Genomic DNA, 72,089 nt, shown 5'->3' with positions numbered 1-72,089 from the left:
TCTAGATCTAGTTTTTTTACATTTATTCAATTAGTTAGTTTAGAATCATATTTTAGTTTTTAGAATAAAGTATTAGTTCTTCATTTCAATTTAGATTATTGCTTAAATTCTTATTTAGATTTAGTTGTCTTAAATTCATAATTAGTTATTCACAATCTTAGTTCTAAATTAGTTTTAATTTCAGTTTAATTTAATTATGTCTTATTGTTATTATTGTTCTTGTGTTAGGAATGGTAGTATATAAATTTCACATCAAATCATTACTCTCACCATTGTTCCTTTTGGGTTTGATTAGTTGAATTCGATTTAAGTCTAGAGAGTTAAGAGTGGACGAATCCTTACTCATTATATTGCATGATTATGTTTTGAGAGTAAGAAGAATTGATTTAAACGTAAGAACGGTAGGATTACGTATTAGTGTTGTTAACATTAATATTTAGGATTCTATTATTTTTACGGTTATCAAATGGCGCCGCTGCCGGCTTAATCTCGTTCAAGACAAGAATTCAATTGCTTGAATCCAAGGGGCAATCTCCCATTCTCTACCCACCCACCTTTTTAATTTTTCATTCTTATTTCTTGAATTTTCGGAACTGTTCACTGTTTCAGGCATAGGGGCTGCGGATTCACAGAGAAAAACACTGCAGTGAAGGTATTTCTAAATTTTTGAAAATTCTGAAAATTTTCATACATAATATTTAATGTGTTATTGATTTACTGGAATATTTTCAGATTTTTCAAAGTTGGTTTACCTTGTGAAAAAAATATGATCTTTACAGTGCTGCATTTCAGTTTTCACACCGTATGTTCTTGAAAAACAGACGAGTAAGGTTACTTAGGTAGTTCTAAAAATTCTATAATTTTTACAGGAGTATCTATCCTAAGTCAGGAGTTTGTTGTAAAAATTTTACGAGTTTTTGATTTGTTTTGACCTCCTAAATAGTAGAGTATTTCCAGTGTGTTTCTGCAGTGTTGCAAACACTTAATATCTGGAACACCAGCCGATAAGGAGAGGTTGTAGAACTCCAATTGCTCTAAACATTTTACAAGAACAAGTAGGATCTGTCAGGAGTCTCCAGTAAAAATTTGGAAATTTTTGGCTTTGTTTTGATGGGTTAACCATTCGGTTGTTTGTATTGTGTCTGAAAACTGTTTCGCAAACTTTGCAGGGAAGTAGAGGGACTTTCATAGCTCCGATTGATCTAAAATTTTACAGGCTACTTGATAGACGTCTTAGCAAATTAATATAAAAATTTAAAATTTTTTGAAGTACGATAAAAGGCCTAAAACTCGAAAACCCTGAAGCGCAACCCGCGCTCAAACACTGGACATCTGAAATTCTGGCGACCAGCGCCTAAAGCAAGCGCACAAGGCTCAAAACACCGGAAGCCGAAGCGTGACCAGCTCTAGCACTGGACATTCACAAAACCCCTGAGGCACTTTTGCCAAAGAGAGTGCACCAGCCTCGAGCTGATTTTTTGCCGATTTCCACATTTTTGTTTGAACCCGATTTTTTCAAGTTTTCGGTGTTCTAACTTGTTATATACACTGAACACACGTAAACAAGACGCTATTCATAAGCGAAGCAATGACGCAATCAGGTATTCCTTTCTTCCACTCCTCGCCTCTTCTGTCAGAGGAGTTTTAATTATAGTATAATCAGGCTTGTTTTTCGTAGAAATAAATACAACACGCCTATCTAGAATTTCACACACTACACTTGCATCAATGGCTAAAGAACAAGAGACTCCTCTCTCTGATTTTTATAAAGCCCTAAACGATGGCCCTAAGTCGTGCATCGTTCTTGCAGACCTAGTGGGGGATTTTTCGAATCCCCCCTAATATATTTAACTTGTTACCGATTTTTCATGGTTTAAACCACGAGAAGCCTTACCAGCACATGGGTAGGATAGACCAAGTTCTTACTACATTCCATCATCCTAGCGTAAGTCCAGATCAAGTTAAACTTAGGGTGTTTGTTTTTCACCCTAGCCGACAAAGGCGGCGTCTTGGTTAACGCCCAAACGCCAAACTCGTGGACTTATGGGCTCAACTTGTTCAATTGTTCATGGAACAATTTTACCCACCACTAAAGGCGGATGAAATGCTTCACAAGATTCATTTTCTTGCCCTTTAATCCTCATGAATCCTTTTCGAGGAGGCACGGAATCGTTTCACCGATCTTCTCATTGAATGCCCCGATCATAATCTTGCGAAAGACACGCTTTGTTCGTGCTTTCTTCAAGCGGGCTTTCACATTATCATAAGGAGGTTCTAGATATCATGACTGGGGTAGTTTTCTTAGTAAAGGAGCCTTGGAGGCTTATAAATTCTTAGAAGATCAATCTAAGAAGAACAACAATTGGGGAGGTAACGATTCCTTCCCGCTCCTCTCCTTATTCTCTTGAGGTTAAACATGATCCCGAGCTTAAAACTCTTATTGATGCCCTCACTAAAAAGGTAGATGCCATATCTGTTCAACAACAACCCACTCCAGTCATGAACATTAACTCTACTCGTTGTAATATATGTTGTAGTCTTGAGCATTCCGACTTCTATTATCCTCTTGTCTATGCACAAACACCACCACAACCATCACACTTCAACCAGTTAACTCAACATCAAGGACAAGGGAACTTAGGTGACCAGAATAGAGGTTTAGTACCCATAAACCGTAACTATCAACATCAAGACATGAACGCCAACAAGCTTTAATTCCAATACAACCATCTACGGACAAAGTAGTAGTGACCTTGTTGGAGAAACAAAATCAAATTATGCAACAAAACTCCAACTTGATGAAAGATCAAAGATGATCAAAACTCTAATATGATGAAACAAACGATGCAAATGATGCGTCTTTGTGCCAAAAGGTTATTGACATGTCTTCTAACCAAAATAATAACCAAACTGGCGTGTTTCCAAGTCAAGCAATTGCCTAATCCTAAGTCAACAAACACCCCTTTGAAATAAAAACGATTATTTTCTTGTAATGGTAATATAAACCCAGGGACCTACTGGTGATCCACAACCCTTCGCTTTGAGGCAGTAGTTGATAACCAAGTGACTATGCCTAAAGATTACCCGCAAACTAAAAATGATACCATACCAAATACTATAATAGAAACTCAAGACCCTACAACCGTAGAAAGTACCGGTTAAACCACAACCAAAAGGGAAAACATTACAAGACCCAATTATAGAAAGTGAAGACCCAACACCTGTAGAGGTTCCAATATGGGCACCTAGATGGAAAACGGATAGAGATAAAGCAAAGACTAATAAAACTTTTATCCCTTCTGCTAAAAATAGCGATAAAGCACCATATCCCCAAAGACTAGTTGTGTTTAAAAAGGACGAGAATTTTGATGAGATTAGGGAAGTGTTTAAAAATTTGACTATAAACCTACCTTTTCTAGAAGCTATAAAAAGTCTACTGAACACGCTTAAGTTTCTAAAAGAGTTGTGCACCAAGAAGAGGAAAACCAACATACCCCACGAAGCATTCTTGGCGAACAATATCCCTCTTTATCCGAACATAACGGAATTGTTAAGTACAAGGACCCCGGGTCGATCCCTATCATACAATGCACCTTAGGTGATACCTTCATAACAACTGCTTTATTAGACACGGGGGGGAAGTGTTAACTTACTCCCTTTTTATTTATATAAACAACTAGGTCTAACAAAACTTCAACCAACCAAAATGACTTTTTGTTAGCCGATCGTTTCTATTAAGTATCCCAAGGGTGTAGTTGAAAATATTCTCGTTAAAGTTCAGAATTTTTACTATCCAGCCGACTTTGTTATTCTTGACACAGAAGTTGCTTATGATTCCATTCCCATCATCTTAGGGCGTCCTTTCTTGGTAACCGCCAATGCCCAAATCAATTGTCGGGATGGCTCAATGACTCTTTCTTTTGGAAATCTTTCTGTAGAAGTTAACATGTTTAGACAAAAACAGAGACAACTAGGTTTGCCTGTAGAAGGGGAAGTGAAGTCCATTGAGAGTTTTGTACCTCACATTAGTGCGGCTGACACTTTAGTCCCTACACTAGTAGATACCCCTTTTATGGAAGAAGATAAGGATCACAATTTCTACTCCCTAGACGTAGATAACATAAAGGAGGATTTCCTTCGACTCTTTTGCAATCCTTCTTTGCCGCCTCGCGAGTTCTCTCCTATTGACATCCATTCATCTCTTGACGCCATGACGGAAGAAGAATTTTTCGCCCTCTATCCTAGTGATTCTTCTTACCCACCTATTGAGGAATGTCTTGCATATCTCAAGCCTCGATGATATAGACCTAAGAACACTAGTTGAACACCATTCACCCACCTCACATCCTCATGTCACTCATTCACCTTCCATCACTTAATGTTCCTCGCCCTCTACCTTTTCAAAGAACCATTGAGTTTTCTACTTGACCTTCGTTTCTCCTATGCTTCATAACTATCTAAAACCAACTGGTGAAGAAGTAACACCCAAGGACAAGCCACCGACACTTTTTCATTTTTTTCATTTTTTCCTTCTCAAAATTATCCACATCCTACATTATCTTCCACAACCATCAATTTTCTCACGTTCATTTACTTGGCATCCCCTTCGTAGAAGGACAAAGAAGAAAAACTGTATAATTCGATTAGGTTTTAGATCTATAAGGCTTTGCTCTCATTCCACTAAGCTACGCCATAGGAAATCTTGGTGCTTAATTCTGTTTGATGGTGCATTCCATGTTAATTATTTGTGGAAAGACCCACAACTTTTTCGATTGTTGATATATGGTAAACTGCATTTTAATACATATATATTAGATAAAGTCTCGAGTATTTGACTATAAAAGACTCATTTTATTCTTCGGTGTACTCCATTCCAATCTTATGTTATGAGAGTGCACCATTAAGGCAACCGGACCCTCCTTTTGGAGTGAGTGGTTGTAAGTGTCGGATTCTTAGTCTACGTTTCATGTGACTCACGCATTTATCTCTTGCAGTTTTTCTCGTGGATTGAGTAGTGCTTCTTTATGGAGTGAGTTTCATTTTTATTTCTTTATCGTAATTTTGTTTTGTTTTTCTAAAAATCAAACATATAAAAACTAAATAAAATAAAAACATAAACATATATTAGTAAGTCTAGGGAATCTGACTTTAAAATACCCAAGTTTTCGTACAATACCAACTTTCTGGACTATAGGCCAAACAAAAATTTCAAACTTAAAAAGAGTTTTCCAATTTTGTTTGGGGGGTGGCGTATTTTGGTATTCATTTCAAATCATGTTGCCACCCTAAGCCTGTCATGTTTACTCCAGTAGAGTTTGTGTTAGTTAGTACGTACCAGTTTAATCATGTTTCATATTATCGTATCATCTTTATAATATTTCTGTTACAGGTATTTTCAATTTTTGCCACGTTTCTATGGTAAATTCTTTCCTTATCTCTTTACACTTTGAGGACAAAGCGTTCGATTGTTTGGGGGTGGGATAGAAACATTTGCAAAAATTAGACACTTTTAGGATGTAAATTACCCACTTTTATTTATAAAATGTTAAAAATTATAAAAATTAGTTAGTTACATAATTTAATTGTGCTATTGAATTGTTTCATGAACCCCCTTCTCCCAAATTGTTTGGGGGTGGTATAGAAACACGATGTAAATGTGAAGCACATATTAGGTTGTATATTACGTATTATTTGTCTTAAAAATAATAAAAATAAAAATAAAAATAAAAATAAAAAGTTTATGTTATACACTTAGGAATATTGGTATTGTTTCTTTCTCTATGCTCTTAATAATCTAGAAGTCTCACGTAGCTTTTGCATTAGAATAGTTTTTAGAAACTTAGGTTAATATGTAGGTAATAATCTTTGCATCTATCTATAAATATATTACATGAGTATCTATGATTGTTTGGCAAGAAGTTTCAAATCTAGGCTAGAGTACTTTATTCTACAAATCTTGTGAGAATATAGCCTAAAACCTTATATGAGTGAAACATTTGAGAAATGACACAAGGGAGAAGTATATTCGAATAGAGAAATCACACACGCCCACTTGCTTGACCACTATACCATGTCCTAAGAGAGAATTTAGGCCTTTTTGGATCGATATAGCTAGAAATTCGACCTAAGTATATTTTCCGCTTAGTAAGCCTAATCGAGCCTTTCATTAGCCTTTTCATAAACCACAAATCCTTTACCATGTTACAAAACAAAACAAAATAAAAAAATTCAACCTACCCAATTTAGATAAGTCTGAGAATAGAATAAGGAAGAAAGAAGAAGAGAAAAACCTGTGTAAACAAAAGTTAGTTAATTGCTTCAGAAAATAAAGAAAAGAAGTTTCCATCCAAAGAAAATAAAAATAAAAATAGAAATAAAATAAAAACTCCAAAAAAATAGAATAAAAGGAGTCAAAATCCAAAGAAAAAGAAAAAAAAAATGGCTAAGGATGGAAACAACGTGTAGAAGCAAAAGTAAATAACAAGGTTTTCTCTAGTTACATAATATGAAGACTCTATTATCTCAGACTTGTCCCTTTTGAATATCCATTTCCTTCCTTCTTAAACCATCTCCTAATCCCCGCAACACCTAATAAAGACCTCTAGCTCAATTAGGAATAGGTTAGTGGGATAGTAAGTGGCAGATGTGTTTGATCAACTTCGGCTTCCTTGTGTGTCATTGAGATTGTAAGGTAAAGCATGCCCACTGCACACTGGAGTAGCAAAACTTGAGTGGAAAAATCAGAGTGATTTTTGTCTTGACTTTTATGTGAGAACCTACTTAAAGATGCTATTCCAAACTTTCAGAAACGGACCTGTTATTGCATTTCATAGCATTACTCATTGTATATATGTTTATTCGTAGATGATTGCTTATTATGCATATATTAGCTTAGGTTTCGACATGATTATTCTGTATTCATTGCTAGTAAGATGTATAGATAATTGAGACATAAATAAGGAAACAATAGTTTTATTTCTTAGTTGTTGTAGTATAGATGAAGTTTGTGAGTACCTTCACTGGAAAACTCTCACGAGGCTATAACTTGTCCACTAGGGAATTCCTAGTGGTTTAAGGCCTTGTTGCATATGGTCAATGCAATCGCGACTCAAATAAACGAGAGTAGATAGAACTCCATTTTTGGTCACTTATTCTAATTTCTCATCTTTGCTTGAGGACAAGCAAAATGCTATTTGGGGGTGGTTTGATAAGAGCCCAAAACTGTAGTTTTAACCCCTTAACAATCGTACTTTTAGACCAATTATGTGAATAATAAGTAAGAGTTAATATTGATTACGTGTTTTATGCATTTCAGCTTCAAAGTCCATTATGTGTAGAAATGTGCCACTTTAGCGAGATAAAAGGAGCAAAGGTCGGTTGCTAAGGAGTTCTCGTGATTAAAGGCCAATTTTCAAGAAGACGAAGCCTTTGTAAAGCCCGGTCAAAAGCTGAAAAGTCAAAGTCCACGCGGCGTAAAAAAAGTGCACAAAGTCGTGAGAACTTAGAAGACCATATCTTTGGACTCGGACCTCGAATGGGCCTACCTTATGTCAAAACGACCGGCTCGAAAAAGAGCTTTCCAATGGTACAAGTCTTGGCCCCCATCAGAGGAGTAGAAGTGGACGAAACATCTGTCGAAGCCAACTACGGTGAAGAGCCCATTTTGGACTAAAGAAATGGGTTTTCAGTCCGATTTTCCGCCCAAAACATGGCTCCAAGCCCATGCACGATTTTGGATCTGAAAGTATAAAAACAAAAGCTTGACTCTTTGTTAATGGCAGTTAGGTTAGGAAGCTAATGTTAATGGAGTTTAGGGTTAGAAAAAAGATAGATCTAGATTAGTTTTTAGATCTAGATCTAGTTTTTTACATTTATTCAATTAGTTAGTTTAATCATATTTTAGTTTTTAGAATAAAGTATTAGTTCTTCATTTCAATTTAGATTATTGCTTAAATTCTTATTTAGATTTAGTTGTCTTAAATTCATAATTAGTTATTCACAATCTTAGTTCTAAATTAGTTTTAATTTAGGTTTAATTTAATTATGTCTTATTGTTATTATTGTTCTTGTGTTGGGAATGGTAGTATAGAAATTTCACATCAAATCATTACTCTCACCATTGTTCCTTTTGGGTTTGATTAGTTGAATTCGATTTAAGTCTAGAGAGTTAAGAGTGGACGAATCCTTACTCATTATATTGCATGATTATGTTTTGAGAGTAAGAAGAATTGATTTAAACGTAAGAATGGTAGGATTACGTATTAGTGTTGTTAACATTAATATTTAGGATTCTATTATTTTTACGGTTATCACCGCCCGATGGTGTATTTGGATGGAACATTCTTGAAATCTGATTACAAAGGGTGCTTGTTGGTTGCTACTGCAAAAAATGGAGATCAAGGTATTCTCCTAATTTTACTACTTGCATTTTTATTAGTTTTAATTTTGTGTTTGGTCATGAACAATCATTGTTCATAACTGTTTTGGAGTATGAACAATACGTGTTCATATAAACAATCATTGTGCATACACGTTTTTGTGTATGAACAATCAATGTTCATACACTCTGTATGAACACATAACACTGATGCTTCAAGTTATCTCATATTTGTTTTTTTTGTTTTTCAAGGATTGTTCCCTCTTGCTGTTGGTGTTGTTGACATTGAAAATGATTCCAATTGGTATTGGTTTCTTAATATGTTTAAGAAGACTTTTGGGTATGAGCAGAGGTATACGTTTTTGAATTATATGCATCATGGTTTGCTTGTCAACATTCCTATTGTATTTCCTGACTCCTATCACTCTTTTTGCTTGTGGCATATGGAGAACAACCTTAGAACATGTTTCTCGAAGTCATGTGGTATGACAAAAGTGTTGATTGCATTATTTAAGAAATGTGCTTATGCTGCCACACATGAGAAATTTGAGGAGCACATGGCTGAATTCAAGGAAATTGGTGGAGATGCAATTTCTAACTTTCTTAATAGGGCGCCTTATCAGTACTGGGCTAATGCGTACTTCTATGGGGCCTGGTATGGTGAGATGTGCTATTCCTTGGCGAAGTGCTTCAACAGCTGGATAGATAAAGAGCGGCATCTTCCCACCACAGCCATGTTAGATGGAATTCGGGTGAAGATGGCATCTGCCCAGAGGATGGAATGCAAGAATTGGCAAAGTTTTTTTTGTCCTAAAATTGAAGCAAAGTTGCTTGAGAGGACCGAGAAGGCTCGTTCTGTGACTGTGTCAAAGTTAAATGATCATGTATTTGAAGTTGATACAGAAAAACATAAGCATTGGGTTGACTTTCTTAGGAGAGACTGTACTTGCAACAAATGGGGCATAGACGGTTTTCCTTGCCGTCATGCTATTGCGAGTATTCATTGCAAACAGGATTCGGTGTATTAGTCGTAACGATTGCGAACAGGAGTCATGCGATTGCGAGTATTTTAGTAGCACCTACTCTCATGGCATAACTGCAATTAGTCGTAACGAGATCTGTTCGGATGGTTCTGATAAAGTGCGAATTCTCCCACCATATGTGAAGAAGCCTCCGGGTAGACCACGAGTTAAAAGGATTGAGAGCGCGGGTGTTATGCGTTATACTGCCCACAAGTGTAGAAAATGCCACAGCACCTCGCGACCGACATGACCGAAAGAATTGCCAAGGGGAAACTGTTGATGTGTTAACTACTGATAGGGAATCTAGAGGAATGGTTGAGTAGCCTAGTGGCGATATGGTATCAAGGTCTTGCCAATTATTCTAGGTGGGAAGCACTAATCAGGCTGTTTAATGTTTTGCATGAACAATATATTGATTGACTGATTGATATTAATACAATTTTCATATGATTTTTATTTTAGGCTGTTTAATGTTCTAGGTGGAATATATTTTAAAGTCTCATATGATTTATATTATTCATTTCATTAATGTTATTGAGGTATGATTTTTATATTTGTTCATACCTACTAGAGTATTAACAAATATTGTTCATACCTAGTGTACTATGAACATTCAATATTTATGGTGAACAATCAATGTTCATACCCAGTGGACTATGAACATTTAATGTTCATGGTGAACAATCAATGTTCATACCTAGTACGTGTACTATGAACATTCAATGTTCATGGTGAACAATCAATGTTCATATATGGTGTACTATGAACATGATTTGTTCATATTTAACAATCACTGTTCATACACTAACAATCATTATTGGACTATAAACATTCAATGTTCATACACTAACAGGTATGAACAATGAATGTTCATACATTGAGGTATGAACAATCAATGTTCATACTTACTGGAGTATGAACAAATATTGTTCATACATGATAATTAATAGAATAATAATAAGAGAACACATGATAAACATCAATAATAGTTCATACATTTTGTCATTGTGTACCAAAATCATAACCACTCAGAGAACACATTTCACTATGAATCACCACTGATGCGCATTCATACACGACAAAAAATATTGTTTTGTCATTGTGTACCAAAAAGACCACTCAAAAAGAACACATTTCACTTTGAATCACCATGTCAAAATATATGGTTTATACATTAAACTCTCCTGTTCTTAACGCCTCATGGAACTCATGATCTTCCTTTGTCCAGCTTCTTAGTTGATCAGGAAGCAATCCACATGCAAGTTTTGGGCGCATATTGTGTACTTCGGTTTCAATAGTTACATCACAAAAATCCCAACAACCTTGTTCATAAAGAATTTGCATCATTTTGCAAACATGAACGCCGCAATAAACGTGCAATTTAGAGAATACAGATCTCAGGTCAATTATTGTTTTCTGTATGTCTAGAAGTCTCCAAGAATGTCAGTGAATAATTATGTGCTTACCTATTGTGTTGTTGTGGACATTTTTGAGGCATTATTCTTCCTTTATTACTGAGGTTGTGGATTTCCTTGTTCTCCATTTTGATCCGGCTGTTGATGGGATCAACCAGTCTTTTCCTCTGCAAAATAAAAAGAAGTTATTTCATTATGTTTTAAGAAAAAAAAAAATTCATGTCAATTAAGTGTTTTATGTTGAACTCACCAGATCTTTCAAAACTTGGAGCGATTTTTTTTCGGTGATTAGGGAGTTGAAATGAAAACATTGCTCTTGTTGTCCCTCTCTCAACTCTATTACAAGAAGAGCCCAATGCGTATATGAATGAATAGGAATAGCTATGAATTTTGCAGAAAAGTCGATGCTCTGCACTATTTTTTTCCAAGCCTCCTTCTTCGTCTAACATTTTTTGTGTCAATGATTGCGTGAAATAGTAAGAATGTGACATCTACAATATAGAAATGAAACATAATTTTGTAATAAATAATTTACCTTTATGTTGGAAGTGATTAGACAAGTTTCGTTTTTTCCATGGTTCTTTTCTTGAAGGTGTTTAGACCACCAGTCGATGACCTATTGAATTGAGCATTTTTTAAATTGGCATTACATATTTCATGAACAATGATTGTTCATAGTACAGTATGGACTATGAACAATGAGTGTGCATAGCTCATGACTATGAACAATGAGTGTTCATAGTCCAATTTTAGTATGAACAAAGAATGTTCATAGCTTATGACTATGAACATTGATTGTTCATAGTACAATATGAACTATGAACAATGATTTTTTATAGCTCATGACTATGAACAATGAGTATTCATTGTTCAATTTTAGTATGAACAAAGAATGTTCATAACTCATGACTATGAATTTTGATTGTTCATAGTCTAATTTTAGTATGAACAAAATTTACCTAAAAATCAATTTCCCTATCAAACAGAAGGTCTTCAACTAGAACACCCTGTACTTGTAAATTTCCATCTGACCATGCAATTGTGCTTCAAAAACCATAAGGAATTACCATTAGTCAAAAATGTTATAGTAAACTTGTAAAACTTATAGTTTTGTTAGACTTACCCTTTGTCTGCTATCGTGAAGAAAGTGTCGACAACTTGTCTGTGGCTTTCTTCTAATCCCTCATAGTCGGGACTTGTCTTAGGGTCTTCGAGTGGTCCACTCTTAATATCATCGCAAAGAATTTGCTTGCCAATATCAACTTTCTTTCTTTTCCCCTTCCCTTCAGCAGTGTATTTCTTGCCAATAGGCTTAGTTTTCCTTCCTTTATTTTCCTTGACTCGCTTTACTAGGGAACAAGGTTCCTCTGCTCCCTTACCCCCCTCCACATCCTTCTCTCACCTTTATATGTATCTCCCTCCTTGTCTGGAGGAGACAATGTAAGATGTAAGTCAAATGATGGAGCTTCAAACTCTCGTTGGAGCTTCACTTGTTGTACTTCAGCCAGGGGGACTTGATCAGGTTAAGGTTGCAATTCAGCCAGGGGGACTTGATCAGGTTGAGGTTGAGGTTGTTGAGGTTGAGGTTGAGGTTGCACTTCAGCCAGGGGGGATTGATCAGGTTGAGGTTGCAATTCAGCCAGGGGGACTTTATCAGGTTAAGGTTGAGGTTGCACTTCAACCAGGGGGACTTGATCAGGTTCAACTATATCCCCCTCTTGCCTTTCCTTTAACATGTACATCTCCTTTAATTTTTTTTATTTCTTCTTGGCGATCAAGAAGTTGTTTCTCAAGTGTGGCAATTTTGGCCAACAGTTCTTTGTTCTCCACTCTAAGTGCTTCATCCGTTCCTAAAGTAGGCTGGACTTCATGATTTGTACTTTTGACTAAATCAATGTACATGTCACGAAGTATCTCCCTTTTACTCTCTGGTGCTGCTTCAGCATCGACAACGATATGAGATGCATCTACTTTAGTAATCAGAGTCTTCCGGAACGCATCAAACAAGGTCTTTAAATTCCACCTTGCACACCTGGGGAATTTACTTTCATGGTTCTGTACCTTGTTGATGACTAGAGAGTGTTAACAAAACCAAAACTGCAACGCACGTGACGAAAGCCATATTAGTTCACACACCAATAAACCAAAACATTAAAACAATCAATGTTCATACCCAATCAATGTTCATACCAAAGGACTATGAACATCGAATGTTCATACACAAAGAACTATGAACATCGAATATGTTCATACCCAAGGACTATGAACATTCAATATTCATACATACCAATTGAAAAAAATTTAAGGAGAAACAATACCATAAACATTATCGTGCAGCCATTGATTGTCAGTTTCTTCTTTTCCTTCTTGACTTTGTGCTCTCTAGCTGCATCAATTAGGTCATTATGGATAGCTGTTGGCCAAGACAAATTTCTCAATGTATCCAAGTTGTCAACAACAATTACCAATGGCCACATGATTCTGTAGTTGGCATTTGTGAAGAAGCAAGTTGTCAGCATGAAGAGAGACACTAGCCTTGCAAAATCTTCAGCTGCGTGTTGCTCTTCTAGGTCGTTCAAGGTCCTCTGTATGCCATATTCTACATGAGCCTTGGTATATCGGACGGTCTCATCACCGAAGTACTTCAAAATGAACCTAGTTTTTCGTTCATCATCTCCGACAATCCGGTTTAGCTGCACCATTGTCTCGATCACAGGCATTCCAAACATTAGGTTGGCCTCTTCTACAGTGAGCTTGACAAGCTTTTTTCCAATCTCAAATGCCTCCTCAGGTATAGTGAAATTGTCCAAAATATAAAATATTTCCTTGTTGGACTTGTTTCCTTCTACAATAATATTGTTGGACAATGCATCAAACATGTACCAAAATGGCGTCTTCTTAATTTCATTGAGATGTTTTTCTGGAATGCCTATCTCCTTGAGTTTTTTTACAAGACTTATCATAAAAGAAAAGGTACTTCGCAGCTGAGGAACCTTCTCCTCTTTCTTCTTTTCCACTTCCTTCTTTTTCACTTCCACTTCCTTCTTGCCCTTTCCTTTTTTAGTATCCTTCCTTGGCACCTTTATTTTTTTAGCAACAGATTGACCGGCATCAGTGGTCGGCACTGCCTTCCAATTTTCTTCCATCTACGGAGTAAGTTTTGCAAATTAATGAAAGCCATATATCAAAATTAAAAAATTAGGAAAGTATGAACATAATTTTTGTTGATATGATACATAAAATTAATAAACAGGTATGAACATTCAATGTTCCTACCGATTATTAGGATATGAACATTGAATGTTCACATCTAGTGTACTATGAACATTTAATGTTCATACCCAAGGGTTATGAACATTTAATGTTCATACACTTATATTTCCTACCATGCAACATGCATGCAGAAACTAACATTCACTAACATAGGAAACAGAGTTATGAACTATCATTGCAAAAAAAATCATTGTTCATACTAAAAAATGTACCTTTATTAGTACATCCTTTTCTTGTTCTTCTCTCGACTCTTGTTGTAGTTGTTCTTCTTCATCGTTATTTTCTCCAAAATTATCTGATTTCTCATCAACTTCTTTTCTGCTATTAAGGACAAAATTATATGTTTTCTCATCATCATCCTCAGTAGTTTCTCCTCCTCCTTGTTCCTCCATAAAATCATCCACCATAATATTGTCAATAACAGATGATATTTGTTGGATGTGTTCTTGATAATAAACTTAGTTTTCAAATCTAGGATTCGTGCAATTTTCCATTGCTCACAAGTTCTCGTCGGTTTCCAATGGTGAGTTTGACATTTTTACTGGTTTTGATTTTGATTTTGTTGTATTGTTTGAGTTAAGTAAGAAAAGATCTAGGGTTTGGTTTGCGGTTTTGGTTTTTTTTTTTTTTTGAAATGTGTGAAACTGAAAGCGTAAAAACAAGAAATGATGGACACGTAACACTCAAAAGCGAAACCGCTTTTGAGGGTAATTATGTCTTTTCACATGTGTACGTAAGTATGAACAATCAATGTTCATAGCTCATGAACAATGTTGAGGTATGAACAATGATTGTTCATGTTTGATGTATGAACACTGTTGATGTATGAACAGTGATTCTTCATACTCCCAAATAGGTATGAACAATCTATGTTCATAACTAGATCAATGTTCATACCTATTGGATCATTGTTCATAACTCTAATAGGTATACACACTCATTGTTCATAGCTAATGTTCGTAATTGGGGGGGTATGAACAATGAGTGTTCATACCTGCTTAAAGGTATGAACAATGATTGTTCATACTAAATACACCGAGTTGTTTCGTATTGGCCGGGCCGTTTATTATTTCGCGTAAGGGGTATACTTGATTTTTCATCTACCCGATCCGTTTTTTATTTCGCGTCAAGGGTATACTTGACCTTTCATCTACCCGGTCCTTATGAGTTACGGAAAAAAAAGGTGTCCTTGAGAGTTACTTTTTCGGCAGTTTTGTCCTTGAGAGTCACTCCCTGTGGAGGAATTGGGGAGGGAATGTGTGAGAGTAGCAGCTGCATAAAATTTTGATAAAGTGAAATAAAAGGTTGAAATATTTTTTTTTAAATGGATAAATAAATAATCAAGAGTTTCTCTCTATTGATGCTAGCAATAACAAATGTTGATTCTATCTTAACAAAGGTTCAACCAAATTTCACTTGGATGTATTTGACATTGTTTTCCAATTGTTCACCCTAGTTCAATTAATATAATTGTTACTTTAGTTTGATTATTTCATTCATAAACAATAATAACTTTTTTTTTTTTTAAGAATAACTTGCAATCTCCTAGCAATTTCTTTAACATAGAAGTCTTAAATTGCCTTCATGTTGTTTTTTCTATATGCAATTTTAGTTATGATATGATGATCTATCCTCTTGGTGAAAATCGAGTCACTCAAGGAGATACTATAACTCTTTTGTCCAATGCAATATAGTTGTTGAATGATTTATTAATCACAGGGTAGGTTTTTAAGACATAATTTTTTTCCATCATGTCAACCTTTGTGAATGCCAATTAATATAAGATATTGATCAAAATCTACTTGTTTAAGAGGGACACTGGAAAATAACGTATGTAGGATGAGATGATGATTAGAAAAGATTTTATAAACTTAAATTTTATCTAAGAGACTGGAAAAATAAAATTCATATGGCCGAATTAAGGCAATTCAAGGATGATGTAAAATGTGATTCATTTTTGCTAATTTTCTCACTATGAAAAAGATGTATGTTTAGGCTCACTACTAAAAGAAGGGATTTTTGTGTCACTTTTTAAGTGACACAAGAAGTCACTTGTGTCACTTTTGAAACTAATTCTGAAGTGACCTATAAGCCCTCGACACATAAAGTTTTACCAAAAGTGACACAGAAGCTTTACTAAATGTGTCACTTTTTGTTAATAAAAGTGACACTTAAAAATAGCCTCTTGTGTCACTTTTAAGAAAGAGTGTCACGGTGCTTGTCAAAAGTGACACTAGTTGTATCCGTTTTGGACTAGAGTGGGACATAATTTCGTCAAAAGTGACACATTAAGTATACTAGTTGTGTCACTTTTGGACCAGAGTGAGACATAAGTACGTCAAAAGTGACACATTAAGTATACTAGTTGTGTCACTTTTGCACCAGAGTGAGACACAAGTACGTCAAAAGCGACACAAAAGCCACTTACTTCTTGTGTCACTTTTGGGAATCAACTCCATGTAACTCGTATGAAAAAGAAAGCGACACATAAAAGTGGTCAGTTGTGTCACTTTTAATAGATATTATGTCACTTTTTCTAAAAATGAGACAAATGAAAATAATTTTTTAAAAAAACGTTTTCTCATTTTTGTATTTGATCGTATTTATTTCTCAACTTGCATCTTATACGTCATAACCAAAATCCCATTAACCTGTTTTATGACAGAAACAATATCCACATCCATTTATCAAAACATCACAACCAAAATCACTTTAACTTGCTTTATGATACGGAAACAACATCCACTCAAGAAGAAAGAAACAACATTCAAAACAATTAACTTCTATTGATTTCATCGATCAAACCAAGTATTTATCATCTAGTTTGACTCCCAACAAAAGAAGTAATTCCAATACCAAAAGAATCACAATTAAAAAAAAAATAAAAAAAACTACATAGCACCTACTATCCTAGCAATATCTTAGCATGTTGTGCGCACTTCCAACACCAAAAACCTAGCTGCCATCTATTCATCTGTTAATCGATCTATACACCTACATCATATCATGAAGTCGTCATTCCACTATGACTAGTATATAAAATAAAAAAACAAGTGAATCAAGAAGGATATATTGCACAAGTAAGAAAAAAAAATCGATAAGAAAAGTAAATATACATAAAGAAAGGGAAAATATGGAAGTCCACTTTCCCAAATTAATTACTCATATAAATTGTTGGATAAAGTCGATGAATTCAAGATGAACTTCATCTATTTCAGTGGTGTAACTCTTCTTGCTAGAGAACTCCAATACCTGTTCGACGAAAAATATATTATAAATATTATGAAAATAAATAATGCAGGCAATGCATTGCCTACCATATTTACACATGCACCAATTTATAAGCCAGCTAAGACTATATGAAAAATAATGCTACTTTACAGTCACCTTGTTTTTGAGTGGTGGACTAGGATCCTCTACTAAATCTCTCATAAAATGCAATACATAATATCCGCATACAATCCCCCTTGTTGTTGTCGGCACTACACATAATTAATACTTGCATTAACACATACACAAATTGGAAGATATTTTGTATTGTATTCCAAAGAAACTAAACTTACTGTGACATAGTTCCAATTTGGATTTAGATTCATCTTTCTCTTTCCTTTGGACATATTTGATGTCTTGATCGCACTGAAAATGCATTTGTTTCATCCTCATTATTTTCATGATAGAATCAAATATACAATGAAAAATACAATAAATAAAGAATAAACTCACATAGTTGTTAACATCTCCTTGATATTGTTGCAATATATGCATGACTGGATGACCAGTTCAACCTTTCCAAACCATGCAGTTGATTGAGTGTAATAAGAGGAACACTACTAAGAAAATCTGCCCATACTTTGTGGGTTTCTTCTAAACAGTAGCCTATCACAGGACTCATTCTCGAGTTGGTGTTTGTGAGCATCAATCAGAAGCTCAAATACCATAATGACCTACCTTTCCATTAAGACGTACTCTCTACGCAGGTACATAAACTAGATAGTAATAAAAACAATTTTTCCTACATACACATTCAAATTATAACATACATTGATACAAAAAGCTAACGAGTAAGATGAAAATAAGAAACATGAGTATACCTCTCTTCCATGGACAAAACAGAAGGCCCTTTATTAGTAATAATCTCCTCGTCACTAACAACCCCAACAACCAACACATCACCCAAAGCCTTAGCTTGTCTCAAAGCATTAGCATGACCATAATGCATAAGATCAAAACATCCATCCATATAAACCCGTACAAGTTTGTTCCCATATTTTTTTTTATGAAAAATTCGTAAATCTGGACACACAAGAAGATGATAAGGATAATTTTCCACTTATACAAGTACATTTTATAATTTATATAGCAAACAAATTCTATGAACTCAATAATATAATGAACTTGATTATCAAGTCAAACTATCATAAACATCTCCCTATCCATCCCTCTCTCTCTTCTCATCCATCAAAGTTTAAACTCATTCTGAAACTAATAATCACGACATCAAATGCAGGAAGTATTGGGAGTGTTGTAAATCTTTAGTAGCATATTATGTTATAGCCTAATGGCATACTTGTAAGCCTAAGGGTCTTAGAACTTTATAAAGTACAAAATTATTTTATCAAGCATCGTGGCACATGTACACATTATCTATTCATCACCTAAACTTAGTACTTTTTGATTTTTCTTTCTCTGTCACTCATGTGCTCTATTTTCTAAAGTCATCCCTCATGCCAATACATCACCATTTGGTAAGAAACTCCAAATAATTTTTCATGACAAATTATGTGAGCTTCAACGCATTATTTGCAATTGTAACTCTTAGTAGTCTTTGTGGGTGTCTCCCACTCTCAAGGCCCTTAGGTACTTCAGCTTTGATCAAATTGTAAGAGATCAGGATGCAGCGATAAGGTAAATTCATTTTCTCTTGGGCTATAGTGTAAACTTCTCACAGTATGCTAAATGAAATTTCTTTTGCTTTACTGCCCCCTCCAAAAAAATGCTCAGTATAGTATGTTTATCATAATATTCATGGCAATCTAATAAATTTAATATTTGCAAATATCATATATACGTTTAGACGAGTTATGTATGGGGCTTTCATCACCAGAAGAAGATGATAAGGATAATTTCACAAGGCACCAAGAGTAAATTCATCATACTCTTACCTTGCGAATGGATACAGAATCAGGACAAGTAACAAGCAGATTAACAATGCTTTTACATATACTTTCTTCGTGCGGACTGATATAATCAGCAAAACTCTTCAACAGGTACGTTAAAAAAGAAATTGTCTGCAACAAAAAGGACGAAGGAAAACATTGGTACACAAATGAAAGAAAATAACTTTGATAGTTAATCTGTCATGATCCCAATTCTTTTTTTTTTCCAGTTAGAGTGAGATGAGGTATAGAACCAAGGTTTAGAGTATCAACAACTACACACTTTACATGGTTTGCAGTTGGATGTAATTATTTCTCTTAAACATTGTTCTATTCTATGTTATCAATTACCAAGTTGCAATTAAAAGACTGAAACAAGGCAACTTGAATTAGTAAAGCAGTAATGTGGAAAACATACCTTGACTTGCGCGCCCTTCAATTCAATGAAATGGTTATTCAAATGAGGAGGAACCGATTCAGGACCAGGAACAGATATCACCATAACTATCAATGGCAACAAATGTGGAATATTAGTCTGTACAACTGAAATAGAAACATCACGACCAACGGACTCCCTGTAACAATCTTAAAAGAATGAGGGATGGACGAGAGACCGCTGGGTGGGAGAGTGCGTGTAGTGTTAGAATGCCGATGAGAATTAGTTGGGCTTGGGAGGAAGAGAGAGTATCTTCAGCTTTTTTTTTTTTTTTTTTTTTTTTTTTTTTTTTTTTTTTTTTTTTTTTTTTGTTTTTAACCCCAAGTGTTCTTTTATTTTAGGTTTAGTAAAAAGTTAATTCTTTTTTGGAGGGAACCTAAGAATATGGCATAAGACAATTACTTATGTGTCGTTTATTTATTTCGATAATTTATTAATTTTGTTTTTGATTTTTTTACACCCAGAAGTGACACAATAAGGCAAACCACTAGTGTCACGTTCAATTAATGGGACAAAAAAAAAAATTACTTGTATCACTTTTCCTAGAAGCAACACATCAGCTCTCATTCTATAAAAAAGTGACACATCAAAACTCTGTGTGTCACTTTTTTCTAGTAAGTGACACGAGACAAAAAAAATAAGTGACACAAAAAGCCTTTCTTTTAGTAGTGCTAGATGATGGGTGTAAGAACCAAAAAAACTCTTATAGTATAAAGCAACCAAATCACTTCTCTACAACACCCTCTCTCTCTCTCTCTCTCTCTCTCTCTCTCTCTCTCTTTTTCTTTTCTTTTTTCTTCTCTCCTCGAAGCGCCCCTTTTTTCTCTCTTCTTCTTTCCTTTTTATACCCCTTCACCCTCAATCTGGGCTATCCAGCTGTCCCTTCATCTAACGGCCTCCTGTCAGTCATACCCCAGCCACGTCCGCCCTAGGGTTCTGCGGACCGATTCCCCTGCCCTTCAGCCTACCCGCTTATCTTGCCTCCCTCCCTCTTTGACCCAGTCCTCTATTATAAAATGGGCTTCTACAAATGCCCCTTCTCGACTTCGCGGTCATGTTATTGACTCGAGATCGAGAACTTCCACCGATCTGTCTCCCCTTCAATTAATATCTGTCCATTTTGGGAAGCGTGTGATGTGAAAGACACTCATCACGCGCGTTCTTTCTGGTGGCCCATGGTTACTCGTGCGCCCACGTGTCACCCTTCGGCTGGTACATTAGCTGTTGCTTCGTTTTCCCCACCGCCCGAAATTACCGTTTTGCCCTCAACTTATTTAAACCCCTCGCACTTATTCTTCTTCCCTTACTTTCTTTTCCACTGTCTACTCTCCTTCTCTCCCTTTACTCAAACTCTCCATTTTTCTTCTTTCCCAAATCTTCACCGGTATGGTCGTGTTTCTCAGTGGTAACCTCCCCTGCACTTTTCATCCCTCCGGCTATCCCTTACGACTTCACCAACTCCTTTTCACCATTGATCGGTAAGTACTCTTGGTCTTTTCTCTCTTTAGTTGAACTGCCTTTTCCTTTCTCATTTTGATATAATTCGATTCCTAGAGTCGGTTCATCTTCTTTTCGATGTCGGGCCACGACTCTGGTGACTCGTCTTCTTCCCGTTTAGCGGGCGCCTCCTCTCCCTCTCCTCCTACTTCCCCTGCCGTACCCTCCACCTTCGGTCAACCCACTACTTTATTGCCACCTCCCCTAGATCTCGTAGACCTAATTTGGACGCCATTAGAGCAGCCTACGGTGTTCCAGCCGATATGGTATTGGAACACATGCCCTCTGTCACCCACTACCCCCATTTGGTTCCCCACTGACCGGGCTCTCTTGTCGTCACCGTAGGTCAAATAGTTGTCAGTCTGCGGCTTCCCCTTACTCTTCTAGATGTTGAAGTTTGCAATCATTTCAACATTCCCCCTTGTAAAGGTATAGGTAATTTCTGGCGGATAATGTACGCCGCAAATTCATACAACAAGTCCCGTGTACCTAAGATCACCAGTCGCGATATCTACTCCCAATACTACCTCAAAACCAGTACTAAGGATGTCAGCATTGGCTATTAGTCCTTCTGCGTCCGTCCCAAAAAGCAATCTTTCCTCCTTAAGCTTACCACCTCCGACAAAGTTTGACACCATTATTATCCGCTACGTCTCTCAGCAACTTTTCGTCGCGGACATTCCCTCTACCCTGACTCTTAACCACCTCGCCTTCCGACTCCGTGGTGAGCATCATAGTTCCTTCTCCGTTTTTCCTTTTGTTTCTTTTCTTTGAAAAGTTTTCCCTCTGATCTGCTAACTCACTTCTGTTCTTATTTACAGGTTGGCGACTAGATTCCAAATCCAGAATTTATGACAACATTATCTGTCCTATATTCGCCTAGCTCCGCAACCTTGGCTCTGCTCAAGCTAACTTTTTAGGTATTCATCCCTCCACCACTACTCCCTTATTACCCACTCCCGCTCTCAACACCTTCCACGGCTTAACGGGTCCCTTTTTCCGTCCTCTCCCCCCCACCCCCCAAAGAACGAAAGCCCCATGCATCTCCCCCCTCCAAGAAGAGGTCTTGTACCCATACTTCGCACCGCCCCCATCCTCGAACATCCTCCCATACATCCGCTTCCCGTGATCCTCAAGAATTCCACCCTTCCTCGACTCCCAGTGACATCCCTTCCTACCGCTCTATCTCCCATTGGGACAACCACAAGAAAAAATTATTCGATAGTGACTCTGATGATGATGTGATGGAGATTCCCCCCGCCGATATGCAAGCGCCTGTTGATCAGCCGCCAGCCAAGAGGCCGCGGCCATCCACCTCTAACGAGCCTGTCTCTACAACTTACCAGGCCCCCATGCCTGAAGGCCCAACCCCTCCTTCTCCACCCTCTCATCCAGCTGCCTCCTCTCCATGCACTCGCCGACTTGGCAAGGAGCCCGCTCAGCCCGCCGCCCCGGCCTCCAGTCTTGCACCCATTGAGGACTTCTGTCCCATTTTCATTGTGCAAAACCGGAAGGTGAACACCGCGGACTCCGCCTTGGACAACGCTGCTGTGGCCTCCTCATTTTACAATGCCCATCTGCCCAAGGACATTGCCTATGCTGATGGGGGTACCTTTGATTCACATCGCATTTCATTGTACACCAACTGGGAATGGGTACCCCTTCCTTTTTTTTTTTTACCCTCTATCTTTCTGACCCAGGTGAGTCTAGACATTTCCTTTATGATCCGCGGCCTTCTCCGCGCCCGGAATAAGGTGACCGCCCTGGAGCAAGAGCTCAACGGCCCCGCGGGCTTGCGGGCGTCTTATGCCAGTCTTCAGTCAGATCTTGCCGCCGCCAATTTGGCCAAAGTCCAGGTTCAAGTTGAACTGGCTCCGGTCAAAGCCTCCCACCAGTGGTACATGGACTCGATCAATGAAGCGTTTGCCAAAGTCAAAGAAAGAACTTCAAAGACCACCGCGACTTCGAATGCCCTCACCCAACAGCATCAAAATGCCGTGGACGCCATTAACCAAGCACACCAAGATGAAACCACCAAGATTCTGGAGCAGCACCAATAGGATATGACGATTCTTCACGACCGTTGCAAAGCTCTGGCTGAGAAGAGGGTGGCCCAGAAGGTCCAGAAGGAACTCGACCGGCTCACTTAAGAGGGCCGCCTTCTCCCCGACAAACCTACTGTCCCGGTGACTGGACCCCCTAATGCTGTTGTCGACCATACAGAGGCCGCTGACTCTTCTGGCCACGAGAGAATCTTGCGATGGGCGTAGACCCCCTTCCAGCTGCCGTCGTTGAAGAGTCCCACACTGCTGCCGTTGAACGCGCTGTTGAAGAAGCTAATATTGATTCGTCCACCTAGGGAATGCCCTAGTTTTTCATATGTATCACCATACTGTTATTAACTTGAGATTTGTCTCGCACCCTATTTATGCATTTTGTTATGTGGTTGAGTTTTATATGCTTTCTGCCTTCTCCCCTGCAACCATCTTTCACTTATTAGATTTGCTACATATATCTCTTGTCTCTAGCCTTTCCTTGCTTCTTGTCTCATCTCGCTCTGCAGATACAGCCCTACGAGAAACCGATGGGGCCTCCTTCAATGCCCCAGGTGTCTTTTACCTCGGGAGCAACTCATTTTGCTCTGGGCCCGTTCCTAAGTCACTGCTAACGAAGGGCTCACCTCCTACGCTGCTTCTCTCTCTTTAAGAGACTGATGTGGTCACTCTCATTGTCACCTTGTGTCTTTCATATCCATGATCCACGTAAGGCTCATCCCACTCCACGAGCTCGGTGCTTCCGGGACTTGCTGGAGCAACTCATCTCGCTCAGGGTCCTTTCCTGTGTCAATGTCAGCAAAGGGCTCATCCCCTCCGCTGCTTCTCTCTCTCTAGAAGGTAGATGGGGTCACTCTCATTGCCTCATGTGTCTTTCACCTTCATGGTCTGCAGAGGGCTCATCCCGCTCCGCGTGCTCGGTGCTTCCGGGACCTGCTGGAGCAACTCATCTTGCTCAGGGCCCTTTCCTAAGTCACTGTCAGTGAAGGGCTCCTCCCCTTCGCTGCTTTTCCCTCTCTAGGAGATAGATTGGGTCACTCTCATTGCCCCATGCGTCTTTCTCCTCTATGGTCTGCGGAGAGCTCATCCCGCTCTGCGTGCTCGGCGCTTCTAGGACCTGCTGGAGCAACTCATCTTGCTCAGGGGACTTTCCTAAGTCACTATCAGCGAAGGGCTCATCCCCTCCGCTACTTTTCTCTCTCTAGGAGACAGACGGGGTCACTCTCATTGCCCCATGTATCTTTCTCCTCCATGGTTCACAGAGGGCTTATCCCGCTCCGCGTGCTCGGTGCTTCCGTGACTTGCCGGAGCAACTCATTTTGCTCAGGGCCTCTTCTTGTGTCGTTGTCAGCGAAGGGCCCGTCCCTTCCGCTGCTTCACTCTCTCTGGGCCAAATGGAGTCACTCTCCTTGCCCCATGTGTCTTTTGTGCTCACGTTCTCATTCAGAAAGTTCTCCTAACAAACATATTTCTTTTCACAAAAGTGTTGCGATTTTATATATTTACAAACAACTTTAGTCCTCTACTAGGGACCCTCTTTACATTGCTCTGAACTTCAGTACATTCACTTGTAAAACTTTTTTAACATTCTTATGTTCCAAGGTCTCGCTATTAGCTTTCCTTCCAAAGTTTGAAGCTTATAGGTTCCTGACCCTCCTTCCTCCATCACGGTGTATGGCCCTTCCCAGTTTGGACCCAATTTCCCGTCCTTTTCCTCCTTGGTGCTTGGCGTCATCCGGCGGAGCACCAATTCCCCCACCTTAAATTTTCGTGGTCTGACCCGCTTGTTGTATTGCCTTTGTAACCTTCGATGATACTTTTTCAGATGGATGCGGGCTGCATCTCTTCTCTCTTCTGCCAAGTTCAAATCTCTAGCCAAAATGCGCCAATTTGATCCTTCTTCCACTGCCTTGGTTCTCCTGGTAGTCGCCACCAGTTTTGCGGGAATCATGGCCTCGACGCCGTATGCTAGGGCGAATGGGGTCTCTTTGGTGGTGGTCTGCGGGGTGGTCTATAAGCCCAACGAACATGATTCAACTCGTCGGCCCATACGCCCTTCCTGTCTTCCAATTTTCTTTTCAGATTGTTTAATATCATCTTGTTAGAAGACTCTGCCTGCCCGTTGCCCTCTGGGTTATAAGGAGCCGAAAACCCTTGTTTCACTTTGTAGGCTTCGAGGAACGCCTCCACCCTAGCTCCTGTGAACTGTGTCCCATTGTCTGCAATGACATCATATGGTAGTCCAAACCGACATATGATGTTCTCCCACAAAAACTTAATCACCTGAGTCTCCTTTATTTGCTGCAATGGGACGGCTTCTATCCATTTTGTGAAGTAGTCCGTGGCTTCCAACATATACCTTCTTTTGCCGCTAGCCATGGGTAATGGCCTTACAATATCCAACGCCCACATGGCAAAGGGCCAAGGGCTAGAGACGTTATGCAGGGGCTCCACAGGTGCAAATATCTGTTGTGCAAATCTCTGACACTTGTCACACCTTTTGGCAAATTCGACCGCATCCCGTTTCATATGAGGCTAGAAATAGCCCTGCGTTAGTAACCGCTGTGCCGTTGTCCTCCATGCGGAGTGGCTCCCACAATTCCCTTCGTGTAATTCTGCCAGTACTTCTGATGATAATCGTGGCCCCAAGCATTTCAGCAGCGGTCCATTGAAGTTCTTCCTATACAGTTCCCCTTCCATGAACACATACCTCTGAGTCACCTGCTCCAACCTCCTTTTCTCGTTCCTATCAATCACCTGTCCTCCTTCTAGATAGCGCTTGATGGGCTCCATCCACCCCCCTTCTTCTTCTGCAACATGGCACACCTCCATTATTTCCTTTGTGCTTGGCTTCTCTAGTCTTCCTACTTTTATAGTTCTTTCCTCAGACCCCGGCATGGCGGCGACCACATATGCCAGAGCGTTTGCATGCCTATTCTCCCAGCGCCCTAGGTGTACAAATTGGAGCTTTGCAAACTTGCTAGCTCTTTGATGCACCACCTACAAGTATTTGGCCATTCTTGGACACCAGGCCGCAAAACCCCCATTTGCCTGACATACCACCAGATTCGAATCGGAATACACGATCAAGTCTTTCACTCCCAAATCTTCCGCCATTCTTAGTCCTGCTATAACGGCCTCGTACTATGCTTCGTTGCTGGATGCCGCGAAACCTAGTTTCATGGTCAACTCGATCCTGTTATTATCCGGAGTAACCAACACCACCCCTATGCCGCTGCATGCGTCTAAAGCTGACCTATCCGCAAACACTCTCCACCCATTCCGCTTATCCCAAGGATCTAGTTGATCGGGCACCCCCTCCTTGTCTGACTCCATGACCATCTCCTCTCCCCACGTCGGGTCCTTTGCTGGGAATTCTGCCAAGAACTCAGCGACGGCCTGAGCTTTCTCCGCTGTTCTTATCTGATATTGTATCTCGTAGGAGCTAAGCATCACTGCCCATTTCAACATTCGGCCCGACTTCTCAGCCCTTAATGCTTGCTTAAGTGGCAGATTGGTCACCACCACTATTGAGTGTGACTCAAAGTACAGTTTCAACTTCATGGTGGAGAAGATCAAGGCCAGGGCATATTTCTCCATTCTGCTATACCGCATCTCGGCGTCCAACAGTATCTTGCTTTGGAAATACACCGGCCTCTCCACTCTGTCCTCTAGCCTGACCAGAATGGAACTGACCGCATACTCGGTGGCCCCTAGGTACAGATATAATTTCTCCCCCTACTCCGGCCGCGATAGCAATGGAGCTTTGCCCAAATACCTCTTCAGCTCTTGAAATGCCTCCTCGCATTCCGGGGTCCACACGAAGTCCGGAGTACTTCTCAACAACCGATACAACGGTATACATTTGTCTGATGACTTGGAAATGAATCTATTCAATGTCGCGACTCTCCCAGCGAGGCGCTGCACCTCTGTGATGTTTTGCGGAGACGACATCTCTACCAATGCTCTTATCTGTTCTGGATTAGCTTCTATTCCTCTATGATTTACGATGTAGACCAAGAACTTCCTGGTGGTCACCCCAAACATGCATTTCTCTGGATTCAACTTCAGATTGTGTTTCCGCAAAATCCCGAATGTTTCCTTCAATCCATCTAAATGTTCTGTCTCCGACATGCTCTTTTCCACCATATCGTCTATGTATATTTCCATGCCCCTCCTGATCTTGCTCTTGAACATTTTCTCCCCCAACTGCTGAAACGTGGCCCCGACATTTTTTAGCCCAAAAGGCATCCTCGTGTAGTAATATGTGTCGCCTTCTACTACAAATGTTGTTTTCTCCTGATTTGGCCCGTACAATGCGACCTGATTGTATCCCATCGATGCATCTATGAATGAAAATATTTTGAATCCTGCTGTCCTATCAACCAACTCATCCACCTGCGGCATGAGGTAACTGTCCTTCGGGCACTCGGCATTCATGTTTGTGAAATCTACGCACATCCGTACATTGCCATTCTTTTTAGGTATCGCCACCACATTGGATAACCAATCCGTGAACTCTACTTCTCATATTATTCCGGTCCTTTCAACCGCGCGACTTCCTCGCGAATGCCTGTTGCATACTTCGGCCTAATACTCCTCATCTTTTGCCTTACTGGATTTGCCTCCTTTCTCATGTGTAACCGATGACAGGCAAACTCCAGGTCCAACCCCGTAACCTCCTCAATGGTCCATGCAAACAAGTCCTGGTTTTTTGACAAGAACTGAATCAAATCTCTTTTCCACTCATCCATCAAGGGGACCCTATCACTGTAAACCTCTCTTCCTCCCCTCCTATATTCACCACTTCAATCTCATCCAAAGTCTTCAGACCTGTTGTCGCGTCCCCCTTCTCCTCCACCGCAGAATTGCTATGCCTGCCTCTTCCTTGGATTTGAGTTTTCCTCGTTCGGCCCTCGGATCAACCGCTTAACTGTACCCCTATGACTGTTCTTGGCTGTCACTTGATCTCCCCGCACTTCATCATACCAGAGGGAGCGGGAAACCGTATCACTTGACAGTAAGTTGACGGGACGACCTTCATCTCATGAATCCACCGCCTCCCGTGAATTGCATTGTACTGGGATGACGAGTCCACCACCATAAACCGCGCAAACACAGTCACGGGACCTATGGTCACTAGTAGTAAGAGCTCTCCCATTGGCCCAGTCATACTCCCATTGAACCCGTATAAGTTAGTCCGCGGAGGCCTCAATTGTCTATGATCGATCCCCATTTCTTCCAACGCCCCTTTGAACAACAAATCCACGGCACTGCCGCAATCCACCAATACCCTTTTCACCATATAATTGCCCATTGCCACCGTGATGACCAATGCGTCTTCAAGGGGAGAATCCACTGCCCGCAGATCCGCGCTACGAAAGACTATCTTATCCCTGTCCTCCGCTTTCCCTACTCTTGCTCATGATCTATCGATCCCCTCATTAACCTGTTGGATGCTCGGAGTTCTTCGCACTCTGTCTCTATGAGCGTTATGGCTTAATACTTCTCCACTGAAGATCACGTTAATGGTTCCTAAGATACGATCTTGTCGCGGTATAACCTCCTCGTTCTGTCCTCCCCTTATAAACTCCCTCATCTTTCCTTTTTCCACCAAACACTGAACCATCCACTTTAGTGCATGCATATTAAACCATCGGTCTCATGATTGTGTAGGCTGATGGTAAGCGCAGAAAAGGTTTACTGTGTATTTCTCGGGTGTGTTAAAACGGCCCTTCATATCCCCATGTTCTTTATCGTGATAGTAGTATTTCGAGGGATCTATTTAGGGGTGTAACTTCCACCCGTGGTATGGCTTTTCTCTCTATGTTCTTCTTTCTAATCCCTTCGGCTTTTTTTATTACTGTATCCATGATATCACCCCTTTCCTTCTCGACACACTTGCCTTCCTTGTTTCCCTCGTCTTTCTCCGTGGATAGCACCACCTTCCCCGGATCTCTTGGACTCTTTTTGTATGTGAGATGTGGTATGTGGATGTTGTTGATATCGGATATCAAAAACTTTTCTACAAGTAAAGGATGAGCGGATATAGATCATGCAATGTTGCAATCTCATTCTTTGCTACCGACCGGTGTAAACTAAACTATCCCCTAAACGGCTGCAACCCTTTTCAAATACAATCACTATTAGAGATAGTTCTTTCATCCACGCTTTTTTCGACCTTCAATGTCTCCGATAGACTTTGAACCGAAAGGTTGTTCTTAAAACAATTATTCCCGGATATGATGAATGTTCTATGGATCTTTGTCCGACGTCAATGAATAATGTCAATTTCAAATAAAACAATTCGGATATCCACCATCCGCTTTTTGATGAATGAAGTGATCTATAAACGCTATTTGTTCCAATTCTTGAAAGCTTCTTATACCCTATAAACTAGGTAGTCGATAATAATAATCGATATTATGATGCCCCCTTTAAGGCTAGCTGGGAACAACATCATACATCGCAAACTGTCATATCTAAATTCTTGCCAGAGTGGCATTTGTTGCTGGAAGTGGAAGATGTGATCCGCCGAATTGCCCTTTCCATCTTTTATTATTACCTTCGAATCTAGGTTGGTTGAAACGCTTTGGGACTCAGAGTCCAAATGCCCAAATGCCATCCGCCAATCGGGTTGCGACTTCAAATTTCGATCGGCCATCCGGACTAGCTGCTCCCCGCCGATTTTCGACCGCTTCATCTATGCCGCTTTTAGCTTCCCTATCGTTGTTTATCATTTCTTGAACCTGCTCCACCGTCAACCCGATTACCGGATTTTCCACGAGATTCGGCTCATTATTCTTTTCCTCTTCCGCATCCTCGCTCGCCTCTTTGTCCGTCTCTTCTTCTTCCCTTTCCATTTCCCTTCTTAATTCGTCATTCTCCTCTCTTAGCCTCCCTATCTCTTCTCTCATGAGCCGCGTCTCTTCCGCTTCCTGTTCCTCTCTTCTATCTCCTTCTTCCCCAACCACTACCTCGCGCATCGATTCCTATACAACCACTTTCTTCGGTCTCCCTACCTGTTTCTTAGGTGCCATCTCTTTCTTGCTCGTGTTTCCCCATAGACGGTGCCAAATGTAAGAACCAAAAAAACTCTTATAGTCTAAAGCAACCAAATCACTTCTCTACAACACCCTCCCTTTTTTTTCTCTCTCTCTCTCTTTCTCTTTTCTTTTCCTTTCTTCACTCCTTGGAGCGCCCTTTTTTTCTCTCTTCTTCATTCCTTTTTATACCCCTTCACCCTCAATCTGGGCCATCTAACTGTCCCTTCATCTGACGGAACCTCTCATCGTCTCCAAAGCAACCAAATCCTTCCCACGCCCCCGCCTCATTCTAGGGTTCCGCGAACCGATTCCCCGCCTCCTTCAAATTTTACCCGCTTATCTTGCCTCCCTCACTCTTTGACCCAGTCCTCTGTTATAAAATGGGCCACTACAATGGGACTCTAATCAGGGATACATAACAATTGGCGACAGCTTTGGGTATGATTTAGGAAGAAGGACCTACTTATGGGTTGGTTCTAAATGTGGCTAAAACTGAGATATTTTGGCCATCACCGGATCCACATCGCTCTACTCCCGGTCTCTTTCCTTAAAATTTGTCCCATCCTTAGCAGGGGGTCAGGTTGCTTAGAAGTGTAGTTAGCACTGATGCATCTTTTTCCATGGGCCTTGCTCGCAAGCGTATTGACAAAGTTATGACTTTGATGGACTGTTTAGCTGTATTGGAAGATCCACAACGTGAGTTAGCGCTCTTACGAGTTTGTGTTGGGCTCTCTAAGTTGGTCTTCATGATTCGTACTTGTCCACCATCCATTTTCAAAGAGGCAGCTCAGACTTTCGATCGGCATCTCCGCAGTGTTCTCCAGGGTATTGTGGTTTCTGATGGTCCTGGCTTCGGTGATTTGTAGTAGCGTTTATTGACACTCTCATTACATCTGGGTGGTTTAGGTATTTATTGTGCCACTGATGTATCTACATTTGCTTTTGTGGCATCCCGTTTTCAGACTTCTGAGCTTCAGAACCACATTCTTAGGAGTTGTGGTCCAGTGCCTTTGGATGAGATTCTTGATGTTGCTAGCAGTGCATTGAATCTTTGCCTACCCGATTTTGACATTAATTCTCTGGCTGTGAATACTACCGTCTCCTCAAAACCACAAAACATTTTGGCGGAAGTGTTCTACGGTAGGATTGTTGTTGGTCTTGAAAGGGAGTTTGATTTATCTGCTCATCAAAAGGCAGTCATGGAATGCTTGCAGTCGAAACACGCAAATGATTTTCTAATTGCTATTTCGATGGAGGGACTTGGACAGCATATGTCGTCAGTGGAGTATCATTCTATTATCCGGTGTCATCTCATGATTCCTTTGTACTCTAACGGTGATTTATGCCCTGTTTGCAAAAAGAGTAGATTGGATGCTTTCGGGGACCATGCAGTACATTGTCGATATTTTCCAGGTTTCAAATACCAACACGATCATGTCAGAGACATTTTATGTGATGCATTTTGGAGGGCTAGGGTACAAGTGAAGAAGGTGGCTCCTGTTAATTTTCTCACTGATCAGAATGAAGGAAGATTAACACTTCGGTCTGCGGATGTATTGATCTACAGTTGGTCTGAAGGGAAGCATGTATGTGTGGATGTTACTGGAGCCTCTCCGTTGGTAGGGCTTGGGAATGGAGTCTCTGAGGTGGGAGAAACAGCTAATAGAGCAGCGACAGGGAAGATTGAGAAACACGAGGATGCTTGTAAGGCTAACCAGCATTATTTCATTCCATTCAATTTTGACACTTTTGGTTTCTTGGCACAATAGTCTATTGAGCTCTTTAAGAGGTTGCAAGTAGTTATGGACAGTAACATAATGATAGATGGTTTTAACGAGTTTGTTTTTAGGAGGATAAGATTTGTCATTCAGAAAGGACTTGCAGTGCAACTTGTTGCACAATTGCCCTAATCATTTGTAAAACTCGTTATCATTATCAATAACATTTCCACTTTAAAAATTAAAAAAAAAAAAAAAAGTTTGTTGCACGCTTAGGGAATGGTGGCTTTGAGGTGGGAGAAATAGCTAAGAGAGCAGCGACATGGAAGATGGAGAAGCATGAGGAAGCTTGTAGGGCTAACCAATATTGTTTCATTCTGTTTCAGTTTCGACACTTTCGGTTTCTTAGAACAACAGTCTGTTGAGCTTCTCAAGCTACTTCAGAAAGTTATGGACAATAATAACATTATGATAGCTGGTTCTAACGAGTTTGTTTTTTGAAGGATATGATTTGCTATTTAGAAAGGACTTGCGGCACAGCTTTTTGCACACTTGTCCTTAATTATTTGTAAAATTCGTTATCATTATGAATAAAATTTCCACTTAAAAAAAAAATAAAAAATGATAGGATAGAATTATAAATTTATAATTACAAAGTTAAAGAAATAAATGAATGTATTGTGTACAATATCACAGTATCAGACAATTTATATAATCGAATTTATGACAAAATAAGAACAAAAAAAATGAGTTTGTATAATCTAATTTATGACGATTTCTAGTGGAGATATTCTCCTCTTCTTCTTCGCTACATGGTTTTTGAACAGACATTTATAGGTGGCCTTATTGTTATTTCTAGGAGAAAGGTCTAGTCTATCTCTACTGTCATTTTTCCGTCATATCTAGGATACCATAATTTTTGAAGCATTATTCTACATAGCATAATCTTTTCCAATCTACAACAAATCAATTCAAACTAAAAAACCAAAGTTATCAAATTCTTAGTCTGAAGTAAGATAGGTTATCAAATTCAAATTTAATATTCAAATTCTCAGTGAATATTAAATGGGAAGAAGATGGACATTTGAGAAAATAGTATGATGTAAAGAATAAACAGGACAGATCGGGGGAAAAAGTAACTCTAGAGGAAAACTTTTTTTTAATCACTCACAAGGACCGGGTAGATGAAAGGTCAAGTATACCCTTGAAACGAAATTAAAAATGGCTCGGGTAGATGAAAGGTCAAGTATACCCCTAGTACGAAATAATAAATAGCCCGACCTAACCGAAACGACCCGGTGTATACACTATGAACAAAATAGGTATAGTATGAACAATCATTGTTCATACCTTAACATGAGCTATGAACACTCATTGTTCATATGAACAATCATTGTTGATTGTTCATACTGATGATAACATTTTTGTGGGGTAAATAATTGAAGTTTCTTTATCCGTTTTGGTACTAACTCAAGTTCCTTACTCACGTTCTTCGTATGTATTGTTAGAGTAAGGGTTTCATTCCAACTTAAGACTAGGATAGCATTACGATTAGAGTTTGTTGAAGGGAAACTAGTGAGAAAGATTTTTGATGGTTGAGTAATATTAAAACTACTTAGCTTGATTTTAGATATCTTAAGTTAAAAGTTACGTAAACATGCACCACTAAAAGAGAGATAGATGGATGGAAAGGTGTGGAGAGTTAAATCCACTCATGTGAAGAAAAACCTTTATTGCTCGAATCTAGTCTATTGTATCTCTAATATTTCTAGGACTTTATAGACAAATCTTAATAAAAATTAGAGTTTGATATCTAACAATATGTTCTTATCTCTAATATCATATTGCTAGTATGAGAAACAAAAGCAATAATTTATTTCTAAGAAATCACCTCAATTCCTAACTAGACTCTACATCAACTACCATTTTGGGGTAGGATATAAAGTCTAGCTTATTTGTCCTAAACAAATAACTAAAAATCAATAACAAAAGTTGTTCCTCACATGAGCATCATTAGCCCTCCACAAAGGAGGGTTTTAGCTCATGATCCTTGGAGTTGTATGCAATATATATGTTTGATTGTATGATAAGTTTAAAAGAAGAAGAAAAGAAGAGTGTAAAGAACTGAATTTAAACTTCAAAGAACAAGATTTTATTTAGAGAAAAACTAAAGTAGCTATTAACACAATTACAAAAAAAAAAAAAAAAAACTAAGCTCAGTTAAAAATGAAAAATAATTGAACATGGAATGAATGCTCTCATTTACCAATTCACTACATATGAGAGCATTCTCTCTTCCATCCCACGTGAAGCCACCTCCCACATTAAATTCCTTCCTATCTAAAACTAAATCAAGACAAAATAATCACTATTACAAGAATCCAAAGTCAAGTCTTGCTAATTAATGAGATGCAAGGTGTCATGTGGTGCCAATTATTTGTTTGACTTGTGAGCTTGACTTGGGACATGATGACTCATCCAATCTTGTGGGCCCGTAAAGTGGGTCCACGTGCTACGCCCAATGGCGGTCCGACCTTTTGACATTTTTACAACTTCCCGCCTTTGCGTAGAATTCGTCGCACTGATTGTCTGAGCAACTTACTTGCCGAATTCGGAGTCCTGGTTCAAGAGATATGAGCTTCGGAAGTTTGATGCTCCTGTGCATGTAATCTCGTTTTTGACTTGATTTTGTCCTGTTTGAGTCTTTGGACTTTAGTCCGGCTTTGTTGGGTTTCACATGGGCTTAATCGGAAACTTTACATATACTCACTATTCCGTGCTTAAATACTGGCTTTATCGCCATTTTTACGTTGGTTGCACAAACATATAAAATCACAAAAATACGATTATTTCATGATTATTAAGCACATAATTAACCAAAATATTACGTCTTTACGGGGTTTTATAATACAGTTTTGGGTGCTTATCACACCACCCCTAAACAGCACTTTGCTTGTCCTCAAGCAAAGAAGAGACATATATACAGATAAGTGGCCAAAAATGTGCAGTCCTAAGCTAATTCTCATTTCACAGAGTGCGGTTGCATTGACCGTATGCAACAAGGCCTTAAACCACTAGGAATTCCCTAGTGGACGAGTTATAGCCTCGTGAGAGTTTTCCAAAGAAGATACTCACAAACTTCATCTATACTACAACGACTCAGTAACAAAAGTTTGTTTCCTAAATTTATCTCAGATATCTATACATCTTTCTAGCAGGGGAACAAGGATTAATTCCTTTAAAACTCAAGTTAATATGCATACAATAATTAAAACATCTACATATGAACATGCATACAGTGAACCTTACATTGAACTGTATAAGCAGGGCCATTTCTGGATCCTTTGGAGAGCGTCCCTAAATAGGTTCTCATAGGTATGCGTCGAAACACAAATTCGCTCTTAATTTTTCTACTCATGTTTCGCTAACTCCAGTGTACAGTGGCACACATTTCCTCACATCTTAATGATAAACAGAAGAGCCGACGTCGATCAATCACATCTACTCTTATTAGTACACTATTTTACTCCTAATTAAGCTAGATGTTTTTATTAGGTATTGTGGGGCTTAGGTGGTGGTGTAAAAGAAAATGGAAATGGAAAATAAAAAATGACAAGTTTGAGAGAATAAGGTCTTCAAGAAATTTACACTAGAGAAATCCTTGTTTTCTTTTCTTGCTTCTATATGAGTTTTGATAAATGTAAAAACTATTATTTTACTCCTACTTAACTAATTAAACTTAAACAGAAGTAAAGCTATAGTAATTTTACTCTAGACTATCAAAGTTATCTACTCTCTTGAATCATGCAATAAATGGAGTAGAGAAATAGTTCCACTCCTAGTCCTTTAAACGTAAGTTTCCGCTAGTTTAATCGCTTTTAACAAAACAGTTGAAAGTAATGAATTGAATTACACTAATATTGCAATTGAACTTAAATAAGATGTTTAACTTATACTATGATAATAGAATATTGAAATGTGAATATGGAGAAGGGATTAGGGAGATTTGAATCCACTTGATGTATTCCTAATATGCTAGTGTCGATTATTATAGTTCTAATCAAATAAGATTAAGTGTTAATCCCTAATTACTCATGGAAATCTCTGCCAACTAATAATTAGCATGTGAAAAAATCTAACCCATTGTCATGGCGAATCAACTATCCTTCTAGAGTAAAACTCTTAACAAGCAATAATTCTAACTAACTTATCAAGTTTTCATCAAACTTCATCAAACCCCTCTAATGGAGGTTTAGGTAGATGTCATTAGACTATCATAAACAGAGATATAAGAAGGAGACATAATGAAGAACAATAATGAACTTTTATTAATCTAATGAATACTGAAGAACAATAATTAACTAAGGTTTAAACTAATAACTAAGTCTAAATCCTAACTATCTAGCTCTAATTAATTATATCTATATAAGTCTAAGTATATCTAATTATATGGCTTAGTTCTCTTTATATAAGAGAGGCTAGGTCTACATTTTCGTGCATGGGCTTTGGAGCCATATTTTGGGCCCTTAAATAAAGCCCAAATCCTAATTACATAAGTCCAAAAAAGGTTTCTCTATTGGAAATTATTGCAACAGCCTTTTCATCCACTTTTGCTTCTCTGATTGGGTCAAGGTCTAAACCGTTAGAAAGCTCTTTCCGATCTAGTCCTTGTGACATATAATAGGCCCAATTCTGAGGTTTGAGTCCAAAGATACGGCTTGCAGAGGTTCTGTTGACTTTTCTGCTCTATTTCTGCCTGCGTTGACTTTGACTTTTCAGCTTTGACCGGGCTTTAAAAATGTTTTTTCTCCTTGAATCTTGGCCTTTAATCATAGATCTTCTTAGCAACCAACCTTTGCTCCTTTTATCTTGCAAAAGTAACATGTTTCTTCACATATTTGACTCTAATGCCTGAAATACATAAACGCACGTAAACAATATTAACTCATATTTATTATACACATAATTGGTCTAAATGTAATGATATTAAGGGGTTAAAACTATAGTTTTGGGCTCTTATCAAGTTTCCATACTTTGCTATTAGGCTTTTGGAGTTCTAATTTTTTTTTTCAAAAGCTTAAGAAACATAATTATGTTTTTCTTTCCTGAAGCAAGTATCTAACTTTTATTTAAGAAAAGTATTTCTCTTATTTTTCTACATTTCATCCTATTTCTCATACTCATAATTTAGGTAGGTTATTTTATTTGGGGTTAATAGATGGGTAAGAAATTTTTGGTGAAAGTGAAAGGTTTAATGAAAGGTTCAGTGGAGTGACTAGGGGTAAAATTTGTAATAGGTATGAATATATTTTAGCTATGTCAATCCAAAGATGACCTAAATTCTCGCCTAGGGTTCGGATGGTGATCAAGTAAGTAGACGCGTGATTTTCTCTATTTTGAAAAACTACTCCTCTATGTCATTACTCACATATCACACATATCGAAGCTTTTTGGTAGATTCTCACAAGATTGATAATTTAAGTAAACTAACCGTGGATTCCAGAAACTTACTGCTATGTACAATCAATGATACTCAGTGTATGAATACTCATGAAAAGATGTAAAAGCTATTGCGTACGTATTATCTTAAGTTTCTTAAAAACAAACCCTAATTCGAATGCTAATGTGAGATTTCTAGATGATTTTCATCATCGAAAAAGAAACAAGACTTTGTCACTAAATACATTCACTAACAAGAAACTAGAAATTATATACAGCCTACAAGTTGCCTAATTTTTGCTACAGGTTTAAAGCATCCCCAAACTGAATGATGCTTAGTCCTCGAAGTATGAATAGATAAAGAAAGAAATTACCTGAGAACTGTGAGCAAAATTAGGGCTGGATTGCTAGAACAGAAAGATATTATAACATAATATATTATACAGAAATAACATAGGAAAGGCAAATATAGACAATTAGATATATATACACATTAGCCATCATCAAATTTACCATCCAGTAGGTCCTGATGTTCTCGCGTCATCCCACGTTAAATGCATTTCCTTAGCATCACGCCAATAGATAATGGCCTGCCAAATGGTGCTCCATTGTTGTTCACCTGACTCATTTAAATGTGCCAACATATTATTATCGTTCGGGTAGCAACTAACTTTCCTCAGGTACTGTGAAGAACATGCACACCATTGCCGAAACCTTAATGAACGAATTATTTTGCTCACCAGGCACATAGAATCTACTTTAACCCAGTCGTTAAAAGTAGCCAAAAATTATGGGAAATGGGTCTTCATAATTCGGCAAGTGGTTACAGGTAAAAGTATATACTAATGCTGAAAGGTGCAAGCCTTTTTCAGATTGGTGACAACACAGTTTATGATATCAAAGTATGTATGACCTTGAGCAAGAGCAATGAATATGACACAGACAACATCATTGGCAGTAGAAAAATGTCAATCTCCCAAATGTTCAGCAGGATAAACAACATGGCATTCCCCATGTTCATGGTCATGCTTGCTAAGGGAATGGTGGTTTCTGGCCATCTGCTAGGTGCAGTGCCTTCTTGTTTAATTGCAAGACCGTCACCGTATACTGCAAGAAACGCCGTCCATTAAAAGGAACGGGTAGAGTTCTGGCTAATGTATGGCCATGTTGTTGCTGGCTCGTGATAGCGAAGATCCAAAGTTAGGGCAAGCATCCCCAGCAGCGGCGCCATTTGATGATAACACTTTTGCGGGGTAAAGAATTGAAGTTTCTTTATCCGTTTTGGTACTAACTCAAGTTCCTTACACACGTTTTTCGTGTGTATTGTTAGAGTAAGGGTTTCGTTCCAACTTAAGACTAGGATAGCATTACAATTAGAGTTTGTTTAAGGGAAACTAGTGAGAAGGATTTTTGATGGTTGAGTAATATTAAAACTACTAAGCTTGATTTTAGATATCTTAAGTTAAAAGTTACGTAAACATATATGCACCATTAAAAAGAGAAATGGATAGATCAAAAGGTGTGGAGAGTTAAATCCACTCATGTGAACAAAAACCTTTATTGCTCGAATCTAGTTTATTGTATCTCTAATCTTTCTTGGACTTTATAGACAAATCTTAATATAGATTAGAGTTTGATTCTTAACAACATGTTCTTATCTCTAATATCATATTGCTAGTATGAGAAACAAAAGCAATGACTTATCTCTAAGAAATCACCTCAATTCCTAACTAGACTCTACACCAACTACCATTTTGGGGTAGGATATAAAGTCTAGCTTATTTGTCCTAAAAAAATAACTAGAAATCAATAACAAAAGTTGTTCCTCACATGAGAATCATTAACCCTCCAGAAAATAGGGTTTTAGCTCATGATCTTTGGAGTTGTATGCAATATGTTTGATTGTATGATAAGTTTAAAAGAAGAAGAGAAGAAGAGTGTAAAGAACTGAATTTAAACTTCAAAGAACAAGATTTTATTTAGAGAAAAACTAAAGTAGCCATTAACACTATTACACAAAAAAAACTAAGCTTAGCTAAAAATGAAAAATAATTGAACATGGAATAAATGCTCTCATTTACCAATTCACTACATATGAGATCATTCTCTCTTCCATCCCACGTGAAGCCACCTCCCACATTAAATTCCATCCAATCTAAAACTAAATCAAGACATAGTAATCACTATTACAAGAATCCAAAGTCAAGTCTTGCTAATTAATGAGATGCAAGGTGTCATGTGGTGCCAATTATTTGTTTGACTTGTGAGCTTGATTTAAGATATGATGACTCATCCAATCTTGTGGGCCCGCAAAGTGGGTCCACGTGTTGTGTCCAATGGCGGGCCGGCCTTTTAGAATTTTTACAACTTCCGCCTTTGCGTAGAATTTGTCGCACTGATTGTCTGAGCAACTTACTTGCCGAATTCGGAGTCCTGGTTCAAGAGATATGAGCTTCGGAAGTTCGATGCTTCTATACACGTAATCTCGTTTCTGACTTGATTTTGTCTTGTTTGAGTCTTTGGACTTTAGTCCGGCTTTCTTGGGTTTCACATGGGCTTAATCGGAAACTTTACATATACTTACTATTCCATGCTTAAATACTGGTTTTATCATCATTTTTACGTTGTTTGCGCAGACCTGCAAAAGCACGAAAATACGATTATTTCATGATTATTAAGCACATAATTAACCAAAATGTTACGTCTTTACGGGGTTTTATAATACAGTTTTGGGTGCTTATCACACCACCCCCAAACAGCACTTTGCTTGTCCTCAAGCAAAGAAGAGACATATATACAGATAAGTGGCCAAAAATGTGTAGTCCTAAGCTAATTCTCATTTCGTAGAGTGCGGTTGCATTGACCGTATGCAACAAGGCCTTAAACCACTAGGAATCCCCTAGTGGACGAGTTATAGCCTCGTGAGAGTTTTCCAAAGAAGATACTCACAAACTTCATCTATACTACAACGACTCAGTAACAAAAGCTTGTTTCCTAAATTTATCTAAGATATCTATACATCTCCCTAGCGGGGGAACGAGGATTAATTCCTTTAAAACTCAAGTTAATATGCATACAATAATTAAAACATCTACATATGAACTTGCATACAGTGAACCTTACATTGAATTGTATAAGCAAGACTGTTTCTGGATCCTTTGGAGAGCGTCCCTAAATAGGTTCTCACAGGTATATGTCGAAACACAAATTTGCTCTTAATTTTTCTACTCAGGTTTTGCTAACTCCAGTGTGCAGTGGCACACATTTCCTCACATCTAAATGATAAACAGAGGAGCTGAGGTCGATCAATCACATCTACTACTTATTATTACACCATCCTACTCCTAATTGAGCTAGATGTCTTTATTAGGTATTATAGGGCTTAGGTGGTGGTGTAAAAGAAAATGGAAATGGAAAATAAAAAATGACAAGTATGAGAGAATAAGGTCTTCCAGATATTTACACTAGAGAAATCCTTGTTTTCTTTTCTTGCTTCTACATGAGTTTTGATAAATGTAAAAAATATCGTTTTACTCCTACTTAACTAATTAAACTTAAACAGAAGTAAAATTATAGTAATTTTACTCTAGACTATCAAAGTTATCTACTCTCTTGAATCATGCAATAAATGGAGTAGAGAATTCGTTCCACTCCTAGTCCTTTAAACGTAAGTTTCCGCTAGTTTAATCGCTACTAACAAAACAGTTGAGAGTAATGAATTGAATTACACTAATATTGCAATTGAACTTAAATAAGATGTTTAACTTATACTATGATAATAGAATATTGAAATGTGAATATAGAGAAGGGATTAGGGAGATTTGAATCCACTTGATGTATTCATAATATGCTAGTGTCAATTATTACAGTTCTAATCAAATAAAATTAAGTGTTGATCCCTAATTACTCATGGCAATCTCTGCCAACTAATAATTAGCATGTGAGGAAATCCAACCCATTCTCATGGCGAATCAACTATCCTTCTAAAGTAAAACTCTTAACAAGCAATAATTCTAACTAACATATCAAGTCTTCATCAAGCTTCTAGAAGTTTGATGCTTTTGTGCACGTAATCTCGTTTCTGACTTGATTTTGTCTTGTTTGAGTCTTTGGGCTTTAGTCCGGCTTTGTTGGGCTTAACATGGGCTTAATCAGAAAGTTTTACGTATACTCACTATTATGTGCTTAATTAAATACTGGCTTTATCATCATTTTTATGTTGGTTGCGCAAACCTGCAAAAGCACGAAAATACAATTATTTCATGATTATTAAGCACATAATTAACCAAAATATTACGTCTCTACGGGGTTTTATAATACAGTTTTGGGTGCTTATCACATACCTATTTGGGGTATGAACAATGATTGTTCATACCTTAACATAATGTATGATCAGTACAAACACCTATTGGAGTATGAACAATCACTGTTTATACCTCAACATGAGTTATAAACAATCATTGTTCATACCTTTTGGGGTCTCAACATAATGTATAATCAATAAAAACACTTATTGGATTCGACAAAATTGGAATTACAATATTTGTTCCCGACTCTTCTATTTTCGAGGTGTGATGCACTCTCAGCTTCAAGAGTGCATACCTCGAAAATCGAAGAGTCGAGAACAAATATTGTTTTTTCGATTTTGTCGAAATTCGGGGTGTGATAATGAACGACAATCATTTTTCATCCCTATTTGAGGTATGATGAATCATTGTTCAACATTAACATGAGCTATGAACAATCATTGTTCATACCTATTTGGGGTATGAACAATCAATGTTCATATCTCAACATAATGTATGATCAGTATAAACACCTATTGGAGTATGAACAATCACTGTTTATACCTCAACAAGAGCTATAAACAATCATTGTTCATACCTATTTGGGGTCTCAACATAATGTATAATCAATAAAAACACTTATTGGAGGATTAATGTCACACCCCGAATTTCGACAAAATCGGAATTACAATATTTGTTCCCGACTCTTCGATTTTTGAGGTGTGATGCACTCTCAACTTCAAGAGTGCATCATACCTCAAAAATCGAAGAGTCGAGAACAAATATTGTTTTTTCGATTTTGTCAAAATTCGGGGTGTGACAATGAACGACAATCATTTTTCATCCCTATTTGAGGACAAGGGAACACAAAATATGGATCTACACTTGACAATGGCCTGAAGCAAATAAGAAAAGTCATATCAAACACCTATAAGTAGAGAGAGATGAACTACATAAGGCTTGATTCAAGTTCACCCAAGAAACTTGATACGTAGGCAACTCTTATCCAAAGAAAAAGTGCAGCCATTCCCAATCATTCTCAACATCAGGTTATAGGTAGAAACCTATACATCTACATTGGTGCCATCTGTCAGTTCGTTTTCTTGAGAAAAACACCCACACCATTTTTTCAAGCCTACTAAACTTGGTAAAATCACCATGGAAGAACAACTCAAAGCTCTCGTAGATCAAGTGAAGCACCTCCAAGACTCATTCACCACGCTCCAGCAAGAGAACCAAACTTTGGGAGAGCAAACCACTTCCAACACCAACAACATGGATCCTAACGCCATTGATAACAACGGTGTCGCAACACTCACAACCACCACCAATCAACGCCTTAATGACTTAGCCTAGCGCTTGGATAAATCAAGTGAAAAGGCCAGTGTAGCCCAGATCGTCCAAAAGATGCTCCAATCTTACAGAGCGTCACCATTCACCGCTAAAACCCGGGACAAGCAGCCTCCCAATGATTTCATCCAGCCAAAGTTCCCAATGTACAATGGCAGCTCGTGTCCAGTCGAAGACGTAGCTTGTTTCAAACCAAATCGATGCTCTATAAGCGGACGGGACTGACTACGAGATGCCGACTTTTCCCAGCCAGCCTAAAGGACGGAGCATTAGACTGGTTATATACGCTAGCGCCTGATTCAATCCACAACTTTGACAAGCTAGCCGAAACATTCACAGTAGAGTTCATCCACAACAGAAAGAAGCAAGCCGACTTGGACTCATTGTTCCAGCTAAAGCAAGCACACGACGAAACCATTCGGGCTTTCTTAGGTCGTTTCAAAAAGGAATTGCCATCAAAGGAGCTAGGCCTCAAGGATAGCTTTGCAACCTCGACATTCACCAACGCCTTCCTAGATGATTCTGAAGTAGCACGGTCACTCATGTGGAATAAGCCAAATCGCCTAGACGACCTGTACCACAGAGTCGACAAGTATGTGAAGTACGAAGAGTGGATGACCCAACGCAAGGGCAAAGAGGTCTTTGCAATAAGCGACAAAAGGGAACCCAAAGAAAGCAAGTAGTACTCAGGCAACAACAAGGGCACCAACTCCCAAAGGCCACCTTACATCAAGAGAGAATCTCCAACTTCTTCGGGTTGCCAGGCTACATCTGAAGAAAATAAAAACATCCCCTTACTTCAAGCCACACATCAACAAGGCCATAGAAATCCTAGGATGTCCGTACTACCACTTCCACAAACTCTACCACCATGACACAGATGAATGTTAGAGCTTCAAGCACTACCTCCAAGACTTAGTCGAAGAGGTAAAGCTAAAAGAATTTCTGCCAGAAAACGATCTCATGCATAAACTAAATGCCAACCGCAACAGAAGTAGGAGTCGTAGTCATGAATGACTTGCACAAAGAAGGAGCAGAAGCAGAACAACCCGACGATCTAAATCCCTAGGCCAATCGAGGCACAATAGACGACAGCACTCCTCCGATCGAAGAGGAAATGGTAATCCACATGATTACAGACACCTCCAGCAACAAAACCTCCGGTCATGAAAAGTGTAGGCGCATAGGAGCACTACAAGAGATCTACCACCTATCGCACAAGGCTGAGATGATCACTCCTGCCAGCTCTCGATCTACAACCGAGATATCATTCACCGAGAAAGATCTTGACAAGGTGTGCTTACCCCATAATGATGTTATGGTAGTGCACGTCAAGATTAACGGCATGACATTCATGCGGGTCCTAATCGATCTAGGTAGCTCTTGCGACATCCTCTTCTACCAAACATACAAGGATATGCACCTACCAGATTTGGTGATGATAGATTCAAATGCACCACTCTACGGGTTCAATGGAGACTGCACATATGCAATTGGAGACATCATCCTACCAGTCTCCATTAGAGGAAATGAGGACATGGTTAAGACCTCAACACACTTCAGTGTGATAGATGTCAAGTCATCATACATGACCATTTTAGGACGCAGGTGGATTCACAAGATCCAAACAGTTCCATCAACCTTACACCAAGTCTTGCGATTCCCTGGACCTCGAGGCATCATGGAGCTTAGAAACAACGAACTAGAAGCTCATCGATACAATCAAGTAAGCACAACAACCAAGGCCAAAACTTAGGTCACCAAGCCAAACGACAGCCTGAAGCCACAAGATCTTCAAGATTCCAGCCTTCCAGCATCAGCAATAGACAAGCTCAAAGAAAAACAAGCACAAGTCGAACCAGGAGAGAAAGTCAATTTAGTCACAAATGATGACCCAAAATTTGTTTATGTAGGGGCTAATTTAGACCCAAAGCTCAAGGAGCAACTTGTCAATTTTTTATCTTTCAATAAAGATGTATTTGCTTGGTCGTATATCGATATGCCAGGAATCGACCCTCAGGTCTCTTGGCACAAATTAAATGTAGATCCAACTATAAAGCCTATCAAACAATGACCTTAGAAACTAGCACTCAAATTTCAGAAAGCCATCAATGAAGAGATAGAAAAGCTCAAAAAAGTTGGATTCATCAGAGAGGTCGAGTACCTGACCTGGTTAGCCAACATCATAGTCATTCCTAATAAAAATGGCCAAGTACGACTCTGCATTGATTTCACCAACGTCAACAAGCACTGCCCAAAAGACAGCTTCCCTATACCTAGGATTGACATACTGGTAGATCAAATTTGTGGACAAGAACTTCTATAATTTATGGACGCATATAGCGGTTACAATCAGATACCACTTGCAGAAGAGGACTAGGAAAAGGCGTCCTTTATAACTGAACAAGGGGCGTTATGCTACAACGTCCTACCATTCGGATTGAAGAGCACCGGCGCAACGTACCAGAGACTTGTCACAAAAATGTTCAAAGACATGCTGGGTGACACTATGGAAGTCTACATAGACGACATGGTAGTCAAAAGTGCCAAAGCTAGCGACCACATTTCTCACCTACAAGCTGCCTTTGGAAGATTGCGCCAGAACAAGATGAAGCTTAACCTAGCAAAGTGCGTATTTATAGTAGCCTCAGGGAAATTCTTAGGGTACCTCGTCTCACAGCGACGCATTGAAGCGAATCCAGAGAAAATATGAGCCCTCCTTGAAATGTCAAAGCCAACCTCCAAACAACAAATATACAAGTTATCTGACATGGTCTTAACCCTCAACATATTCATCTCATGAGCACCTGACAAATGCAGACCGTTCCTTTAGATACTGAAGAGAGGCGCAACATTCACATGGATAGAAGATTGCCACAAAGCTTTCAACGACCTGAAATCCTACCTATCAACTCCACCTGTTGGGTCTGAACCAAATGAAGGAGAAACACTGGGGCTTTACCTTGCAACTACCGATTTTACCATCAGCTCGGTTCTCTTTCGCGAAAACAAGGGAATTGAAAAACCAATCTATTTCACCAGCAAAACATTGGCAGATTTAGAAAAGCATTGCTCTCCAATCGAAAAAACAATGTTAGCTTTGTTATACTTTGCTTGCAAGTTTCGACCATACTTCTAGGCTCACGACATCAAGGTCTTAACAGAGGTACCCATCAAGCAAGTCTTGAGTTCCACCAACAAAACAGAATGCATGCCCAAATGGGCAAAAGAACTTGGAGAGCATCACATCGAATTCTTCCCCAGAACATCGTGCAAAGGTCAGGTCGTTACCGATTTCCTTGCTGACTTCCCAGTCGAAGATATCAACTGGGAACTGACACTTCCTCTTTTTGTGTGTTTAGATGGTGTATGGATGATGTAGATAGATGATGATCGTTGAACAAAAGAGAAGCGTATCAAAACCTAATTATCCCTCACTAAGTAAAGGATGAGTAGGGTATCGTTCCACTTTTAAGTGTATGTTATGTGAAGAACAGGACTGGAAAGGGGGTTTGAGGGATTAAAAACTAATATTGTAGAGATTGTAGATTCTAATGCTAAACTAAGCTAAATTAACTAAACTATTGAGAATTTATAAGAGAGAGAATTCAAGAGATTAGAATCCACCAATACTTTTAATCTATGACCTTACGCTTCATGGTTGTTCTTACAAGTAGACTACAATTAGGGCAATCGGAAAGTGCCGATGCCCTTTTGGATGAAACATCGTTAACAATTAACTCTACTTAAGGTTGTTCTTATGTTTATGCTATTAATATCTTCTTTCCTTTTATGTAAGCTTGGGCAGCCATTCAATGTATTACCAAGAGCAACATCAAGGAGTACTTCCTAATAGGGCAGCCATTCAATGAATCACCACTTAAGGCAAACACAAAGAATACTTCCCCCCAAGGCAGCCACTCCACGAGCTACCCCTTCTAAGGCAACACAAAGAATACTTCCCTAACTCTAAAGAATTACACTACTAGAAGAAAAGTAAAGAACACTAGCATGATATTAATATTGCAAAACATAAACCCTATTCTATACTTCTATCCCCTGGTGTGGGCAATGGAACTAATAACTACAAACATAAAGAACTAACCTGATTGAAGAACACCATGAACCGGAAGAATCATTAAACCTTAAGCTGGCTTCATCTCCTCCCTTGAAGGAGAAGATTAGCCTTCCATATAGAAGGAAGAACACAAAAAAGCGAGAAGAAGAAGAGTTGAAGAACATAAGACTAGAAAGACTAATTTATTAAGACTTCGACTAGTTAAAACCAATCTTTTATTATTAATCTCTCTGCCTCAAGTTAAGGAGACAAGAATATAAGTGAATTGGCAAATTACATGAGGCACTTAGGTCCTCTATTTATAGGGGTTACAATGAGTTCTAGAAGCATTCCAAACCGTCATTTGTTTCCTAATACAAATAGGTTTCTTCGAGAGTCCGACCGTCTTCAAAACTGAGAAGAATTGGCTACTGATTAATCGATTCATGCGTGCGGGCGCATTATCCATCGTCCCAGACTTAATCAATGCGCTGGGCCTTTCGATCTATCGTCCCCAGATGTAATCAATGCGTCACGGGACTTTTTCGATCCATCGTCCCGGATGCATAAGCCGATTTTCTCTCTTACGCTCTATCCTTCTATATCCCTTTGCGGGCTTTGGTCCAAGCAACAAATCCTTTGGCCTTGGGCTTCCAAATAGACTTTAAAATAGGTCCAAGTCGCATATTTAATAGCTCCAATTCCTTGGCCTTCTCCATGATTGTCCACGGACCTCCCATGATGATCATTGATGCTCGAATTGCCGTTTTACCCCATTTTCTCTAATATTCTACAAAACTCTCTTTTTCACTGTAGAATCTTAAAACACAACTTATAAACACTATTATTCCACTAAGATGGCTAAACAAGAGGCATAATCGAGGGTTAAATAGCACTTTTTGAGCACTTATCACAACTCCCAACTAGCCTTTTGCTAGTCTCTTAGCAAATAAGATAAAAATAGATAAGTGATCAAAATCACATCCTAATAACAAAAATAAAATCCTAACTCATTTTTAGCAGAGGCATCGCGATTGCATTTACCATATGAAACAAGGCTTTAAACCTTTAAGTTCCCCAAAAAGGACGAGTTATAGTCTCGTGAGGGTTTTCGGTGATATACCCACAAAATCAATCAATAGCATGTTTAAGAATGATAGTATTTTCAGAGAGAGAAATTCCTTACCCACTTAGTGCTTACCCTGATAGAAAGTCTCCATTGCTAACTACATTTCTGCAAAGACTCATAGATTATGATGGGAGATAGTAAAATTGACAAAATTCTCAATCAAGGCTTATGTGTGTACTTAGTCAATCTCTATACTCTCCTATCCAAGAAAGCGGAATCCCTAGTTTACCATAGGTAGATAATCTCGACTTTCAATCCTCATCGGTCATACTCTCAGAAAAGAATCTCTCAGAAGATGGTCCACTATTTTACCTCATGTATGTGGGGAAAAGAATAATGTATACGAACATCCCACATACTACCTTGAAAAACAGACTTCTGAATAAAATTAGTCTCATGGAAAGAATGTCAATCACATATGAAGTGTCGGGTCCTTCACTTTAGCATCCTCTCACCTATTCTAGACTTTGTACCATACTGTAATGATAAGTCATGGGTTGTAACTTGGCTTGGGTATTGGTTTATGAAGGAAAGGTAAAAAGGATTCTAAGGTTGTTTCTGAAAACACTAAGGGTTTTGCTTCTTTCTTTGGAAGATTTCTTCAAATTCTGTATTGCAGATAAAATTCTTCCTTTATTTTAGCTTTTCCATCCATTTTGTTCAACTTTTTTTTTTTTTTTTTTTTTTTTTTTAAACTCAGTGGTATATCCTTGATTAGTACTGGATATGCTTGTTTTCCACTAGCTTCTTTCACTTTGAACAGAATGATGGGATTCATTGTATCTCTCTGGTATTTCCTTGTAATCTTCCTTTTTTGGTCTTTCTTCCTCCTTGTGCCCCTCGTATTCTCAGAAACATATGGGTATGGTGATAAAGATTTTGGCTATACTTCTTGCGGAGTTGGGTGAAGGGTGAATAGTAGGGTTTTATGAAAGAAAATGGCTTATTGTAAGGCTCAAAGGGTTTAACATGATGGTCCTACTAGGTGGGATAAAAGGCTGAATGGGTTCACTACTTGACTTATCAATTATGATACTCTGTTTTTTGAATAGACTACAAGACCTAATGGCTATCTCCTTAAAGTTGATGTCAACCGTGATTAACCAAATTAAAGAATAATGAGACTATATTACAACGACATAAAGAACTGAAAGATGATGAGTCACTAAGACTTCGGATTTTTAAGTAAGAACTCTCCAAAAATGAGTATAAAGCTCAAGTCTCACGGGCTAAGTCTAAAAATTCTACTTCGGTTTACTAGGGGTTTAAATCTCTCTTCTAGCAAAAGTACACAAAACTGACCAAGTATTATGGTGGTGCCTTGATAAAAAATTCTATCAATAAGAACTATGTCCGAGAGCATAATAAATAGTCTAAGCGGTAATGAAATCAATAATATCAACTATCTATCAAACTCAAAGACTAAGCGATTATAGAATCTATATCGGACTCATCATTAAAATTCATTTTTCTCATGCTCTTGATATAGAAACAAAAATATTTTAGTTTTTGAAAACTAATTTTGAAATTCATTTCTCAAGTACACCCTCCCCCTACTTATGCATGCATTGACCTCAATGTATAAAAAGTAAATGAAATGGATGAGAAAAAGGTAGGATATTACCATTGATGCGAATATCGAATTAGTTCAAGAAACAAATTTTTAGGTCTTTTTACGTCCCGGATCCCAAGACATAATGTGAGTCTTTTTAAAGTCGGATCCTCAAGACTAGAATTCCCATTCCAAAACTGATCTATCAACAACATGCTTACTTCCTATAGACATTTTATACTTTGGTCTACTAGAGTTATGAGACTTTGACTCCGACGCTTGCAACTCCTCTCGAAAGGACAAAGTTATGAAAATCGAGGGGCCCGGCTATCGGTGGCACTTATACTAATGAGATCCTAAGGAGTCAAGCTTACGGCGCTTGGCTTCCTCATGCAAAAACTTAAACTAGACAGAGTAACAGGTTCAGCAAGGGCATAGAATGTAATCTTTAAGGTGTGTAGGTAACTTACCCCAATTTTCCGCTTCAAGCGGTGGTGCGATAAACCCGGATCCTTGAGAAAAATGGCCTCCACGTCTCGATAGGTAACTCGAGAAAAGGCTTTAGTCGATGAGCATTGACTTTGAAGCGAGTCCTTCTCTTTATGTCTTCTACTTCAATAGCTCCAAAAGGTGTGACATGTCTTACTATAAGCGGTCCGATCCATCTAGATCTCGGCTTTCGAGGGGAAAATTTCTAGGCGAGAGTTGTAGACCGGAACCTTACGTCGGGTTCAAATTCTCTCTTGAGAATTCTTCTATCATGTAATGCTTTAGTCTTATCCTTGTAAATCCTCGACTTATCATAAGCATCACTTATCAATTCCTCTAATTCAGCGATCGAAGCTTCCTCCTTTCTCTGCTTGATCTAGGTTGAAATTCATCTCTTTTCACTGCCCAATAGGCTTTATGTTCTAACTTCAACGGGTAGATGACACGCTTTTCCATATACCAAGCGATAGGCGACATCCACATGGGTGTTTTGAATCTTTGATTCTGTATGCCCATAGTGCATCTTGGAGTCTAAGAGACCAGTCTTTCCTAGATGGATTTCTTGTCTTCTCCGAATACTCTTGATTTCCTATTGAAACTTCGCTTGACCATTAGTGCGAGGATGATATGGTAAAGCTAGCTTGTGAATTACTCCATACTTTGCCATAAGATTCCCAAATACGCGGTTACAGAAGTGAGAACCGTTATCAGCGATGATGGCTCTTGGTGTTCCAAATCTTGGTAGAATGTTCTTCTTGGAAAGTCCACGGCGACTTTATGATCGCGTGTTTCGTAGGAACTGCTTCAATCCATTTTGAAACATAGTCCACAGCAAGTAGAATGTAGGTGTAACCAAAGAAGGAGGAAATGGTCCCATGAAATCTATACCCCATACATCAAAGATTTACGAGATAAGGATCGGTTGTTGAGGCCACTCGAACCTTTTTCGAGGTTTTACCCAGAAATTGGCATCTCGGACATGCTTTGCAATAAATATTTGCATCTTTAAAAGAGTAGGCCAATAGAATCCAGCTTGTAATACCTTGTCTGCGATGCGTTGCGGGCCAAAGTGTCCTCCAAAAATTTGATCATGATGAGAATGATAGAATGGATTCTGTTCGATTCTGGGATGCATCTTGAATAATTTGATCGAACACTTCTTGAATAAGTATGGATCATCCAAAAAATAATATCGGCCTTTGAGTAGAATAAATCTTTTTCTTGCTTGCTCAATGTGATGGTACCTTGTCGGTCACAAGATAATTTGCAATGTGGCGTACCATGGCACCGATATCTTGAACAACCTGTTCATCGGGAAAAGTCTCCTGATTTGTAAATTGTCTTCCGTATTCTCCACTAGCAATCTAGAAGGTGATCAGCAGCGACATTCTCTGTTCCTTTCTTATCGCGTATCTCCAAATCAAATTCTTGTAAAAGTAGTATCCATCGGATCAATCTTGGCTTGGCATCCTGCTTAGCGAGTAAATGGCCGAAGGGCGACATGGTCGATTATAGACAATCACCTTTGAACCTATCGGATATTGTCGAATTTGTCAAGAGAATAGGCGGCTGGCTAAGAGTTCCTTCTCGGTGGTAGAATAATTAATCGAGCTCCATTTAGAGTCTTGCTAGCATAGTAGATTGCATATGGCACTTTCTTGTCTCTTTGTCCTAGAGCGGCTCCTATAGCATAATCGGATGCATCACACATGATTTCAAATGGCTGGCTCAATCGGCATACGAATGATTGGTGCTGAAGTTAGTGCTTCCTTTAACTTCATAAAAGCTTCAACACATGATGTATCAAAATCAAAGACAATATCTTTCCCTAACGGATGTGACGGTGGTCTTGCAATTCTTTGAAATCTTTGATAAATCGGCGGTAGAATCCAGCGTGACCTAGGAAGCCACGGATATCTTTGGCAGTTCTCGGTTTGGGTAGATCCTTTATAATATCAATCTTCACTTTCGATCTACTAGAATTCCTTCCTTTGAAACTTGGTGACCCTAGCACTATCCCTTCCTTTACCATGAAGTGACACTTTTCCCGATTGAGAACTAAGTTGGTATCGCAAACAGCGTTTAAGGACTAAGGAGAGATGGTGTAGGCAATCCTCAAAAGATGATCAAAAACTGAAAAATCGTCCATAAAACTTCCATGTATTTCTCCACCATGTCGTCAAAAATACTCATCATGCATCGAAAAAGTGGCGGTGCATTGCATAGACCAAAAGGCATCTGACGGTGGCGAATGTTCGAATGGACATGTGAATGTGGTCTTCTCTTGGTCCTCGGGGTGAATATGGATTTGAAAATATCGAGTAACCATCAAAGCGAGTAGTAAGCTTGTCGGCTAATCTTTCTAACATCGATCGATAAATGGCAATGGAAAATGGTCTTTTCTCGATGCGCTATTCGACTTCACATGTCGATGCAAACTCTCCATCGGTCTGAATCTGGTTGGAATCAACTCATTGTTCTCGTTCTCGATCAACGTGGTTTCGGACTTCTTTGGCACAACTTTTGGACTAACCCATTGACTATCGAAATAGGGTAGATAATGCGGCGTCAAGGAGTTTGGCGACCTCTTCTCTAACTACTTCCTTCATTTTGGATTAAGCCTCCCTCGTGGTTGCTTAGAAGTCTTGGAATCCTCTTCGGATGAATCTATGTTGAACTATCATAGGGCTGATCCCCTTGATATCATCAATTGTCCAACCTATAGTTGACTTGTGTTCCTTTAAAAGTGCTACTAACACGGATTCTGCTCCTTAGTCAAATCGATGCAATGACTCTTGGGTAGGTTCCCAAATCTCCCAAGAAAACATACTTGAGTGTAGGCGGTAAAGGCTTCAATTCTAGCTTAGGTGGCTCCTTCTTAAGCTCTTTAGGTGGTCCATCAAGCATAGGTGATTCAAGCTTTTCTTTGAACTTGATGTCATCCATGACGGTGATGAATCAAAATCGCATTGATTGACTCAACACTAAGTTCCTCAATCGAGTGCATGTCGAGGCTTTCAATAACTTCATCATTAGGATATGAATGAGTCGGATAATCTGTCTTAGCTAGCGCTTCAATCATGCATACCTCGTTCACGGCACATACTTCCTGTGGTTCTTTGTAACATATGGAAAATATTGGTTTCGACTTTCATATTACCAAAGGATAATGTCATATTACCGTTTCGACGGTTGATGAGTGCATTTGCGGTGGCCAAGAATGGTGCGCCTAGAATGATTGGTATCGCCTACGGATGTAGGTTACGTGTTAGAAAGTACTATGAAATCAACGGATAATAGAAGTCTTCGATCTTGACTATGGCGTCTTCAATGAGTCCTCTAGGTATCTTCATTGATCTATCGCCACAACTGTAAAGTAACATCGGTCGGTTTTAGATCCTTCAAATGACTTCTCGTAGATGAAATATGGTAGAAGATTCTGCGGCACCCAAATCTAGTAAAGCTTGTTCCTCAAAGAATCTCGATTCTGCATGTAGCAGTTGGACTTCGGGATCTTTCGGTTTCACAACCGATAGATTCGTAGATGCGATGAACATCTTTGGCGATAAAAGCTTCTTCGGAATGTTGGTCTTCTTCTTTACTAGATCTTTTCGGGGAACTTGGCATATGAGGGAACTTGCTTGATGGCGGTCGAAATGGGATATTAATCGTAAATTCTGAAATACATCCATAAAATCTCCTTATCTTGGTCATCTCTTACGGTATTCACTAGTTTGAAGGAAATGGTCTTTGGCGGATTCTTCAATATTGGTTCTCTTCTTTCGGCGGTTGGCTTGGTAACAAATAGTGGAGTGGCGGTGGAGTCACTTTCGTGATGGCTTCTTCTTACTTACTTCCCGCGATGTAGTTCCTTGACTTCTCTCTCAGCGGTTACTTTGAGTGGGTGGCACAACACTAGATATATCACGGGATGTTAGAAGCTGGGTGGGATGGTGGGGACATAAGTTACCTTAGGCTCCATAGAATCTTTTCTGGTTCATAGACAATCTTGTTATCAACTTTCTTGCGACCTCCAGTGGTGGTGACAGAATTAACTTGGGCATTCGAGTGAGTAATCTCCAGGTTATCCACCTGCAAGACACCTCTTCCTTTCGGATTTGGCTCCGGCTGGCTTGGTAATGCTCCTTTTGATCTTTCTGTCAAGGCGGCAGCGATTTGCCCTATCTGGCCTTGAATGACACTAAAGTTATTCTCAACTACGGGTTCTTTGATTTGTCTGTTTGACTCATTGACAATGGTGGTGATAGCTTCTTCGGATGTGGGATAAGCGCTGCTTTCGGAGGCGTAAGGGGCAATATATCCACTCATAAGATCTGGTACTAACTCTATGTTTGTGTTGGCTTGGTATTCTTTGGTTACGGTATATTTGTTGATTTACGTATGGTTCTTTGGCGGTTTTGGAACCGATCTTGGTTATACAGGCCGATTTGGTGATTTTGGAATCACGGAGGAAAATTCCTCGATTTGTATTTTGTGGTTTCCAATAATTTTGTCCACGATTGAGGCTGGTTATTTCTTCCTAAAGAGTTGATACTACATGCCTCTGCATTAGTATCGAGATAATCTGAACACTCTTGATTGGTGTGGCCTTCATCGGAACATAGCTCACAAATGGTATAACAAGGCTTGGATGGTGAGGTTTAGCTTGGAAATTGTTTGGTTTTGGAGGATTCATGGAGAACTGATCAAACTTCTTGTTTAGATTTTCAAGTCTGTTGATAGGCTTGCCATAATTGATAGCATTGCTTGATTTGGGTCTTCTTGAATTTGGTTGCCAAATTTCTTGGCACCCCTCCACTCTAGCTCGTCCTCGTTGCTAGTACTCCATTGTTGAGTGTCTTTAGCTAAATTTCGAAAGTTGTAGGCTTCCTCTCCATCGATGATGTAAACTTACCTTGATGCATTGGTGTATCATCGCTTGTTCATAGTAGAAAGTCCTCGAAAGAAAAAAAAATGAGCCAATGTGCTCTTATCATAACCATGATGTGGACATGAGACTAGCAGATTATTGAATTTCTCCCGGCTTTGATGATATTCTTGATCACCTTCCCTTTGAAATTGTTGATGAAACTGCTGCATGGCATCTGTTTTTACGGGGTGGGTAGAACTTGTTCATAAACTTTGTTCTCAACTTCTCGGTTGTTGATTGAATTGATCGATTTGTCGCAGTTAACCATTCGGATGCTTTACCTTTGAGTGAGAGTGGAAAAAGAATTAACTTGATACTCTCATCCTTGATCTTCGGTTCTTGAAAGTTAGAGGGTGATAGAAATTTGTTCATGTGAACATAAAAAATTTGAACATTATGCGAACCATTGAACTTTGGAAGCATAGAGATTCGCGATGCTCTAAGTTCAAATTGATTAGCTTACGTCTCTGGAAAAACAATCTTTCTTTGGGTGGGTCTCAATGATTGGTGAATAGAAATCACTTTCGGCTTTTTCCTCTGTTGTGCTTGCATTGGAGGAATAGCTTCAAGATTATTGGTGTCCAAAACACCTCCGTCATTGCTTGCGGCCATTGTATCAATCTCGTCTAGTATTCTTGTGAGTCGGTTGTTAAACCTTGTCCACTGTTGTGTTCTTACGGACGATGATATGGACGACGGGGCATACACTAGAAAATTCTATGCAAAAATAATAAAAACTATCCTACTATGCAACTATTCTAAATTATACTAGAATGTAAAACTACTTTTTTCTTATTTGGGTTGGGCTTTGCGGCTAGTATCTCGCCCGTTGTCTAAAATTTGTCTCTTCTTAGGGTTATGGTGAATCACTTGGATTGCTTAAGTACCACTGCCCGCGAGGCGATAGTCCGTTTGTCAAGATTCGGACAAAAAACACTAGAGTCGATATTTTATTTTGTGTTGGCTTACAACTTCAATTGTTGAAAAGATCCTAAATGCAATTATACTAGAAAGCAATAAAACTAAACTATGATGCAACTATACTAAAAGCAATAAAAAGAATGAAGATTTGACTAACTTTGGATGGTAGATCTTGTCTTGAGATGTCCTTCAAGCTTCTTTCTTTCTTAAAAGGATGGATGATGCGGCTAAAATTACCTCGATATCAAAATTCTAATCTTGAAAGAAAGCGTTAAACATAAACAACTTAAAGCGGCGGTTTCATTTGACACTTCCTCTTTTTGTGTGTTTAGATGGTGTATGGATGATGTAGATAGATGATGATCGTTGAACAAAGAAGCGTATCAAAACCTAATTATCCCTCGCTAAGTAAAGGATGAGTAGGGTATCGTTCCACTTTTAAGTGTATGTTATGTGAAAAACGAGGAATTTGGAAAGGGGTTTGAGGGATTAAAACTAATATTGTAGAGATTGTAGATTCTAATGCTAAACTAAGCTAAATTAACTAAACTATTGAGAATTTTATAGAGAGAATTCAAGAGATTAGAATCCACCAATACTTTTAATCTATGATATACGCTTCATGGTTGTTCTTACAAGTAGACTACAATTAGGCAATCGGCGAGTCTGCGATGCCCTTTGGATGAAACATCGTTAACAATTAACTCTACTTAAGGTTGTTCTTATGTTTATGTTATTAATATCTTCTTTCCTTTTATGTAAGCTTGGGCAGCCATTTGATGTATTACCAAGAGCAACATCGAGGAGTACTTCCTAATAGGGCAGACCATTGATGAATCACCACTTAAGGCAAACACAAAGAATACTTCCCTAGGCAGACCACTCCCTGAGCTACCCCTTCAAAAGGCAACACAAAGAATACTTCCCTAACTCTAAAAGAATTACACTACTAGAAGAAAAGTAAAGAACACTAGCATGATATTAATATTGCAAAACATAAACCCTATTCTATACTTCTATCCTGGTGTGGGCAATGGAACTAATAACTACAAACATAAAGAACTAACTTTGATTGAAGAACACCATGAAACCGGAAGAATCATTAAACCTTAAGCTGGCTTCATCTCCTCCCTTGAAGGAGAAGATTAGCCTTCCATATAGAAAGGAAGAAACGAAGAGCGAGAAGAAGAAGAGTTGAAGAACATAAGACTAGAAAGACTAATTTATTAAGACTTCGACTAGTTAAAACCAATCTTTTATTATTAATCTCTCACGCCTCAAGTTAAGGAGACAAGAATATAAGTGAATTGGCAAATTACATGAGGCACTTAGGTCCTCTATTTATAGGGGTTACAATGAGTTCTAGAAGCATTCCAAACCGTCATTTGTTTCCTAATACAAATAGGTTTCTTTTCGAGAATCGACCTTCTTCTTCAAAGCCGAGAAAGGAATTGGCTACGATTAATGTCGATTCATGCGTGCGGGCGCATTATCCATCGTCCCGGACTTAATCAATGCGTCACGGGCCTTCGATCTATCGTCCCGGATGCAATCAATGCGTCGGGCGGCTTTCGATCCATCGTCCCGGGCATAAAGCGCCGATTTTCTCTCTTACGCTCTATCCTTCTATCCTCTTTTGCGGGCTTTGGTCCAAGCAGCGAATCCTTTGGCCTTGGGCTTCCAAATAGACTTTAAAATAGGTCCAAGTCGCATATTTAATAGCTCAATTCCTTAGCCTTCTCCATGATTGTCCACGGACCTCCCATGTGATCATTGATGCTCGAATTGCCGTTTTACCCCATTTTCTCTAATATTCTACAAAACTCTCTTTTTCACCTGTAGAATCTTAAAACACAACTTATAAACACTATTAGTCCACTAAGATGGCTAAACAAGAGGCATAATCGAGGGTTAAATAGCACTTTTTGAGCACTTATCAGGAACCCGAGTCCATTACCTCACTCCATCAACCAACCACTCCAGACACATGACACCTCTACGTAGATGGAGCTTGCAACAACAACGGTAGTGGACTAGGGGTTGTGTTAACTTCTCCAGAAGGAACCCAGCTACAAAAGTCTATCAAAATCGATTTTGTAACATCTAACAATGAAGCGGAATATGAAGCGTTAATCACAGGCCTCCACATGGCACATCAATTACAAGTACAGAAGCTCAAAGCTTATAGTGACTCGCAATTAATCGTCAAACAGATTACCAAAAAGTATGTGACAAATGGATCAAACTTATCCAAGTACGTTCAGGTCGTCAGCGATATAATCAGCTCGTTCACAACATTCTCCTTGGAACATATTCCCCAAGAAGATAACAGACATGCAGACAGCCTGGCTTTCTCAGTCTCAATGACCCAAGATGCATGTCCCAGAATAGTTTACATTGACATCCTGGAGAGGCCCGCCTACCAACATGAAAGTATCAACAGTCTCACGGACTTCCAGCCCTCATCTAAGGAAGAGATTACCCAATCTTGGATCGGTCCATTTCTAAGCTTTATCTTGTATGGCAAGCTCCCAGTGGAGGCAAAGAACGCTCGTGCCATACAATTTTGCGCTCCTAGATACACTATCATCAACGGATGATTATTCCAAAAATCCACAGGAGGATTTCACCTAAGGTGCATCACTCCACGCGAAGGCCAACTCATCTTCGATGAAATTCACAAAGGCAAATGTGGCAACCATGCAAGAGCAAGATCTCTTGCTTACAAAGCAATTGCCCAAGGGTATTATTGGCCAGGCATACACATCGAAGCAAAGAGGTATGTTCTCAGAAGCCACTAATGTCAAACATTTGGTCACAACCACCTAAGTCCAGCACGTGAATTGATCAACATAGCTAGCCCGTGGCCTTTTCATATGTGGGGGCTAGACATCATGGGACCATTTATCCTACAAAAGAAGACATGACTCAAATACGTCCTTGCCGCAATAGATTACTTCACCAAATAGGTTAAGGCGATCCCACTTGTTCAAGTCAAAGAAGTCCACGTCATCAACTTCATATGGACCAACATCATCATAAAATTTGGTCTACCCCACACCCTCATCATGGACAATGGAACCCAATTTGCCGGCACACAAGTCAAGACATTTCTACAAAAGTGGCGCATCACTCAAGCATTTTTCACACCTAGATACGCACAAAGCAATGGCCAAGCATAGGCCACAAACAAATCCATCAAAGAAAATCTCCAAAAGAAATTGGATAGCAAGAAAAGCTAATGGCCAGATCAACTCGAGAACATTTTATGGGCATACAGAATAACAGCTCGATCCAGTACCAATGAATCTCCTTTCACACTTTGCTTTGGAACTGAAGCAGTAATACCATCAGAACTTACAATCACAACCACACGTTCTGACATCGTCGAATCAGGAGAAAATAACAACATCTTATCCAAAGGAGTTGACCTCCTAGAAGAACGCAGGGAGACTGCTACAATATCCCTAGCTCGGTATCACCAAGCCATCCAACGATCTTACAACAAGAAGGTCGTCCCAAGATCTTTCCAAGATGGCGACCTAGTCCTCAAAAGGACCCTAGCTAGCACCAGCCAAGCTTGACCCAACTTAGGAAGGCCCATACATAGTTCATAGAGTCATTGGAAATGGAGCTTACTGGATCAAAACTCAGCTCGGTGATGTGCTTCCCCGACCTTGGAATACAGCTCTACTCAAGCACTTCTACCAATAATTTTTCCCTAGATGTATCAATCAATATGAATAAAATTTCATCAGCATTTCGCGTTTAAGTGTTCTCCTTGCATTACATGAATACCACGCCTCTTGCACTCGTTGCCCGATCTGGTATAGCAAAGTAATCGTCTTAACACCAACACTAGGGTTAAGCACGATTCAACTATAATTCCCACTCAAAGGCTAATTATCAATCAAGTCCAATCCATGGTCCCCCAAAAGGACCGCAAATCAACTTAGCACCAAATTCAGGGTTAAGCATGATTCAAGTATAATTGCCACGCAAAGGCTAATTATCTGTCAAATCCAATCCAAGGTACCTCCAAAAGGACCACAAGTTAACTCAAGGCCTCTGAAAGGGTTAAGTTTGATTCAACTATAATTACCACTCAAGGGCTAATTATCAGTAAAAAATCAATCATAGGTTCCCCCAAAAAAGAACCACTCAATCAACCCACACACACCTAAGGGTACAAAGTAACCTAGGTGTCAACTAGGCACATCTACCAGGTTGTGCACAAGTATTTACGACCTACAAACATTAGGCGATCTGCCAATATACGACTTACTACTATGCAAGACAGGTTGTCGAATAGTAAAACAAGAAACAAGGGAAGCAATCATAGTCATACCAAACTCATAGATATTCTCAATTCAAAAAAAGTAAGTAAATTAACTACTTCACTTACTACAAAGTCGGTTAGACACTAGAGGCCCCCAGGTTATCCTGGGTAAATAACCTCAGCATCCCCATCAAATAATTAAGTCATCAGTATAAAAAACAAAGGCAATTTAAATACTTAACCCACCATCAACATATGATAAGAAAAACCAATTAGTTCACACGAGACAAATTCTCCACATTCAAGGGGTCCAGATTGTAGCCCTCTTCACCAACAGAGCCACCAACCAGATCACCACTTACAATAGGCACATCAGCAGCAACACCCTCAGTTGGTTCGGCAGCCGGAGTAGCACTTACATCAGTGGGTAGATCAGGTCGTCTACTAGCATCTGCCGCAGCACTTTCTATAGTTACTACTGTAACCCTACTTTCAACAGACCTTTTCAAGGTTTTGTACTTACGTTCTAGCTCCATATAATCATCCACTAGAATGTAGACATCACCACTCTCGACCAGGTCATTGTATTCATTTTGAGCTCGTTCAGCAATGGCTTGCAATTGTTTGCTCTAAGCAATCCAATGCGCTACCTCCACCCTTGAAATGTCAAGAGATGGCTGCAATAAGCCAGCTTCCCAGCCAATTCACCAACCTGAGCCCTCAACCCCGCCACTTCAATTCGTTCAACTTCTTGCACAGCCACCAATTTGTCATAATTAGCCTCCTTGGTAACCTCCAACTCTTTTTTATACATATCAGCAATAACTGTCATCTCTCTCAACTTCCTATATATTGCCAAAACCTGACAAACCAACAAAATAAGTCAAAAATCAATAACACAAAGCACAAAAAAAAGCTTGGGTCGGAAGGATACTTACAAAACAAAGCAAGCGATCCATGTCTTTTAGATTCGCCTCCAGATCCTTCCAGTATCTAGTGCATTCCTATCTCCATCAAGAACAATACTTTCCAGCAACCCATTCGTAACCAACGAAGACTTGAAGCTACAGTCCTTGTTCCTCACCAACCGCGGTAAACCACTCACAACTGGTTCCTAGTAGGTAACCGTCCTATCCAGAACGTCGGACTTACCAATCTCTTCACCTTGAGACACACTTTCAGACCTTTTACATTTTTGGGTAGTTGGCTCAGTGTCACTAGCCTTCTTCTTCCCCTTGGCATCTGCCGCACCAACTTCAGCCGCCAAGTCCTTTAAATTCATTTTTTTTCAAAGGAGCTCGACCTGATGAACTATGACCTCCCCTTGTAACAGGTCGTTATTCACTCTCAGCCTCAAGTCGCATTCTCTTGGCCTCTTCAGGCTGACCACCTTCAGTTCGCCTCTTCAACACAAGCCTCCGAACTAAAAGGATACCCTTACCACTAGCCCCAACATGTTTGCTAACACGTCCACCCCTCCCAGTATCACCACCCTCCACAGAACGTCTGGACGTGTCATGATTGCCAGCACCGCCACCACCTCTGGAACCACCACCCGAGCTCCTTACCCTAGCATTTGACCCCTTATCGCTCTCCATTTCAGTAGCTGAACCAGAGTCAGAATCCACACAAATCAACCAACGAGCTTGTTTATTCTATTCAGCTTTCTTCAAGTTAATCTTCTCACCACCTCGTCTTTTGAAGTAGTGTGCAACCTCCTCCAACAAGGACACTTTCTCTTCCCAACTCAACCTGGCGAACTCTTTAATAGCTCCCGTACAGGTACGACCACGAATGACGACCTCTGCAAAACAAACGAACGTCAGAACGTAATAATATCAACACGTGGCCACATCACACAACCTACACAAATAAACGACCTATAGAAATAAAATGACCTACACATATAAACGACCCACACACATAATAACCTACCATCAATCATCGCACAACGGTTATCCAACACATATCCAGGGGCACAATAACTCCCAACAATCAATAGAGGCCTATGCCACCATTCCTCTTTACTCACACCAACAATCACTGATGATTTACCCTTCATCACCTAGAAACCAAAGTTCATGGAAGAAGACATTTTAACAAAGAAATGCTCCAGCACATCAGACAAACAAATGTTGTAACCCCTTTGTCTCAACAAATCTAGAACATGAAGCACCCTCCAACTATTGCCCACAAACTGCAAAGGTGCCTTCCCACAAAAGTTCAGAATGTCTAAGGCCAGGCGTGAGAACGGCAGCTTCAATCCAACTTTCATTTGGCCATAGGTAACCACAACCCTACCATCTCGAGGGACATAATCTGAACCAAAAACATTCCTCTTACCACTCAGGTCGTATATCATCAAGTTGAGTGTCTCCAGCCCAAACTCCCTCCTTAAATCACCAGAATTGTCAAACACCGACCTAGGTACTACCTCCTCAGTCATCGTCTCCAATGAGAAAGACGATGACGCCTCATCTTCTCTACGAACCCTAACAACTCCACCACCTCCTTTCCCTTTCCCTCGATTCACTCATCCCCAACTCACCACTCATACTATTAGAGGTAATAGACATCACAAATTTTGTTTTAACAAAAGCAAACTCACAAATGAGAAAGGAAAGACAAAAGTTTCAACAAAGCGCGCACCTGTTTTGGAGAAGAAGATTGCTAGTATAAGTTTCTTTCTTCATAACTACTAACAAATGAACAGCCTTGGCAAACGAACCGACTTATAACTGCACAAAACCCAAAAGAAAACGTTTGAGTGTCCAACAAACCAAAATTATTACATATACTTACCCGCCCACAAAAACGGTGTGACTTGGGCCCACGAATCAGTATCCACAATCTTTTTTCCCGCATAATCTCCAAAATTTTTTATTTTTGAAATCCCACCAGCTGTGCGACACGTGTTCACTATTTCAACTTTATTCTTTTTCAACCGCTTTGTCCTTACAAGACAAACAACCTATAAAGAATAAAGGGGGCTATGTAAGTACCCTCCGTTCTCAAGTGATAAGCACCCAAAACTGTAATATTAAACCCTCGAGAGACATAGCATTTTGGTCGATTATGTGTTTAATAATCATGTAATAATTATATTTTCGTACTTTTGCGGGTTTCCGCAATTAAAATGAATATAGTGATAAAACATGCATGAAGGGCACGGAATACGGAAATATTTGGAGTTTCCCACTCGACCGGAAGCCGAAGTTTCCAAAAAAACGAGAACCGGTCGCGAGCGGGCCCACATATGAAGAAGCAGCAATTTTCCGAAGCTCAAATCGGATAAATCTAGGTGTCGACGTTGGCTAGTGAAGGCGCGCCAAGTACAAAGAATACGGGAATATTTGGAATTCCCACTCAATCCCCGTGAAGCCCAACAAAGCGACTAGAGCGAAGTTTTCAAAAAGAACCGGAACCGGGGCGGGCCCATATAAAAGAGGCGAGGAAACTTAGAAGCTCAAATCGGATAAATCTAGGTGCCGGCGTTGGCTAGTGAATTTTGCCATAGCGACGAGGCGGCGAACTTCTGTATGAGGACAAAGAGTCATTAAAAGCGCCAAAATTAAGCGCCGCCCTTTGGACCCACCAAGTGGACACACTCACTCTGGGCCCAGAAGGCATGATGAGTCAGCATAGGCAGGTGGCAAATGATGGTTTCAAATTGATACCACCTGGCAAGAAAGAAGACACGTACCAATTCAAACCAGGTGGTTTGAATTGAAATTAGCTAACAAACGAAACTTAAAACAGCTAAAAGACGAAAAGATAAACATATCAAAACAAAACTTTGATTCTCAAAGTTTTGAACAAATAAATCAGCTACCGGCCAAAAGCAAATTAAAATCATTCACGGATGGTCATCCTATGATGCCTATAAATATGAAGGGTTCGCCTTCATTATGAGGCCTTCAGCATATTAATGCTTTAGCTACGTTTAGTTTTCTTTCTTGAAGACTTTACCTTAGCCATTTTTATTTCAAAGCATCTTAATCTGATAAGTTATTTTACCCTTAATAACGGTTATTTCTTTTCTTGTTTAATTTTACGTCACGCATTTATTTACTTAATGTATACAACAAGTTTTATTATTCCTTCTATGATGATGAGCTAATCCCCTCGGGGAGGGTTATCTTTGCTTCGTGTGAAATCGGATTGACTTCGTTAATATTTTAGAATCACTACTTAGGAATTAGGCATAGAATTAACATCCGGTCCCAAAATGATCGAGATTGTACAAAGTTAGATGCCGATGCTCCGGAGACCGATCTTGGCGCGACTAAAAATGTCTGTAGCGACTCTCAAGGTCGTCGACTCTCTCAATTTGTCGGTGATGTGAACTTGTGCCAGGAGCTGAAATAATATACCAGAGATGAGGTATTATCGAAACTCCTTATGCTAGTGAAATGCGACCTAGAGATGTGGGCATGCACTAGGGATCAATACTCGACGTCGTCTCCGAAACGAGACAAATTAGAGATGTAGTGATTTGGTAATAAAAACTGTTGAAAAATGATTCTTGCATGAGCATGATTAACTCTCTCCCTGTTTCTCTACTTTTGTTTACCTATATATAATCACCGTAGTAATTTATTTTGTTTGCATTACCGTTATTTTAATTAAAAACCAACTAAAAAGAAACCTAAAAATCCTACTCACTTAAAGTGTAATTCCAGTTGTGAACCTATCCGAGCCCTAAGGTTTGGACGATCCCTTACTCGACCTATCCTACCAATCCCACGTAAGTAAGGTAACTTGACTAAAACGTACGACTATACGGACGTTGGACTTTGGACTTTGAACTTGGACTGTGGACCTCGGACTTTGGACTGTGGACCTCGGACTTAAGGAAATAAGTAACTAAAAACCAATAAACGTGTGTAAAGAGCGTTCTATCATCAAGCATTCACTACATCACACGTGTCTAATCCACCAGGTCGTATCTGCACATCTTGTATATCATAAGATCGAACTACACCACAAGGACGTAAGCACGACCTAAACCCAGGTCGTCCAAATATCAAATACAGCCATACATGAAAATAAATGATCTACCGTGATCCTAGAGTTCAGTTAAGGCATCAATGAAGGAGGCATTTACTTTGTAATATCAGAAGTAATGGCGAATCATCAAGGGAGCATAAAATATGGATCTACACTTGACAACGGCGTGAAGCAAATAAAGAAAGTCAGATCAAACACCTATAAGTAGAGAGAGATGAACTATGTAAGGCTTGATTCAAGTTCACCCAAGAAACTTGATACGTAGGCAATTCTTATTCAAAGAAAGAGTACGTGCAGTCATTCCCAATCATTCTCAACATCAGGTTATAGGTAGAAACCTATACATCTACAATCAATATATAAGAGCACTTTATAAGAACAATCATTGTTCATACCTATTTGGGGTAAGAACAATCATTGTTCATACCTCAACATAATGTATAATCAATAAGAACACTTATTGGAGTATGAACACTCATTTGGGAACACTCATTGGAGTATGTTCATATCTATTTGGGAACACTCATTGTTCATACTTATTTGGAAACACTCATTATCCTTGAGAGTGATAAAAAAAATATCGCTAACTTTGAGAGTGATTGATTTTCACTCGAAAATGGGCTTTGGGACCAATTTCTTGAAGAATAATCTACAAATATAAACTGACTGATGATATGCATGGGAGAACCGACCCAGCTGATAACATTATCCTGGTATGTCTTTAACATATTGGGTTCCTAATGTTTCGAAATGTACATGGTATACACGATTATGTAAATTATGAACTGAAAGTGAACAGGCTCATCTTCCTTTCCACTAAAAGAGAATCTGCCCAGCTTGTTAGATCCAAGTCAGCTGTAGACTAACTAAAAAAAAAGAACATAAACACATGGTAGCAAGAAGCCCAAAGGATTTTGCACTTCCCATTGCATGGTCTTTTAGGGTCAAAATAGAGCATTCTCTTCTTTCATCTCGTGTTTTCATCTTACATTAACTCGTGTTTTCAATTTTCTTCTTAATTCAAAACCACCAATGAAGCTCTTCGTATTCAAAGAACAAACTTTTGTAGCCCATTGAACACTTTTTTCATTTAGAATAATATTATATTGCTTTCAGAGTAGGCAATAGCAGAATGTGCATTGGTCATCAATGTTGATCGTTCTCCTTGATCTGTACCATACGATGAATCCCTGTCTGCTAGAAACCTAAAACCACAAAGGATTACCATGTGTAGAAAAAAGGAGCAACCATATTACAATTATTATTATTATTATTATTTTATTTTTTATTTTTTTACAATAACCCATATAAGGCAAAACAACAATGAATTGGTAATAACAACAAATACTTAAGTCGTAAAAAGAAGAGCAACTACACTTGACTTACTTATATGAAATAGTAAAGGAGAATGAACATGGAAAACTCTACATGCTTTGTGCTTTGATCTCCAAAACCATTACTCTGAACACAGCTGATGAAGACCGCCTTAGTGTCAAGAGGAAGGTAACACAAAAGTGACAAAACCAAGATGCCCCTCTCTTTCTGTGATGTCGAGGATTCCATTATTTCTTTAAGCATTGTTCTCCATAGCATTAGCCATTTCCAATCTATAGAGGAATTCATTCCCAAGTATAGAAAGAAAAGGAAATTGAGAGTGATTGTATGATCAAATTTTACAACCACTAAGACCACATTATCTCTCTCTTACTCTCTCTCCCTTTTTTATGTTTTTCTTCTCTCTCCTCTCACTGATGTTGCTCTATATATATTCCATAACCGCTCTCTTTCTCCAACCGCTCCATCTTCTTTAACCGCTCTCCATGATCTTTTCCGTGTCCCACGTCTGCCCCTTGTCCAACCGTCTCTCTAAGTATCATGTCTGGCTACTAGCTACTGTCCGCGGATAAACTACGAGACTGAGAAAAATCTCCCCCTTTCTTTTACATCTGTGGCACGTGCACCCATGGCACGTGCGCTATCATTGTATCTCGATGTCCGATCCGCACGTGCATCGAGCCTGTCATTTCGGCGCACGCACCTCGAGCCTGCTTTTCCATTTTTCAAGGCCCCACGTGTCCCTTGTTTCTTGGTTCTTTTCCCAAATGAAATAACTCTTTTGCCCTTGTCGATCAATATCCCGCCCAAACCTCTCTCTTCCTTCAAAACCCCTAAACTCGTCTCTAACCTTTTCATTTTCCTCTTCTTCCAGTTTCTTCCCCGTTTCTTCCTGTTCTTCATCTTCAGTGGGTCTTTGATTTGGCAAGATTCGAACTTCCCTTTCGTTGCTATTTGCCGCTTTGCTCCTCAGGTTTGTCTTCCACCCCTTAGTTCTTGTCATTGTTCCGATTTCTCTTCCTCCATAGCCTATTTTCACTACTGTTCTTCAGTTTAGGTCTTCTCCGTTGTTTAATTTTGTCATGTCTGAGTCCGAATCGGCGAGTTCCTCAACTACCGACCTGATGGATCGGAGTCCTCCTCTCTCGGATCTAGCGGTCACACCGCGGACATATCGACTCCGCGGCGGGCTATGCTAGCCCTGTCGCGGAACCTTCCACCTCGGGGAAGGAAAGCCACTCTGCCCTCTCTCCCCATCCTACCGTTGTGTAGCCCAACTTAGACGCAGATTAAAAGCTGCTTATGGCATCCCCGCTAGCGTGATCCTTGAGCGCGTGCACGGCGTCTCCATTTCCGCATCTAGTCCCCCGCGTGATGCGGTTGTCTCATTGCTGTTGTTGGTCGGATAAGCGGCGGATTGCGATTTCCCCTAACTTTCTCTTTGATGTCGAAGTATGTAACCACTTCAACATCCCCCATCAAGGCATTGGTAACTTTTTGGCATTATCTTATATGCCGCAGATCATTACAACAAAACCCATTCTCCCAAAATCCAACTCTGCGATATGATAGCTCACTACTATATAAAGAAGAGTACCAAATTTGGTAGTGTAGGATATCGAGTCTTTTCGTACCCGTCGGCCCACGAAGAAGTCCTTTATCCTCCACCTTACTACCTCGATAAAGTGTGGCATCATTATCCGTTATATGTGTCGGTGGTTTTACGTCGCGGATCTTCCCTCGGCGTTTCTCTAAGGCATCTCGGTTTCCTTTCTAGTGGTGCGTCAAACTTTTTATTAGCCGTGCTTTCGTTCCTAACTTTACTTTTAACTTGTCTTTCTTTTGTATCACAGGTTGGAGCCCGGTTAGCGATCCAAACTTTACAAGCGGTGTCTACTCGGCTATTTTCAAAAACTCCGCGACTTGGGAAGTGAGCGAGTGAAGTCCTCGGCATAGATCCGAAAAGGGCCATCCTCTTCTCCTTGATCCCGTTGAAAAATATTGGTCCATTATCAAGGTCCACTTTATCGCTTGACCCTCCCAAAGAGACTCCCCCAAACCTTCTCCTCGCCAAAAGAGAAATACAAATCTTTTTAAGTATACTAACAAGATATCGATTCGAGCAGAGTCTAACGTTTTGCCGCTGCGTCCAAGGCCCATCCCCCTGCTCCATATACCGCCCCCTCTTCATACTCTGCTGTAGCGGATTGGGAAGACGACTTAAATCAACCTTCCTCCCCAGTTCAAGAAGCTGCCATGGCCTTTTCTAACCTCAAATTGTGGGATAGTGACTCCGGGGGGGATGAACCCGTTGAAGTTACCGCTAAGAGCCCTCCTGCTAAAAAGGCTAGGACTGCAGTCAACCCAACCCCACCGGCTGCTGCTTTGTCTTTGCCTTGACCTCACCTCCGCAGCAGACGCCGTCCCTCTATAAATTCCCAGCCATCTGGGTCAGTGCCACCTGGCGTACCTGATATATGGCGACCTCAGTTCAGGGCTAGAGATCGCGAAGTAACTATACGCGACTCGGCCCTGGACAATCCCTCTCATTGCGTCTCTCTTTCTTGAGTTCTCATCTGCCCAAAGATCAAGCATACGGTGATTCTGGCAGCTTTGCATCTCATAGAACATCCATATACCATGGTTGGGAAAAGGTACTATTCTGTCTCTTGCATCTTCTTAGTCTTTTTAACACTTTTATAACCCGTTACCCTTTTCAGCTGAGCTTGGATATTGGTTATATGATCCGCGGTCTCACCAACACGCTGGACTCTGTGGAGACCATGAAGCAGGAGATTGAAGGACCTGACGGATGGAAGGCCAAATATGATGCGTTGGAAAAAGATCGCGATGCTCTTCGTATTGTGGCCGTGAAGGCCCAAAAGGCGCTTCAGGTGTCCGAAGAGCAGCACCGTGACTATGTTTCAGGTGTTTCATCCAAACTGGAGAGCCAGAAAGAGGCAGCTAAGGTCGCCACTCAGGTCGCCGTAGATAAAGCTGTTCAAGATGTCGCAGACCGTTTTCTTAGCCTTGCGGAGAAGAAGATTAGCCGCGAGCTTAAACATCAGCTCGAGGAACTCTCCGCGGCCGGTCGCCTCCTTCCTGTTCAGAGTGCAGATCCTCCAATAGCGCGCCCTCCAACCGTTGCATCGACTTCAGCTCCTTTCTCGGTCCCATCCCCAACTGAAGCCGTTAATTCTGTGAAGCCTGCCCCCATGATCGTGGATATTCCCCCTCCTTTTGCCGGTGAGGTGGAATCAGTGCCTGCTCACTAGAATGTGGGCGAAGGGCCTCAGTAATTTCTAGGAATTCCTATTGATGTTTTGTACATAAAATGTACTTCCTTGTACTTTTGAGATTTTGTGATTCCCACTTTGACAGTGTTTGAATGTACCATCTATTTCACCTGGTTTCTGGGAATGGCCAGCAGGTCTTCAATGTTAATCACTTTGCAGTCTAGAGTTCTTCTATTTACCATTGTATATATTTTATTCTCAATTGAGTTGTACTCAAAATTTGCAGTAGGTGCCCCGATATGAGTGTATGTATTAAGATATGACGCCTGATGGGACACTTATTCGTACAATCTTGTTGATTTGGATGATAGTCCGCAAAGGGTTTCTTCCCCCTTGTTTCTCTGGCGGCTGTGAAGCCTACAGGGGCAACTCAGCTTGCCCCCAGTCTATTCGGACGTGTAGTCCGCGAAGGGTTCCTCCCCCTGCTTTCTCAAACGGCTGTGAAGCCTGGAGGGGCAACTCGGCTTGCCTCCAAGTTGATTCGGACTTGTAGTCCGCGAAGAATCTCTGTCACACCTCGAATTTTATTGCATTCGGAAAAACATTATTTGTTCCGACTCTTGATCTCAGGGTGTGACGACTCTCAACTTCAAAAACCCATAAACAGTTTTAAATATGCGGATAATTAAAACCAATAAAAATTTCAATTAAACAAATGTCCTCTTCATTACAAAATTTACAAATAAGATTAGGTTACAAATCTCTTTTCAATAACTCCTTATTTAAAATTACAAATGAAAGTACAAATACATTGTCTAGGTGAAAATCTATATCACTTTAAGGGGAAAACACAATACATCACGAAATGCAATGCTAATGCAAACCACAAGCAGCATCCAACCTTCTTCAACACTAAACTGTCAAAACTTATCAACTATGTTCATTGAATGAACACACCAGATAAGCAAACATGCAAATCGGGTTGACATTATAAACAATCTGGTGTGTGTAGCCCTAAAACAACATATACTTATACAAATATAAACACAATCCACAAGGCAGTTAGTTCCTCCACCGAGGCGCCTTAACTTTCAACGACAAATACAACATCCTTAAGAATAATAATTAAGGCAGGTAGTTCCTCCATCGAGCGCTTTTAACTTCCCACTAACCACCCAACAAACTATACGCATAATAGATAAGGCATGTAGTTCCTCCATCGAGGCGCCTTAGGTTCAACTAAACAAATAACCAAACAAACGTATTATATACGTACCTCATTTCATGCTCAATCACGAGTGGGGTCGTCTCGCCAAGTAATTAGTTTGACCCACCCTTACGCAAAACCATATATAATCATCTATCTACATATACATCATTAACAAACATATTACCATAATTATATTAATTAAGGTTTTCTTTGCGTGTCCCTAAAATCACATCATCAGTATCTATGTCTTACCTAGTTTCCGACTACCACAATGCGAACCAGCGCCGAACATGTACATCCACATGCCTCCCTTACATAATGAGCCACTCGTGCGTAACCACCTGGCGGGATGCGCGCACAGGTAAATCCTCACCACGGAAGCCAAAATCTATGTAAGTCTTGCCACTATTCGGCATAAAATATCGCGTCATCGTTCTATTTTGCGAACGGAATAATCAAGCCACTATTCGGACTCGCCGGAGGGCCATTCAAACTTTCTTGAAACAGCTAGAAGGGCCAATCACATGAGTTGTGGTAGTCGGGTTCTAGGATTTTCGTTATGTAATTTATTCGGTGTCATACATTAATGACTCATAAACATTCCACTATATATCGCGTCGCGGTCAATTGCCTTATTGCACTAAGCCACAAAATATAGAAATATCTCAATTATATCTCATAACCAATTTCATACTTTCACGTGCCAATATATTATTGCACTACACCACACTCCCGTGGGCAAATATTCACCAATACTATATTAGCATCTCACATATAAAATAATGGAGTGTATATACATTTCTCCAAGATATTGCATTAATATAACTATCCCACCATATTATATCATGTCACAATGCTTCAATGTATCACAT

The 72,089-nt window shown here is 39.5% G+C and overlaps 3 protein-coding genes across 3 annotated transcripts; 2 read left to right on the top strand and 1 right to left on the bottom strand.

The window, feature by feature from the left end:
* The first annotated feature begins 8,319 nt into the window (after positions 1-8,319).
* On the top strand, positions 8,320-9,405 carry LOC147523426 (uncharacterized). Its single transcript, XM_086571037.1, has 2 exons — positions 8,320-8,401; positions 8,630-9,405. The coding sequence occupies exons 1-2, from the start codon at positions 8,320-8,322 to the stop codon at positions 9,403-9,405; spliced, it is 858 nt and encodes a 285-aa protein (XP_086427163.1).
* A 16,969-nt stretch (positions 9,406-26,374) lies between these two features.
* LOC147523425 (uncharacterized) lies at positions 26,375-26,830 on the bottom strand. The gene has a single exon (XM_086571028.1). It carries the CDS (start codon positions 26,828-26,830, stop codon positions 26,375-26,377), a length of 456 nt encoding a protein of 151 aa, XP_086427154.1.
* Positions 26,831-44,186: 17,356 nt separating this feature from the next.
* Positions 44,187-44,825, top strand: LOC147523424 (uncharacterized). The gene has a single exon (XM_086571014.1). The coding sequence runs from the start codon at positions 44,187-44,189 to the stop codon at positions 44,823-44,825; it is 639 nt and encodes a 212-aa protein (XP_086427140.1).
* The last annotated feature ends 27,264 nt before the right edge of the window (positions 44,826-72,089 follow it).

The sequence above is a fragment of the Coptis chinensis genome, chromosome 1, assembly GCF_015680905.1.
Source record: "Coptis chinensis isolate HL-2020 chromosome 1, ASM1568090v1, whole genome shotgun sequence".
NCBI lineage: Eukaryota > Viridiplantae > Streptophyta > Magnoliopsida > Ranunculales > Ranunculaceae > Coptis > Coptis chinensis.
The sequence above is the reverse complement of the archived record's forward strand: the minus strand, read 5'-3'. Positions and strand labels throughout refer to the sequence as shown.

Excerpts from the sequence above, each read along its gene's own strand:
- LOC147523426 (XM_086571037.1), top strand. The coding sequence starts at position 8,320 with ATGGTGTATTTGGATGGAACATTCTTGAAATCTGATTACAAAGGGTGC. Across the intron at positions 8,402-8,629 it reads TGCAAAAAATGGAGATCAAG|GATTGTTCCCTCTTGCTGTT; the intron begins GTATTCTCCTAA and ends TTGTTTTTCAAG.
- LOC147523425 (XM_086571028.1), bottom strand. The coding sequence starts at position 26,830 with ATGGAGAAATATGCCCTGGCCTTGATCTTCTCCACCATGAAGTTGAAA.
- LOC147523424 (XM_086571014.1), top strand. The coding sequence starts at position 44,187 with ATGGTAATCCACATGATTACAGACACCTCCAGCAACAAAACCTCCGGT.